Here is a 72089-nt window from a genome sequence, read left to right as displayed (position 1 = left end):
CACACACACAAACACACACACACACACACACACACACACATATATATATATNTATTTTTAAAACCGATTCCTAATTAATGTCTTGTTAAAAAGATCGACAATTTGATCTTTTGTTTTTCCAAAAACACTCATGGAAATGGGACCCTTTTCAATATTATCTGTAAAAAAGTATACTTAATTGTTTTATGTTGACATGAATTCCTAGTTATATGGAGACACTTATATTGTCACATAAAATGAGTTACAATCAACGTAAGATCATGTCATAGTTTTTAAGTTGTGTGTAATCTACAATAATTGAGCATATAAGAGGTTGAAACTACATTGATTGTATACTCATATTTATAAACTAACTAGGAAATTTGTCTGCGCGCTTTGCGTGATGGTTAAAATTTTTAAGGGATAATTTTACAAAATTCACCTCCCCTGTGGTTTACAATATTACGTATACCTTCCTTATTTTGATTTTTTTTATAACCATTCTTTATATTTATTTAAAATAAATATAAATTATTATAATTTGACAACTTTGTCCTATTGTATTAATTTCTTCATATTAATTCACATTATTTTTAAAAATGACTTTTATAATGAAAGTCTTAAAAATAAATCAATATGAAGAAGTACGAATCTTAGTTTGGTAAAAAAGAACACGTTTATATATATATTTATTTAATATATATTATAGTATAAACTTATTTGTGTTGATTTAGTTTTAAAGTATTTATTAAATAAGTCATGTTTTTAAAAATATGCATTAATATGAAGAAATTAAAACAAAGAAGGGTAAATTTGTCAAGTTATAGAACGAAACCCAAAGAAATTATCCCCTTTTTTTAATTAAAAAATTAATTTTTGATCTCTATTAATGTCATGTCTTCTTTTTTCTCCAGTTATAACATCATTAATTTTTCTAATTATATTATTTTATCAAGATAAATATCAACATGAGTTTTTTTTTTTTGTTAAACTTAACAATTAATATTGAACGAAAGAGAGAATTTATTCTTAAGCAATAGGCTATAATATATATATCCTTTAATTAATTTCATTTCTATTGTACATAGCAAATATTTCGTAGTAAATTATGAGACACATACATACAAGCATTTATTGGCAATTGACCCTTTTAATTTCTTTTAATCGAAATAAAAGTTAAAAAATATTTTCTATAATTGTTATTAAATAAAATAAAAATGAAATGAAAATTAAAAAGACACTAAAACAACCATTGAATTACATTTTTTTCCTGGTATATATTTTTTCCCTGTCATTTATCCTTCACTAATGCCTTTACTATTATTTTGTTCTTTTTTCTCCCTATATGTTGTACAAGTAAAAGAACACACACACACACATATATATATATATATATATATATATAAAGTAAAAAGAATTGTACTATAGAAACTACAAAGTAGTAGTGATTCAACTTCATTAAATTGAAGTTTGCTTTTAACAATTGCAGAAATGAAACAAATTAAATGTTAAGTATTGATGTCTATTACTCAATAAAAACTATTCTCCTCCTCATAATTAAGACTCATAAATATGTTATAGTAAAAGTTGTAATTTCATAATTATATATAATAAAAATATTATAATGAGGATAAATAAATAAAAATATTATAATACCGATATTTCGATAGAAAAATAGCTATGAAAAATTAAATATGAATAAAAGAATCATATACCTTTTTATACATTTATTACAACAAAATTTTGAAAAATTTGTCAATTGAAGAACAAAAGTTAATATTTATTTCCAAGAAAATAAGAGTAGCATAAGCCTTTCAGCCTTGTGTTCTTATTTAAACGGTGTTCATATATTTATATTAGTAATTGTAATTTAATGATATATATATGTCACGCCCCGTTTTTCACAAAAATGAGTTTTTGATGCACGACCTAACCACTCTTTTGGGTTTTGGTTGAATTGAAGAGTCGCCACCTAACAAAATTAAGGCGCGTTAGGACACCTATCTAACCTAACTAAATCTACCTAAGGTCAACGAACCAGAGATCGGGTAAGGGTTCAAATTACCTCGAGGGGAAGGTGTTAAGCATCCCTCGAGGTCCACAAATGTGGGTCCCGACAGTATCTCATGCAATTTATATGGGGGTTACAAGTAGCAATTAAGGTCACTTCGTTTATTGATTATTTAATTAAAACATGCTTACTAGGTGATATAACAAAACAATAAATAAACAGTAAACAATTAATAAAGAGATAAGCGAGGAGACAGAAATTGCACAATTAAATAGGCGAAACATTTTTTATTTATTAAACTACCTCAAATAATTATAATTATAAAACACATAGAAGGAAAAGGGAAAGGGAGACTCCGAAACCCACATACTTTACAGATCAACGCTCGACTTTTTATTTTGGTCGACTTCTATTTCGGACAGACAAAACCAATGTTTGTCATTTAAAGCTTGAGTCAATTTCATCATCTCCGAAAGGGGCTAACTATCCCTACCCCACCTTCCTCATGCATCACGTCCTAAAAGGTGCCTAGCTCTCCTGCTTAACGTCCAAGAGGCATTGAACTACTATTAAGGTGGTTTTAGACTAAAATAAAATATAGGCTCCTAATTAGGCCCTCTAGACACCAAGCAAAACACATTGGACAACACTTGGCATGTAAAGTCTCATGTTGGCCTCTAGATTTTAATTAACATGCTTGCAAACACACATAATTAATGAAAGCTCTCATGCTTGAGTGTGTGACATACAAACATTAACAATTTAATTACTGAATTTAGAGGGCATAAAATTATTACAAGTGCAGAATTTTTTTTAGTGAATTTTAAGTGGCCAGACAATTGTTTATAATACATAAACTAAAATATTTCGGACATAATTTAATTAGGACATCAATTTTAAAGTAGCAGATTATGCAGAAAATAACATATTAATGTAGTAGCAGAATAGACTATTATGTGAGATTTATTTTAAGTGACAGTCAGTTTAATAGATATAGAAATTAATCAGTAGCTGATTTTAAGTGGCAAAATAGTTAATTATGATGCAAAAAATAATTGATTCTGGCAGATTTGATCAAGGGAGATTAGTTTTAAGCAGTTCCAATTTACATTCAGAAAATGGTCACATATAAATTTATTATTATTTGGTTGTAACATGCTGAAAATAGTTGGTTGATTTATTTTAAGTGGAAGAAAAATAATTATTTGCAGAAATCATTTGACAGTGAGGAGAAATATGCAACAAATTTATTTACACTATTTAACATGCTGAAATTATTAGAAATACCTATGAACATTTTTTTTTACCCTCCCTAGGAGCTCCCACCCCTTTTACTCCCTTGGTGACTCGAACTCGCAACCTTCGGGTTGAAAGTGAGGGGTGCTTATCATCCGAGAAACTCCCTCTCGTCGAAATGCCTATGAGCATGATTTCTAAGTAAAGGACAATATCCACAACCTATAGGCATGGTTTCTACACCCAAATGACATTAATAAATATTCAAATCCTTTTGGCATGCTTTTCTAAGTGTGATAATGTTGAGAATTATTAATGAGGATCACATTAACAGATAACAATTATGGCAAATCAGTGCTTAAAAAGGTTCAGACTTTATTCCTTTTAAAATTCATTAGCATGCTGAAAAACAATTATTAAACATATAAAATTAAAACTTGGATTATCAACTAATACTAAAGTTATCAAACTCTTAGTAATTCAAACTAATTAATTAATATACTAGCATTTGTTTCAAAAAGTCAGATTATGCAACATACTTAAAGGTTATTTATTACAAATTTGTTGGTTTTAATGATTGACCTTAGGCGGATTCTTTAAGGAGTCGTTTGGTAGAGTGTATTAGGAAATATAATGCATGCATTAGGTGTGTGTATTAGTAGTACCTTGTTTGGTACACTTTTTCTTGCCATGTATAACTAATGATTGCATTAGTTATACACTCCATTGTGTATTAAGTTGTGTATTACTAATACCAAGTAATTCTAGGTATTAGTAATACATAGCATTTAACACTTGCATTAAGATCAAATAATTACAAAACTACCCTTATAGCCTTTTTAGAACATTTCCTAATATTTTCTCTTTTTTTCATTTTCTTTCTTGTCATATGTTTTTATTTTTATTTTTATTTGTTTTTCAATGTCTTTTAATTTGTTGGTGTCTTAATAGACTTTATGGCCTCTTAAATATCTTTTTTTTTTTAAAAAATAAATCTAATTTCAACATAATTTAATAAAAAAAATTACTATTGCGGCGATAAATTTGATAAAAAAATTCTTTGCCAACTTTTCACAAAATTATTTTGACTCAAATAGTACAACTATTTAATATTATTTTTGAAAAGAAGAAGAAGAGGAGTTAATGATGTTTTAGCAAAGAACTTTGTTGCAAGGGAGTGTAAAAATAAATAAAGTGTGAAGGGTATTTTTGTAAACATATATTTTTAAATAGAAATTATGCAAGATTTGTTATTTCTAATACATCAAACCAAACAGTGTATAAGAAAATAATGTTTGCATAACTAATGCAAGCATTAATAATACAAGCACTACTAATGCAAGCATTACTAATGCACCCTATTTTGCATTATTCTTACGACCCCTAAGAGATGTGGACATGCTTCCTAATGTAATAATTTGCGAACAAATAGCATGTATATTCCCCAATTATTTCATATATATAGAGAGAGTTAGAGTTTATACAAATTATTACAAAACATAAACAAAGATTAAACAATATACAAAACATAAATTAACCAAGATCAATTCGTCTATTGTTTCCCTCCCATGGTGACTATCCATATCTTGAACTTTGTGTTCAAACCTGCTAAAGGACAACAACACAATAAATACATAATACAAAGAACACATAGCATTACTATTTAGCATATTGGCGTACACATCAATTCAAAGGAGGGCACACAAAGTTCGAACAAAACATGTGAAATAATATATCATGTCACGTAAAGAGGGGGAAAAGGAAAATTGGCCCGGATGCTTTCCTTGAATCCTCATAGAGCATTACACAATTAAATAATTCTAATGCAAAAATAAGTTAATTAACGGAGAACACTAACCAGTTGAGCAGACTAGACAAATTTAATCTGATGCTTGACTCAAACACAACAAAACTGAATGGAAAGACTTCTTAGAGTTCTCAAGACTCTTGTTTTATTTCTTTTCTTTTAGAGTAGAGAGAGTTTTAACAATTGCTAAGTGTAAGCTTCTAAGTCTCAGGGTTGTGAAGAGCAAAGGTCTCTTTATATAGGAGAATAAGAGAGTGCGACCAGAAAGGAATATAATGTTATAAAATCATTGAATTGTGGATGTTTCTTTTCATCAACAACATAACGTAATGAACCTATTTAATGTAAGACTTAAAGTTGTGCTAACGTATTTGGTTAAAGGATGTAAAAGGGTGTTTTATAAATCCTATAAAAGGGTAGTCTTTTCACCCTTATGAAACACACATTGAAGAGTTCAAAGAATACTTCTTCTTAATATTTCTATTTGTCTTACCTCTTTGTTTAGTATTATAATATTTTCCTCTCATTTCACAACACGTTATCAGCACGAGTCTCTAACCAACTGAGACCTACTTAATTCGAAATTAATTCCTAAAAGTTAATCAACTTTCTTTTAGAGTCAGGTATACATTTATGTGTTTATAACATCTCTAATAGGACTTGCATAAATCTTTGATCCGTAATTTAATTACTTCATATATAACTTGCTTTAGGTATTATTATAATACTTTACTAGGCATAATAATCAATACATTTCAGGTTTATATTTTTATGTTGTTTATATGCTACTAACTTATAACTCTAAATTAAATAAATAGTAGGAAATGTGATAACATGCTAGTTAGAAGACTTGTAAATATTTTCTTGTCATAAATTTATGATAAATATGTGTGTGTCATAAAGAGAGTAGTATTATATTAAATATAACTTGAAAAACTTACAAAAGTTTGACCTTATTAACTATTGAAACTAGAAATAAATATTGAAAAAATAATTAGAACATATATTAAAACTACCGTTTCATACTTTATGAGTCTACATGTTTTTGTAACATTCCATGTTCATGCATATAATATACTTTATACTAATTCTTAATCATTTGAAACATAAATTTATCTTTTATTATAAAGAAATCACATCATATGATTAACTCAACTATTTTAGAGTCAGTTTTTCAACATGTCGAATTTGTCAAAGCTTGAATTTCTGGCACTTGACATTTCTAGAAATAACTATTTGTCATGGGTACTTGATGTTGAAATTCACCTTACCGCTAAGGATTTTGGTGATTGTATAATCGAAGGAAATAAGGCATCAAGTCAGGATAAAGTGAAAGCTCTGATTTTCCTTCGTCATCATCTTGATGAAAGCCTGAAGGTTGAATACTTAACAATGAAAGATCCACTTGAATTGTGGATATGTTTGAAAGAGAGGTATGACCACCTCAAGGCAACTGTATTGCCAAGGGCTCGTTATGAGTGGATGCACTTACGATTTCAAGATTATAAAACCGTAATTGAGTATAACTCTGTTGTATTTAGAATAACTTCCCAATTGAAATTATGTGGGAAAACTATAAAAGATGAAGACATGTTGGAAAAGACACTAACTACTTTCCATGCCTCTAATATGATATTACAACAGCAATATCGTGAAAAAGGTTTTCGGAAATACTCTAAACTGATCGAGGCCATGAAAATGTGTGTGGGTGTGGTAAGGGCAAAAGACGATATAATAATCGTCGAGGTGGTGGTCATAACAAAAGAGAGGACAATATCGATTCTCAAAATAATTCGTCTAAAGGAAAGGGCGATCATTGTCATCGTTGTGGCCTTAAAGTTCATTAGAAAAATGAATGTTGGGCACCTGAGCATTTTGCCAGGCTGTATCAGAATTCCTTTAAAAGAAAATGAAAGAAAGGTGATGCCTTCTCTTCTAATGCCCGGGTGGAGTCACATTTGACTTTCAAGGATGATGCTTAAGCAAGATCTTCTCAAAAATATGATGAGAATGTTGAGGCAAATTTAGCATTGAAAGATGATGCTTTTGATGGGCTCGATGATATTACTCATCTAGAAGCTGAGGACTTCTTTGGGGATTGCAACTGAAGATTGATAATTGAACTGGGAAATGAATAATGTCGTTATGTGTTTTTAATGTATTACTTATAGTTCATGTACTTAAATTTTCTTTTGTTAAGTTTCGTACTTCTTATTATGTATTTTTATTTTTATGAAGATAAATAAAATTTTCCAGTCTTCAGTTGGATCCAAGATGAATAATAGAGATATGTGCCTTCTGGACAGTGCCACAACTCATACAATACTAAGAGAAAAGAAATATTTCTCCCATTTGGTAATGAAAAAGGCATATGCTAATACAATATCCGGTAGTACAAAATTGATTGAGGGCTCTGGAAGAGCGGCCTTATTACTACCTAGAGGAACAATATTGATAATTAATAATGCATTGTATTGTAGTAAGTCTCAAAGAAACTTATTAAGTTTCAAGGTTATTCGCCAAAATGGCTATCATGTTGAGACGCAAATGAATTAAATGTGGAATACCTTTACATTACTATGATAAATGCGGAGAAGAAAACTGTGCATGAAAAATTGTCTGCACTTTCTTCTAGATTGTACCATACAAATATTGGTACGGTTGAATCACACGCTGTAGTAAACAAAAGGTTTACTGATTCTAATGATTTTGTTATTTGGCATGACCGGTTGGGCCATTCCGGTTATAATATGATGCACAAAATAATTGAGAATTCACATGGGCATACTTTGAAGAACCAAAATGTTCTTCAATCAAATGAATTCTTTTGTGCTGATTGTTCACAAGGAAAGTTGATTACCAAACCATCAACGACTAAGATTAGGGTGGAATCTCCTGCATTTCTGAAATAGATACATGGTGATATATGTGGGCCTATTCACCCTGCATATGGATCATTTAAATATTATATGATCTTGATAGATGCATCTACAAGATGGTCTCATAGATGCTTATTATCAACTCGCAATATGGCTTTTGTGAGGTTGTTGGCTCAAATAATAAGGTTAAAAGCACAATTTTCAGATTATGCAATAAAAACAATTCGTCTTGATAATGCTGGTAAGTTTACATCTCAGGCATTTAATGATTATTGTTTGTCCACTGAAATAACAGTTGAACATCATGTTACACATGTTTATACTTAAATGGTTTAGCAGAGTCATTGATTAAACGTCTTCAATTGATAGCTAGACCATTGTTGATGAGAACAAAGTTGCCTGTTTCGGTTTGGAGGCATGCTATTTTGCATGCAGCGACACTTGTGCGCATAAGGCCAACCAGTTATCATGATATCTCCCTATTACAATTGGTTTTTGGTCAGGAGCCAAACATTTCCCATCTTAGAATATTTGGTTGTGCGGTATATGTTCCAATTGCTCCACCACAACGCACAAAGATGGGTCCCCAAAGAGGTTGGGGATATATGTTGGGTATGAATCTCGTTCTATTATAAAATTTTTGAAACCTAGAACTGGAGATTTATTTACGACAAGGTTTGCTGATTGTCATTTTGATGAATCAGTATACTCAACATTATGGGGAGAACGAAAGCAGTTGGAAAATGAGATAGATTGGAATTCACTTTCACTGTCTCATTTAGACCCTCAAACAAATCAATGTGAGCAAGAAGTTCAAAAGATAATTTATTTAAAGAATATTGCAAATCAACTACCGGATGCATTACTAACCTTCCACGGGTTACTAAATCATATATCCTAATTGCTAATGCTCAAGTTCGAGTTGATGTCCCGATAGGACAAAATGTTAAGGCAAATGAGTCTGGACCACGTTTAAAATGTGGTAGACCAATTGGTTCCAGGGATAAAAATCCTCGAAAAAGGAAAGAAATAAATGATCAAGATGATCATAATATAGAGGCAATTGCTCATGAAGAGCTCCGAGACATAATAAATGATGACACCAAAGAGGAGCTCCATGTACCTGAAAATAATGAGAATGAGGAAATCTCTATAAATTATGTCTCAACGAGAAAAATGTGAAATCGATATAATATTGTGGTGGATAATATTTTTGCCTATAATGTTGCAGTTGAAATAATGCAACAAGATGAAGATTTGGAACCAAGATTTGTCAATGAATGTAGACAGAGAATTGATTGACCAAAATGGAAGGAAGCAATTCAAACAAAATTGGCTTCACTTGAAAAATGTGAAGTTTTTGGACCAATAGTCCGAACACCTGAATGAGTCAAGCCAGTGGGGCACAAATGGGTTTTTGTGCGAAAACACAATGAAAATGGTAAAGTCGTAAGATATAAAGCACCACTTGTGGCACAAGATTTTTCGCAAAGGCCTCACATTGATTATGAGGAGACATATTCTCCTGTGGTAGATGCAATTACCTTCAGGTATCTAATAAATATGACAGTTCATGAAAAGCTTGAAATGCATCTAATGAACGTTGTCACAGCCTATTTATATGGCTCACTAGACCACAATTTTTTTATGAAAATCCATTAAGCACTAAAAGTGCCTGAAGCATATAAAATTTCAAAAGAAAGTTGTTCAATAAAGCTTCAGAAATCCTTATATGGATTGAAACAATCAGGGCGAATGTGGTAATAATCGTCTTAGTGAATACTTGTTAAAGGAAGGGTATCAGAATGACCCTATTTGTCCTTGTATTTTTATACGAAGGTCAAAATCTGAATTTGTAATAATATCTGTTTATGTGGATGACTTGAACATCATCAGAACTCTTAAAGAGCTTTCAAAAGTTGTTGAGTGTTTGAAGAAAGAATTTGAAATGAAAGATCTTGGTAAGACAAAATTTTGTCTTGGCCTTCAGATTGAACATTTGACAAATGTAATATTTATCCATTAGTCAACATATACTGAAAAGGTTTTGAAGCGATTATACATGGATAAATCACACCCATTGAGTACCCCGATGGTTGTGAGATCTCTCGATATAAAGAAAGATTCATTCCAACCCCAAGAAAAGGATGAAGAGATTCTTGATGATGAAACACTATATCTTAGTGCTATCGGGCCACTAATGTATCTTGTCAACAATACCCGACCAAATATTTGCATCGAAGTAAGTTTATTGGCGAGATTCAGTTCATGTCCAACAATACGACATTGGAAATGTGTTAAACATATATTCAAATATCTTCAAGGAACAATTGATATGGGGTTGTTGTATTCTAATGCATCCAAGTCATAATTGACCGGTTATGAAGATGCGGGATATTTGTCTGACCCACATAAAGCTAGATCTCAGACAAGCTATTTATTCACATATGGAGGTACATCTATATCATGGTGTTCGATGAAGCAAACAATAGTTGATACTTTTTCAAATCATGCAGAGATAATAGCCATTCATGAAGCCAGTCGAGAGTGTGTATGGTTGAGATCAATGACTCAACACATTTTGCAATTATGCAATCTTTCTATGCAAACAAAGACTCTAACAATATTGTATGAAGATAATGCTGCTTGCATAGCTCAATTAAAGGGAGGATCTATCAAGGGAGACCGAACAAAGCATATTTCACCGAAGTTCTTTTTCACACATGATCTTCAACAAAATGGTGAGATAAATGTTCAACAGATTCATTCGATTGATAATCTTGCTGATTTATTCACTAAGGCATTACCAACATCAACATTTGAGAAGTTAAGATATAAGATTGGAATGCGTCGTCTCCGAGATATCAAATAAAGTTTTCATCAGGGGGAGTAAAATTCTCGTTATACTCTTTTTTCCTTAGCCAAGGTTTTGTCCCATTGGATTTTCCTGGTAAGATTTTTAATGAGGCAACACTCAAGGCGTATTACAAGATGTGTGTACTCTTTTTCCTTCACTAGGGTTTTTCCCACTGGGTTTTCCCTAGTAAGGTTTTAACAAGGCACATTATCTATAAACATCCAAGGGGGAGTGTTATAAAACCATTGAATTGTGGATGTTTCTTTTTATCAACACCATAACGTAATGAACCTATTTAATATAAGATTTAAAGTTGTGCTAACGTATTTGGTTAAAGGATGTAAAAGGGTGTTTTCTAAATCCTATAAAAGGGTAGTCTTTTCACCCTTATGAAACACACATTGAAGAGTTCAAAGAATACTTCTTCTTAATATTTCTATTTGTCTTTCCTCCTTGTTTAGTATTATAATATTTTTCTCTCATTTCACAACATATAACTAATTAAGCAAATTATAAAAATTTTATTTTCCTTAACAAGTAGGGAGTAAAATCAGTACAATTCTTTTACCTTAATCAAATATCACTTTTCTAAAATTACAACATGTAAGAATATATTAGAGTCAATCAAGATAAGAATCAATTAAAGATGACAATAGTTTATTAAAATTTTCAAGGAATCTGCAATTTCTCTTGCAAATTCTTGAGAATTAAAAGACTTACCAAATTACAAATCAATCACAGGATACCAATATAGACTTATCGGCAAGAGAATAACAAGTTCAACATCAGCAATTAGAACGGTAAATTAATTAATTATAATCGATATTAACAATCTACCCTAGAGGATCAAGTAATTAGGGCGGTGATCAAGATGAGGATTATCATTAAGGTCACAACAAATTGAATGGAATTAGATTGTGATTAGCAAGAGGAAAATCCTTTGAAACTAATTAAGCAAAGCAATCCATTTAGAAGCAACCGACATTGGGAAAAACCAATACGATCATATCCAACATCAAATTGGATCAAGAATCAGCCAATACTCATTTATGAAGAAAGATATATTCAAGCGTATAACACAGTGATGACAATATGAGAAGAAATTTAATCAACCCAAATCTACAAATAATAAAGTAAAATGAGCAAATGTTTTGAGGGTTTTGACGATTCATGCTTAGCAAAAGATTGACAACTATTATTGATTAGAATATCACAAAATCATAGATGAAAATAAGGTAACTTTTAGAAGACAAACAATAATTAAACAAAGACAAACCTGGATGGATCTGTCGAGACCCGTCTTGTGCAAAATTCCAGAATTTCGAACCTCACCGGAGCTTTTCGCTTGGTCGGAGCTGTAGTTTGCCCGAGGAAGGAGGCTCGCCGGTTGGCTGAAGCTCCTGGTTGCTGATTCTGGTCGGAGAAGAGGGGAGATGCGGCGCTGGTCTGCCGATTGGAGCTGACTGCTTACCGGTGGCCTCGTGTTGCTGATGCTCGCTGGAGTTGCTGTCCAACTGCTTTCCTCGCCGAAAAAAGGAGGAGAAGTAGAGAGAGGGGCAAGGGGGAGAAGAGAGGAGAAGAGAAGAAGAGGAAGATGAGGGGAGGAGCGAAAGGGATAACTCACCGGTGATGGTGGAGCTCTCGTCGGCTCTCACTGATGGATGAGACTGCGACACTAAGGGGAGATAGAAAGGAGAATGAACATTCTTTTTAGGGTTTTGGTCTTTTGAGAGTTGAAATAGGAAATAAGGGTGGCTTGATCTAGTCCGTTCGATCAAAACATCAAACAGTTGGGATTTAATCAAGGTTATAAACTCAATCACATTGGACGGTTAAGATTAATTGGAATTGGAAATCTGGAAATTGGAATGAATTGGCTAACATTGAAATAGAAATGGCTAGAATTGAAATGAATAGGGCTATGATTGAAATAACATTGGAATTGAATAGGCTAGAATTGAAAGAAATTAGAATAGAATAAGCTAAAATTTAAATGCTTTGGACGGAAATTAAGGAGATGCTATCCAAATAATAAAATACCACATATTAAAATATTTTCATATAAATTAAACACACTTAGATTTTAAAATAGTTGAGTAAAATAATTATTTCGAGTTTAATTATCGATAAAATATAATAACTTAATAATAATAAGATAATTCAACAATATATACAATAATTTTTATAAATCATGCATACTAAAATATGTAATTTTTAGACAAAATTAATTAAGATTTTAAACTTGAAATATGTTTTAAAATAACATGTATTTAATCGAATAGCACTTCTGAAAGAGTTATAGGTCGGTCAAAATTGGGTGTCAACTATATATATATATTAAAAGGTTATTTCGTGTTGTTTGGTTATAATATTATTATATCTTTTATTTTATTACTTTTTATTAACATTTTTATGAGGAAAAATAAGAGACCAAATCATTTAAATAGAAATTATACAACAAATAACTCTCATACTTCTAAAATTCAAGTAGTCGTGCTTCGAATTAAATTTTAAGTTTGTATAAAAATTATACTTAAGAGGTGTCATAAAGATACACAAGAAAGAAAGAATGAAAGAAAAAATAAATAATACAATACAAATATCATTGCGATTTTAATCATTAAAATTAAAAATAGAAGGAAAAACAAAATCAACACATAATTGTCTAAGATCTTGTCATATCCATTTCACAAGCCTATCAATATCCAAAGCTTTCTTCTTCTTTTTCAAGTCAAACAACGGTAGAGAGTCATCACTCTTGTTGATATTCACTTCACAAATTTGTCACTATTCAAAAACTTTCTTCGTATAAAAATTAAATTGAGAAAAAAAAAGTACATTACACATATCATTAAAAAAATAGAAGGGAAAAGAAATCAATACATAATTATCGAAGCTCTTGTCAATATCCACTTCAAAAGCCTATCACTATCCAAGAGCCTTCTTCTTTTTCAAGCCAAATAAAAGCATGAATATAATACTATGGTGAAAATGAAGGGTAACTTTGGATAGAATCTCATGAAACAAAAAATATGAATTTATATAGAAAATAATGGAGGAATACCATAAGGTTTCATATTTAATATTTAAGGGTTATGAATATGAAAAGTTGAAAATTATGAGAGTTATGAATATATGCACATTATATCTAATAAAGAAGATATATTATAGTGGGAGGTGAAAAGTTGAGTACTTGAATATAAAGAATTTATGAGATATTAAAAATAAAATAAATAATTAAATGAAGAAAAATGGTCAAAAAAGGAGAAAAAAGATAAATATAAATGGAGGTCATAGAGAGGTGCCACATCACCTTGTCTATGTTCCTCCTTTATATATATATATATATATATATATATATAGACTGGCCGAATTGTCTGTATCTATAACTTTTACTTGAATAATTATTACTCCCTTCGTTTAAAAAAGAATGACTCAATTTCCTTTTTAGTCTGTTTAAAAAAGAATGACCCCTTTCCTTTTTTGGCAACACTTTAACTTTAACTTTCCACTTGGCATGTTTAAGGCCACAAGATTAAAAGACATTTTGGTACATTTGACATAATTTTAATTTAGAACCACAAGATTAAAAAATATTCTTTCTTTTCTTAAACTCCGTTTCAAGTCAAACTAGATCATTCTTTTTGAAACGGAGGGAGTACTTATTACCATTCTTCTCCCATTTGGCATTATTTTTACCTGCAGCATTATGTTTGGTGTGTTGAAGGAGGATGAGAGAGACAATAGCGTACACAGAATTTTGTAGGTATCTTTGGGACGAGGAGGTAAGTATTTCTTAAGGTCCATATATAGTAGATCTAAGGTATGTCCAAAAATGTCCCTATCATGTTTCTCTGTAAGAGATCTAAGACATGTTACATATTAATTTTTTTGTCTGCATGTAAGAGTTAAGAAGTTTCTTTGCTCGTCTTATTATGTTACATAAATTATAATTTTTTTTAATTTCTAAGTATAATATTTCTTTCTCTCCTCAAAAACTAATTAAATGCAATTTCAAATGTCAATTCTAGTCTTTGTTTCATGTGGTTTATTACTTGAATGAACATTTTGTTGGTCGGTACGATATTAAATATTTAATTTTGTGCTCTCTATCCTTAAAATGATGGTATGCAGGATAATAACAACATGTGAAATCTATAACTATAATTTGATGAGATCTGATCAGAGAGAAAAGAAGAAGATGAACTGAAAAATATTCTTCATTCATTAAGCGTGATCATACAGTGCATCATGTACATATATATATATATATATATATATCCAATGCTACAATTCTACTAACCATATTTACAGCCTATCATAGTCTTACACCTGTCCACAATTACAGAAGTGGTTACATTTAACTGACCTTAACTAATTGCTAAGCTAAGCTGGTAACTAATCTGTGAGGTTAAGTCACTCCACTATCCTCATTATCTTCAATAGATAAATCATAAACTCATTTCTTTATGTGAATTTCTTTTGATTGATTTCAAAATTTTAAAAATTATAAATAGATCTTTTGGAATCTGGAACTTGTGTGGTTTTAAACATTAAATAATTTACGTGGCTATGAAAGTTTTTCATTAAGATAAAAAAAAATGTCCTAATTTTTTTTTTTTTGAAATGAAAAATAAATAAATTATTTACATAAATTGACGTGGAAGCCAAAAACAGGGTGATGCTTTTTCTCCTTCTCTTTTTATCCCCCTTTTGTTATACTATTCCTTTCCTTCTGGTTCTTTGGACATTTGTAATTTCTATGCTTGTACATTCGGGGTCGTTAGGTAGGGTGTATAAGAATAATGCTTAATAGAACATATTAATAATATTTGTATTAGTTATGCTAACATTAATTATGTGGAGATTATTTCTTATGCATTGTTTGATTTGGTGTATTAAAAATAGCATGTATTGCATAATTTTTTTTAAAGAAAACATTTATTTTCAAAGATACAGTACTCCACAAATATGATGAAAAAGAAGTAGAAAAGGTTTTTAGGGACAATTGAGTCTTTAACCATGCTAATGCATGCATTAATACCCATTGCATTGCTAATACTAGGGCTGTTCAAAATCGAACTGAAACCGATAATTCGAACCGAAAAAAAGTTATTGATTTATCCGTAATGGGTTATTGCTTCAGCGGTTTTGATTTTTTTTGTTATCGGGCTATTGGTTCTTAACAGTTTTAGGTTTTTTCTTAACGGGTTAACCGATAACCCAATAGTAAATTAAACAATTATATTTATACCATTTTGTATATAAAGTCCTTGACTTAGAGATTGGTTTCCTACTTTCATTTCTGGTTGTCCCAAACTCTTGGTTATTCTACAATGTAAAAATGTTTGCTTTTGAGAAAGATGTAACTTATGAACTCATGTGCATGGTTCATTTGTTTTGTCAACTTGTTTTTAAGTGTTTTTCAATGCTTTTTTTGTCAAATCTTAACGGTTAAACCGATAAACCAATATCTTAATAGCTCTATAACGGTTTAGCATATCTACAAACCAATAACCAATAAGTCAAACCGATAAATTTCATAACCGAACCGAACCGACTGATACGCAGCCTAGGCAAATACCAAGAATTTTCATGTATAATAAATACCTCGATACACAATAGTAGGGGTGTACATGACCAGATTGGTTCAGATTTTTCAAATATCAAACCAAATCATTTGTTTCAAATTTTTAAATTTATAAATCAAATCAAATCAAACTAATAAAATTCGAGTTTTTCAACCTCGGATTTTTTCGGGTTGGTTCAGATTTTTCAAATACCAAACCAAACCGTTTGTGTCGAATTTTTTAATTTTTAAATCAAATCAAAGATTTTTGGGGCTTTTGGATTTTGCCGGTAAAGTATTCATACAAACATATAATTAGCTTGTGCTCCAATTATTTCTTTAGTCCAACCAAAACACAACTATCTAAGGTGTTTCTTAAGAAAATAACACAAAATATGAGATGAGTGATGACACTAAAATATTCAATAAAAAATAATACTGAAATCGTATAAAATAAATATTGCAAATTGATAAGTCATAATGAAAATAATCATAATTTAAAAGTACCAAATCATGCTAAAATAAGTCTAATAAGTATTAATTACATGATTAAACATTAAATAAAAATTAAAATTAGGTTATTATTTTAAATGTCTAAACCAATGTAAAACTAAAGAACAAATATTCAACATTATTGTCGTTGAAATAATTGTTTTGTTAGCATTATTATTGACTTGATTTTGAATTGAGCTTTATTAGAGTTACTAATATCTATGGACTATAACCTTCATTGGACCATTCAAAATTCTAAGTCTCAATAAACTTGAAAAAATATGTTAAAAAATAAAAATTATGAAAATGTATAAGTAATATTTAGAAATTACATCAAAGTAAATACTTTTATGTATAAAATAAATTTTAAAAATTATATATATAATGTCGGGTTGGTTTGTTCTCGGGTTGACTTTTTTTAGTTAAAACCAAACCAACCCAAGTATAGTCGTTTTTTTTTCCAATACCAAATCAAGTCAAACCAAATCATTAGTCGTGTTTTTTTTTCGATTTGACTCGATTTACAGTTTGGTTTGATTTTTCGGTTCGATTTTGTACACCCCTACACAATAGAGTGAATAAGTAATGCTGACATTAGTTATAGATAGGTAATAGGTTGAAAAAGTGTACCTATATATGTAAAGAAAATATGGAATGGTTAATTGAGTTATTTAACATCACGTCAAAAATGTCTGACCGTTATACAAGAATAAGGATCATATCCAAAATTGTAATACAGTAATTATAGAGGTATCAAACTTTTAAGCCACACTATGAAATTTTGGAAGAGGATAATGGGATATATAAAAGTGATGAAGAGTATGCTTATTACTAAAATCCAATTTAATTTAATGTCAGTGTGTCCAACTACAAAAGTCATTCATATCTAAGGAGATTGATTGAGCAATATAGAAATATAAAGAATGACTTCCATATGATATTGATCATTTACCTAAAAAAAAAACTTATGACAAAGTCCCTCGAGAGTTATGTGGAGATGCTTGAAGTTTATGTGTATCTGTAGCTTGCATTAGGGGAATTAGGGACATATACGCAGGAGCCAAGATTCATGTGAGAATAGTGGAAGGAGATGGAGTGTCATAAATGGGAGATGAAGTAATAAAAATAAGGATGATGAAATGGATGTACGGACATAATAGGATAGATATAATTAAGAAAGAAGATATTCGGGGTGTGGTGGACAAAATGAGAGAGACGAGACTAGGATAATACATGCATGTGAAGAGAAGATAAACATATACCCAAGTGAGGAGATGTAAGAGGTTAACTATGGTGGATATGATGAGAGGTAGAGGTAGATTGAAAAAGTCTTGGAAATAAATGATTAGACAAAATATGACATATCTACAACTTATCGATAATATGATCTTGGTGAAGAAATAGGATAAATGGTTAGTAGATAGTAGGTCATGAAGTAAAATGTGACAAGTTAAATCGAACGGACCGAGTAACATATGTCTATTACATAATTTTTAACACTACTACTAGGATAGTTGAATTAATTTGTTTCTTCTACCGTTTTTCTTTTTCAAGTGGAAACTCAATCCGACCCACCCACGCCCCTCGATCTCTCTTTCACTAGCGTGCATCACGTTGATTCCGGTTTTTATTCTCTCTCCGGTTCATCTACTTTTCTCTCTCCTCTGGAATTCAGAAGAAAGGTAATCTCCTTTTTACAGATCCATTTTTGAATCTTCATCTCCAATTTAGTAATCGTTTTTCAAGGCCTTTCGGTTCGTTTCTTACTCGCATCATTATGTACATCACTATCATTTTGATTAGGATAATTGTGACTTATAGAATTTTTCGCGTAGTTTTCGAATATCTAAAACTAGAAGATAGTCTATCTCGATTTAATTCTGAAAGTTAGTCAGAATTTGGCCTTTGATAAGTAAAATTTGATAACAAATTGAGACACAGGGAGTACTATTTTTATGCTAGCCATAGACCTACTCGCAATTATTATCATATTTTGGTATTGAGGTATAGTTGATGATTGGTTATTGATGTATTATTGTTCATTTTCAGGTTAAGTATGGGTAAGGCAAAAAAAAATATTGACATGGAGGAAGGAACCCTGGAGGTTGGAATGGGTAAGTTCATGTGGTACTCTTCTTTTTAGTGCCTTTTGTTTTGTGGAATGAAGCCTATTTATGATTTGTAATGATACAAACAAGAGCTAAGTTAGACATAGGGATAATGAGCTGAATGCCTTTACAGTCCAAGTTGCTGATAGAGGTTTTCAAGTTGGGAGAGAACTGTAGTCAAAGACCCTTTGGATTTCGTTTTGAGTAGTTCGCGTGCAAATGAGAGAAGAGTTTCTATTTCTTGATTTTAGTAGTTAGAAGATTTCATTGGTAAATACTAGTAAAAATTATGAATAGAGTGTGATGTACCTTCTGGTTAAATATTCAGGAGATCATCAATAATAAATTATATATTTTCTGGCTCTCAATCTTATTTTATAGTTGAGTCAACATAGGAATTTGTTTAAAATTTTCATTTAGAAGATTGATGGTGACTTCTAATCAGGGCAAGATCTATTAAGGCCTGAGGGGGTACCATGCGATCCACAAGCTTAGTTGAAACTTTGTATTTATATGTATATATATATATATATATTGAAGAAATAGTAGAAATGTATCAAAGTGCTACCTGTAGTAACAAATAAGGCAAAGGTGTCAGTAGCAAAGGCTTAGAGTTTCTCCCAAGTGCTGGGAGTTCGAATCCCACTGCCAACAGGTAGTAATTTTAGACTTGCTGAAACAATAGAGATACATACAAATACACATACAAGTATGCGATTCTCTATGGTTCTTCTCTTTTCCCCTTGACCAATTATTCTTCATTAAATTCTGCTCGACTCTTTTTTGTATTGATTCTTGAGTTTTTGTCTCATCTTTGTCAACACTTTAAGTATATATAAGATAAAAGAAGAGTTTTTCTTCTGTATTAAAACTTAAAAGTTCATCTCTCCCCGTAATGATGATGCTTGGCTTGCTGGCATAACCGCTTAATAATGGAACTGAAAATATATGTTTGTTCTCACTCTTAACTCACAAGTTGGATTAATTTTTTGTTTTGTGCTATGTTATTATAATCATTACATTTTTTTCGTTTGATTGATTTGTCTGTATAAATTGAAAAGAAGAACAATGACTGAAGCCTAAAGTTGATCAAACCAACCAAGTGTTTTCCCTATTTGGAGGATTTCGGTGCCACACTACCAAAAAATCACTAATTTCTCTCTCAAATTTTTGATGGAGTCCGGTGGTATTTTGCTCGTTGCCCACGTTTCGACAAATTGTTGATTGATAATCCCTTACCGATGAGCCAAATTTCGACGTTCATTAGAAATTAGCGATTTTATGATAGTGTTATCTACGTTCAAAGAAATGTGGCACCCAAAACCTCCAAATCCTGGATCCACATCTGCTTCTAATGTTCCAAAATTGCAGAATATAGGACTGTCTCTGGTGTTGCTGGACCACTGGTTATCCTTGAAAAAGTTAAGGTAATCATTGTGCACTTTGCTTTTGTTTTTAAAACTTACTGTAGCTTATTGTAATTTTGGTGTTAATGCAACTAGAATGATGTGTACATGTGTTTCTCTTGTCAGGGACCTAAGTACCAGGAGATTGTTAATATCCGTTTGGGAGATGGAACAACCCGACGTGGACAAGTTCTGGAAGTTGATGGGGAAAAAGCTGTTGTTCAGGTCTATTATTCTTTAGAATCACTTATGGCTAGATTTGACTTCTGACGAATATTTCATCCACTTTAAGTTTCTACCTTCCGTCAATTCTTCTAGAATAAATTGAATCTGCTGTAGCATGCTCATTTCCTCTTTTGTTTTTACCAGGTTTTTGAAGGAACATCTGGAATTGACAACAAATACACAACTGTGCAGTTTACTGGGGAGGTACAATATATTTTATAACTCATATTTTCTCATGACTTTTGTTCCATAATATCCAATTAACATAAATCACTTGTAGAAAGTCCCCCTCTGTTTTCATCAATTCTTTTCAACCATTGAGAAACATTGGTCTGCAATAACGTGCGTCACCTTTTGTTTAGCCTTTTATTCCTCTCTGTTGCATTCAAAGTGTTGTATATAGCACACAAAAGTCTTGTCAAGAGCAATAAACTAGTTAGTGTTAACATGTTGCAATAACTTAGTATTTGTTCAATGAGGGAGAGAAGTAAGAAATGATATGGATCCTGTAACAAAGATATTATTCATAACGGGTATTATCATTTTTTTTGGGGAAAAGGACAAATATACCCCTGAACTATCGTAAATGGTATGCAGATACCCTTCGTCATACTTTTGAAACATTGGTGCCCCTGCCGTCCAAAAACTAGAGCATATATACCCTTTATACTAATGGACATACACGTGTCATAATCTTATCCACCGACTGACATTTATTAAAGCGCCACATGTTCCTACTTAGTCTTCCGTTAGAGTGAAGGGCATATATGCTCTAGTTTTTAGACGGCAGGGATCAATGTCCCAAAAGTATGACGGAGGGTATCTACATACCATTTACGATAGTTCGAGGATATATTTGTCCTTTTTCCCTTTTTTTTTTATTAGTGGAGATATTATGCTTCTAATGGTTCATCATTTCATTACTTTGTAAGAGTGTACATATGTTTGCAGGTTTTGAAGACACCTGTCTCACTGGATATGCTAGGACGCATATTTAATGGTTCTGGAAAGCCAATTGACAATGGTCCTCCTATTTTACCTGAGGCTTACAGGGATATTTCTGGTAAGTACTTAGTTCTAGCAAGTTCAACTTTGGCTCTCACATGAGATTTCTGGACTAATATTCTGCTACATGTAATATGTCAATTTTAGGAAGTTCTATCAACCCCAGTGAGAGAACATATCCTGAAGAGATGATACAGACAGGAATTTCAACAATTGACGTCATGAATTCAATTGCTAGAGGGCAGAAAATTCCTCTTTTCTCTGCTGCCGGTCTTCCTCATAATGAAATTGCGGCTCAGATCTGCCGACAAGCTGGTTTAGTGAAGAGGTTGGAGAAATCTGAAAATCTTCTTGAGGTTAGTAGTTGTTTCTTGTAACGTACTCCATCCATCTCAGTTCATATGTCTCTTTCCATTTTGGCAAATTGGCACCATTCCAATCCTATGCAACTTCCACAAAAACTAGAGTTCAAGTTCATAAAATTATTAAATGTTTTATTTTGATGTGATGTTTTTCTGTCAAACTATTTTTCAACTTTATTTTTAATATTTTCTCCACTCACTTATACAATAAATAAGTCAAATCAAAGTATGAAACTCTGTACCCAGTCAAATACTGTCTTAAGAAATGGAACGAAGGGATTACATATTTCAAATGTCTAATATGCTGATAACAGGAAGTATACCACTTTGCTTGAAATGGCCATTGAATACTTCGATTGTCGTTCTAGGCCTAAATGCACGTTATGATGTCTGTGTTGAGAATTTTACTGTTGTCAGATTACATGATAGCTTTAGATTACTGCATTGAAGTGGAGTTCACAACATTACATCCACGATGAGGAAGAACAAAATATGAGTCTGCAATGTTCTTTCTTCCCCTTCTTATGAAGTTCATTAACTATATCAGTATATCTTTAAAAAGGGAAAAACTGAGCAGAGTTAAACTTTTTCAGAAAGCTGTTACCAAGTGTTAGGTCCTTCTCTAATCTACCCGTGAATAGCTGGAGTGGCACATTTTGGTCTCTATGTTTTGGTGATTGAGTTGGATTCACATTGACATAATTCTCACTTTCTTCCTTGGTGTCCCAGGACAGTGAAGCGGACAATTTTGCCATAGTCTTTGCAGCTATGGGAGTCAACATGGAAACTGCACAATTTTTCAAACGCGATTTTGAGGAAAATGGATCCATGGAGAGAGTGACACTTTTCTTAAACCTGGTAATACTTGGATTTAACTCGGACTAACACATGAATATTTGGTTATGTGAAATAGTAACACTTCTATAAGGTGAAGCTCATTTCGATTTCTTATGTTTACTTCTCGTAGGCAAATGATCCTACAATAGAGCGTATCATTACTCCCAGGATTGCTCTGACAACTGCAGAGTATCTAGCATACGAATGTGGGAAGCATGTTCTTGTCATTTTAACTGATATGAGTTCATATGCTGATGCTCTGCGTGAGGTATTGTTTATGAACATGTGATGACCTTTTAACTTTATCTAATCATGTTTGTATTTAATATGGAGCACTTCTTAGAACTTAATATTAGTACATCTCAACATTACCAATTTCCAAAAAAAAAAAAAACTAAAAAATAATATTAGTTCATCTCAGTTATGTGGTGTTATCAGATGTTCTGAGCTCCTTAGACCACTGAGAACTCAAACCATACTTCTCATCCTCCCACAGGTATCTGCTGCCCGAGAAGAAGTGCCTGGAAGGCGTGGATATCCTGGTTATATGTATACTGATCTGGCAACGATCTATGAACGAGCTGGGCGTATTGAGGGACGGACGGGCTCCATCACACAAATTCCAATTCTAACCATGCCAAATGATGGTAACTTACAGTTGAGCAATAATTTCTGGCTATTACTTCTGCTTCTGATTGCTCAATTATATTTGTTAATGAGTCCCTACTTTCTGTTGTTTGAACAGATATTACGCATCCAACTCCAGATCTTACAGGTTATATCACTGAAGGACAAATCTATATAGACCGACAGCTTCATAACCGACAGGTATTGTATAGCTCTGAGGCTGAGTACTCATATATACTCGTAAACTGTTAAAATTGCTTTATAGATCTTACCAGTAAATGAGCAATTGATCCAACTAAAGTGGGTATCTGAAGCTCTCTGCTTTTTGAATCTTTTACTGTTGTTGATTCCTTATAAAAGAAAATTGAAAAATCTTTTACTGTTTTTGACAATAGGAAAGCATGTTTTATGATACCCTACAAAGTAGACAGAGAATTTCTGGATAAGCTTCTCTGTTACCTACACCCTTCCCTTAATAGGTAAGCTCTGGGCCAAATAAACAGAATGACAAGCTTCATTACCATTCCTATAATTTCATGGGCTTGAAACTAAATCCTAAACTTTGTCCATTCTAAATTGCTTATTAAAATTAGCTCTAGATTATCTGAGTCAGTCTTGTAACCTGATTAGATTTTTACCCTATTTTTTGGAAACTAAGGGTAAGGAAAGGATGAGAAATGTACAAGAAGGGAAATAGAAAGAACATGAAAAGAAAAATTGATGAGCCTGGTATTTAGCAGGAGAAGGGTAAAGGGGCAGACCCATTATCCCTGAGTTTCAGGGACTGGGTTTGGCCCTTGATGGATTTCCTTGTCATTAAAAAAATTGATGACTCTTTGTTCCATTGTTAAAAGATATGGAACAATTCTACTTTTCCTTCCTTTCTCTCTTCTCTCGATCCCAAGCAAAGCTTCAGAAAAATGGATAACTAATTAGTACTTCAAAATAGAATGTTATCAAAATCCCTTCCTTTTCCTCTTTCCCCAAATATTGGGAACATCCGATCCTACACCTCAAAATGAAATGTAGTATGGTCGTAGCAATAACAAACCAAACAAAGGTTGGGGTCGATCCCACAAGGAGTCTGCTTGTGTCAAGATGTCTAAAAAGTGTTAGAATTTGGAAATTTCTAAGGTAATCTTCAAACAAAAGAGTGGTTAAACAATTATTTCTAAAAGTAGACTATTATACTAAGCTAGGACTTTTAACGAACACTTGGAATGCAAGAAAAAATGACTTGTTTCAATTAAGAGAGAGACCAGGGTTGTGACTCAATATGGCATGGCTAGTTCACAAATATAATCATCTTGCTTAAATACATGAATATAATCATCTTGCTTATCCCTAAATTATTTTTTTTTTGTTTTGAAAATGGTAATGTTGTATTCTTCAGCATTAAGGATATGGTGGTGGCCTTCAGCAAACAGAGGGGAACAAAAGAAGAGGAAAAAAATATACTTACAAGGATCCTAATAATTCTACAATCTGTATTGTTTCCTCTAAACCTTTCTCTCTACACCAATTCCATTTAACCTTCTGAATGAAATTGAACCTATCTTCAAAGTTTCTACTATTTCTTTCTTTCCAGACTGTGCACCAAATGCAATGTGGAATGATCCTCCACCATGCCTTCTGACTCATGCTCCCCCCTCTTCTTATCCAACAACTCAACAAGTCTGCAGTATGCTTGGGCATGGTCCAGTTTGTCCCTAAAAGTTCTTTCAAACCCAAGTGAAAATATGACTCAATTGATAAAGACCCAAGTAGATATCTCCCTATTCCTAGTTTGATTTGATTAATCAAGCAATATTAACTCCTTAATATGCTCTTGCTCTCTACTTGCCAAATACCCAATGTATTTTTCACTTTTCCAAGAAAGAAATAGATGTGAAGGGCTTAAATCTAGTGTTTGCAACCACCAAATTGACAAATAATAGTGTAAACGAAGTAGAGAATCACAAACCCAAGTAAGAAACAAGATAAACTAATACTCAATTCACATTAATACCATGAGAGTTTACAACCCCAACTATTTTAGCTATTCATACTAGAAATGGAAAATACAAGAGAAAAGGAAGACATAACTGAAGATTAATTAAGTAAGAAAATGTGAACTCCGGTGAAAAGTCTCCAAATCCTCCCAAAGTTAGCCATGGTGGCTAAAACACCCCTCGCCCAATTACCTGACCGAGCTACATGGGTGAGTTGTGTGGCCATTTGCAAAAGCTCCCTCTTCATCTCCTTGGTTGCGTGGGTGGGATTACGTGGCTCAGGCCACGTGGGTGAGGCCATGTGGCCAGCTCAGATTTTTTCCTTTGGTCTTTTATCCACTTTTTCTTTAAATTTTGGCCTTCATGTCCAATTTTCTCTAGTATTTGAAGCTATTCCAATCCTTATGCTTTTCAAAGGCTCCCAAAACCTGATATTATATCATTCAAACCATTAGTAGTCCATCAATCTCACAAATGAGACACGAATATTATTGTTAAAAAGTATCACACATTGGCAACAACGTCAACTTATCAACTTAGGAGGGAATTTGAACCAATTTGTCTCTTCTTCCTCTTTAATTACGTGCTTATTATATTAGTATAACTTTAAATTCTAATATAATACATACTACTTCTCTATTTTCTACTCGCTCATTGCCAACACCACTCTTGAATTGCATGTTGGTAGTATTTAGAACATCTAAGTTACTTTCTATTTGAATTTGTTAACTGAAATGAATATTAGGAAATGACCCATAGGATTTAAAGGGAGTTATCATACTTGTATGGTGCTAACTCCCGCCAAGCAGTACACATTCCACATTTTAGTTTTATTTTTCCATGAAAGTCGTCAGCTTCACCAGACATAGGCTTAATTGTCATCGTTTCATATGAAGATGATAATTTGAGATTCATTTTTCATATTCTTCCGGGAGAATACATAATTACCATTTAAGTAGTCCCTCTTTTTCAAAGAGATACTGGAACTTCCCGGTGATCCTAATACCTCCTAGACTTGTTCTAGACCTAAAATTATAATAACCCCGAGAAACCAAAACTAGATTAATTGCCTGTTTAGCCAAACTTCAACGGCCTATTTTGGAAAGTGTTTTTTGCTAGAAGTTTTTTTCAAAAAAGCAATTTTAGAGAGTAGCAGTTTCTGTTTGACTAATCAATTTGAGAAACACTTTTTGCAAGAGTGACTGAGAAGTACCCAGTTAATGTGACCACCTGCAGTGACCTTACTTGTTAAGTCGAGTTTTAAATTTGGATAATTGCCACTTCAGAGTGCTACAGAAGGTTGCCATTATTGAATGTCTTTACTTCTTGGATAGCTCTTGAACTTTGAACAGAAATGACTCGGAATTTTTTTTTCCTCTTCTGAACTGTAACAGATATATCCTCCAATCAATGTACTTCCATCCTTATCTCGGCTGATGAAGGTGAGGACATGGACTCTTTACTTTATATACTGTCATCATTTTAATGGTTACTAGAGGAAGCCTTACATGTGATATTCCGATTAACCCCTTAAATTTCTTTGCAGAGTGCCATTGGTGAGGGTATGACTAGGAGGGATCATGCTGATGTATCCAACCAGGTAAGTTAATTTTTCGATAAAAAATGTATTTTGTTGCTTGATTAATCTTCATACCTTCAAGAGAGTTGATACCTTGTACCTCTGCTAATGTGCTTATTTTTTTCCCTTCTGCATTATTGTTAAAAACCTTTAGTTGTATGCAAACTATGCCATTGGAAAAGATGTCCAGGCAATGAAAGCTGTGGTTGGAGAAGAAGCACTTTCTTCTGAGGACTTGGTATGTTGCTTGTGAAAAAGTCCTTTTGTTTAATTAATTTTGAGCTATGTTTTGCGTAGGTTATCAATAATTCAATGATAAGATGACTAGATACTCCTTTTTTGTTTAAACAGCTTTACTTAGAGTTCCTCGACAAATTTGAGAGGAAGTTTGTCTCTCAAGGAGCTTATGACACCCGCAATATATTCCAGTCACTTGATTTAGCTTGGACACTTCTTCGCATCTTTCCCCGTGAGCTTTTGCATCGTATCCCAGCAAAAACCCTGGATCAGTATTACAGCCGTGATGCATCTAATTGACAGGAAGGAGCCAGCTTTTTACTCTAGTCTCTTGTGCAATTCCTTGGTGCAATACATTGGCTCGCGTGCTTTTCCTCTTTGTGTATCTCCTTTTAGCTCAACAATCAACGAGTTCCAAAAACAAAGGTTCTCTGGCATTTAGAAGTCAATGCTATTCCTTTGGGAACTAGTTACATCTTGTAATTTATCACCTGTTGTGTTATGTGACATGCTGCAGGGTATAATTGGTTTTGTTTAAATTCCAACAACATTAGGGCTTCTAGGTTTTATGCACAGCCTTTTCTATGTATGAAGCAATTTTATTGTTTTCCATGAACTATAAGCTGATTCTTTTTTAACAAAACATATTTATATCTGTTTCATAGTTTCAACTTCAAGAGTAGATTTTTCCAGGTTTAGGATAGCTCGGGCTCACAAGATACAATACGATTATTGTGCATCGTCAAAAATAATTAGGTGATGTACAATAATGCAATGGCCTCAATAACGAGGTTTATTTTCGCTTATCATATTATTTGTTGGTGTTACTGTTTTTTTCAGAGAGGAGAGAAAGGCCACTGTCAACAATCGGTTACGCGAAACAACACACAACACAAACATTCCATTTTGCAGGACGAGCAAGATGGGGCGTGGAGCGTAGACAGGTATGGATCCTCAACATCTTGAGTAGCATGAACATAAGAATAATTACGTATAATTTTAAATAAGTTTCTGTACCTTTTCTTTTAATTTATGCAAAATTTTCATCTGAGATAGCCAAGTTGAACTTATTTACTAGCTGGAACTAAAGATTATGAAGAAAACTATTGCTGAGAGGATTTAATTATTCAATAGTAGGTGTGTCATTTGTCAAATAATCTAAACCTAAAAGGACACTACTTTAGAGTTTATATATTCTATCAGAACACTTTTCATATACTACCAACTTCTTATAATTCAGGACCTCATTGTATCTGTTTATATATATTCATCCATTTGCAAGAGAGATAAGATTTTTTTACTTGGAATAATTGACTTAGATGCACATATGGCAGGAGATGATTATCACTCAACATGGTCAAGTAACGTAACATATTTAGTACTCATTATAATAAAATTAATAAAACAAACATGATATTTTAAACTAGCAATATACATAACCATCCAAACAAGGTGCAAAGGTGGCAGCACATCGTAGATCACATGTAGTGCTCTCTAAATGGACCACTAATTGGTAACCACCCAATTAAAGCATATGTCCCAACTCATGCATAGCCACAATGTTGGACAACCATTTCCAATAAGAAACGGAAGTGCATAAAATACTCTTTGAGAACAACTCCTCTATGAGTTGTCAGAAGCAGATGTAGCCTGGAATGCTCATTTCATTTGATTTGATGATGACATTATATAAAAGAATTACTAAAGATATTATAACAAATAATAGATAGATATACATAATTTTCAGAAAAGGGAAAAAGATAAATACAAGGAAATTTTACATAAATCTCACTAGTTTAGGAGCTAATTACTTAGATATAGTATAATTTGCAATATTACATATTTTATCAAATTTTGGGTTATTCAGATACATCCACATACATGTATTCGGAATACATGAGGTCACAATTAGGTGTAACATTGTATCCACATAGATTCACATATATATGAAATACATAATAAATCTCGCTTGCCTCCCTCAACTCTCTCCCTCCCCATCTTGCTCGCCTCTCTCCCTATGTGTATCTAGTAGCAAAAATACATGTATCTAAATGTATTTTTCCTCAATACATAGTAGGAAACTCTTAATTAGTGGTAAGATACGCAACACTTTTGAAAGTATATATAATAACATTACATATATTTAATTATGTAGTTTTTCCATAAATTTATCCTTAATTTTGTGATTAGAGGTATGATAGCAGATCATTAGTAGCGGGTGGGGGTTTCCAAGAACCAACGCATGTTACGATAGATTAGATAATTTTAATGAAAATTATATTAAGATATCTTCTTATAGGAACTCATAACAAAATGGTTAGGCCGGTTTCATGGAAAGGGATCTTTTCCATTTTTTTTTTTAGAAAAACAAAGTAACAAAGTAAACTAAATTGGATCAGTCAATAGAATATTACTTTATTTTTTATTGATTATTATTATATATTAATTTATTTATTGGACTCATAAGTTTAAAATTTTAAATTTACCTAAAATATATTCCACGTTAAAAAATAGTGCATATATATATATATATATCCTCACCGTCTAGCAAATAGAAACATATTTACTTGCTAAAAGACTTATATTTACTAAATTAAGAAAGAAATAAAAAAATAGTATTTTTTTAAATCACGTGATATTGTTAAGATTAAAAAATTAATAGTATTGAGATTTTTTTTGATCGAGTAGTATGAGTGTGTTAACAAAAAGGTAAGTATGTTCTATTTTTTTTTTTGGTAACTAGCTTTTCATTAATCACCAAAAGAACATTACAAATCTAGCATGCTACATCACAGCAATGCTATCCTTAATCAAACCACAAGATAAAACTATGTATTAGACTACTTATTCTAGGGGGGCTCTTACTCAACTTACATATACAATCTCTTTAGCTATAGTTTCCCACTGTTGCCGTCTTGTTTCAAAAGTTCTCCGATTTCTTTCATTCCATATCCCATATGTGATTTCTGCATAAATCATCTTGAATACCTGCGCCTCCTTAGATTTCCCTTTTCCGTTGTTGATAGTCCATTGTATGTGTTGCTCCCATGTAATAGCATTATACATTGGCCTGCTCATCCATCTTAGGATTCTATCCCACAATCTTCTCACACAAGTACATTGCACAAAGAGGTGTTCCCTCGATTCCTCCTTCAGTTGGCATATGCAACATGTTTTCTCTACATTCAGACCCCATTTGCTCAGTCTATCAGTTGTCAACATCTTTCCATGAAGTGGAATCCATGTTGTGAATTTTGATTTTGGTCTGGCAACATTCATATACATTAGACATTTCCATGGCACCATAGGTTTACCTTGTAACATATTGTTGTAGAGCTGTCTTTTCACACTTTTGTCTGGATTGATAGTAGGAAATTGAGAGATAACAATCCTTGCCTCCAATATTTTCCTAATCATCCAGCATGCCTACTTTGGTACTTGAATATTATCTCCTTGTTCTCCTTTTTTGTAGTATGTATGTATCCATCGAATCCACAGCTTGTCAACTTTGTTCTCCACATCCCAATAGTTCTTAGCTATAACAGCCTTGTTCCAGATTCTCAGATTAGTTAGGTTCAGACCTCCCACATTACTTGGGTGAGCATAGTGTTTTCCACGCCACTAGAGCTTTTTTGGTAATGGTATTGCTTCCTGACCAAAGATAGCTCCTACAATAAGCTTTGATCATTTCCATCACCTTAGTTGGCATCATAAACAGTTGTGCCCAATAAGCTTGTATTCCAGATATTACAGACTGAATAAGTTGTGCTCGACCAGCGTATGACAGCTTTCGAGCAGTCCATGAAGATATCCTAGCAGTGATCCTTGTGATGAGAGATTTCCATTACATGAAAGTGATTTTCTGAGTGGATAATAGAATTCCAAGATATTTGAAGGGAAACTCTCCACGACTAAATCCCAATCTAGTGAGGATTTGCACTTCCTCAGCTAGTGATACTCCCCCAAAGTACACAGAGCTTTTCCCTAAATTAGCAAGTAGTCCCGATGCCTTAGAGAATTCATTGAAACATTATTGTATCATAGTGACTGATGCTAGGTCACCTCTCGAGAAAAGGAACAGGTCATCCGCAAAACACATGTGACTTATTCATAGCTTCCCACACCTTGGATGGAATTTAAACTCTCTAGTATCCTTGAGGCTGTGTAATAATCGACTTAAGTACTCTATAGCAATTGCAAAAATGAAAGGTGATATTGGATCGCATTGTCTTAATCCTCTGGCAGCTTCAAAGGGATGAGTTGTTTCTCCATTAATCGGTATAGAGTAGCTCACTGTTTTCACACATTCCATCACCCAATTGGTGAACCTTCTTGGAAATCCAAGTTCAGTCATTACTTGGTCGAGATATATCCTTTCCAAATATTCATAGGCCTTTTGCAAATCTATTTTGATCATGCACCTGTAGATATGTGTTTCCTGTTATATCCCTTCACTAATTCATGTGCAAGAATGATGTTGTCTCATATCTTCCTCCCTGGTATGAAACCTACTTGTTCTTCACTGATCACAGTGGTCATTACTTTCTGTAGCCTTATAGCTAAGATCTTCGAAATAATTTTGTAAAGGACTGAGCAACAAGCTATGGGTCGATATTCTTTAATATTTGCAGGGTTAAGAGTTTTTGGGCACCAGAGTTACAGTGGTACATTTTATAGCCTTATAGAGTATACTTGTATTGAAAAATTCCTCCACAGCTTCAATGACCTCAAGTTTGATAAAGGGTGGGTCACAAACAAATTTAGAAGACTGTGATTGGTCCAAAGGGCCGGTCACAGATGAATTTCTCGGTTATAAAGATTTCGAGTTTGAGTCTCCTTGGGTATGGCGTTGCCTTTGTTAGGGAGTGTTTTACCTTCTAGTGTGGAACTTCCCCGTGTGAATTTAGATTTAATCAAATTTTAGTGGGTATGGTCAAGTTTCAATGTGGATATCAGATAGTGGGCATGAAAAACTTTTTTAAAAAAAACAATGATCATTCCATCACGTAATTAAAATAACTATTGTTATGCTTAGCATTACTAATGCACGTTGACAACAAAGATAGTACGTGGTTATTGGTTAACCATACAACTACAAAGTCAGATTAAAGAATGGTCTATTATATATCTTTGTTAGTAGGTTGAAAATAGTCGCCCCATAGTGTACTAATTTTAAAAAATGATTAAAAGTAAGCACTTTCGATCTCGTGAGATATTGCCAAACTTTGATTATTAAATTGAATTGTACTTGTGAAAAAAATTAAATTAATCAGAAAAAACACAATTTCATCAAAATCCTAAAAAAAGTTGTACCAGGCATGAAAAAACAACCATAATAATTATATAAATAACATAAACCGCAAAAAATATACGTCCAAATGTGAGTTACCATTAAATAATTTTTATTTTTACAATTTTGATTAAATTTAATAATCAGAATTTGAAAAATATCCGATGGAGATAACAAAAAAATGCCAACTTTTAATTTAACAAATAATAAAGGACCAAAACTACTCAAATAATATTATGAATCTATACTTTAATAAGGGATCATTTTTTGTCATTTTCTCAAAATATGAATCTCAAAACTGATTAGTCAACTTTGCTGGCCAACACAATCTCCAAAAATTGTATGGAATACTAATTAATCACACAAAAATATCTAAAATACACACAATAGTATACACATAGGTTTCTTCAAAAATCTACTTGACATCCAATGTTGCACTGTCATCCACTCATTTGTCATCAAAATTCCAATTTCTTCTAGAATTGTGCCATCAAATTTCAAAATTCCTTATTTTCTTCCTTTTCCACTAAGAAATTTAAAATTCCCATCCCCTCCCTCATCCCAAAAAAATCGAAGAATAATTCTTTTTAAATGGACAAAAAAGAAAGACAAGTCACAAGTCAAACAAATGGAAATAGAAAAAGTATTAAAAATGGTCCTTTTACTACTTTTTGGCCACAGAACAGTAATAATAAGTACTTTCTCTATCTCATTTTATGTGAGATAGTTTAACTCGTATAAAATTTAAGAAAGAAAGGAGTATTTTTAAAATTTATAGTCTAAAATAAATGATAAAAATTTGTGTAATCGTAAATCATTTCATTAAGGATAAAATAAATATTTTATAATTAAATTGTTAATTAATATAGAAATATGTCATTCTTTTCTGAAACTGATTAAAAAAAAAAGTAAGTCACATAAATCGGGACATAGGGAGTAACAAATAACAGAAGTTATTTTGTACTACATCAGAAGCATAGATTCCAAGCTAGAAATTATACAAAGGATCGAAAATGGTACAAGAGAAAAAAAAAATGCCATTAATAGGTAAACCAATCCAATAATTTCGACGTACTCGATTGGAATTACTAATCTGAAGATGTCTGGCTAGTTTTCTTCAGGCTTTCTGCAGAGAATCATATGCATAGGACTAAAAATCCCTTTATCACCACCTTTAGCCAAATAATCAGCTGTCTCAACCAACATCTTGTGCACATCTACTGTACCCTTAGGTGCAATTCCAAGCCAAGAAAGCACTGTAACCACAATATGATTTCTCCAATACGCAATTTTCCCCATCTGCAGCCTCGTCCACCATGGGTTCGATGGTGGCTTAGCTAAATCTTTCTCATCAATAACTTCAAATCCCACTTTCTTAGCAACCTGAAATATATCACTATATTTTCTCAATCCAGGCAAGGCATCACCCCTTTCAATACCATGAATAATCTCCACATGTTCGGGATCATCCGAATTGAACAATTCAGTTGTAACCCATTCATACGAAACGTACAGGGATCCGGGTTTTAATACCCTGTATATCTCTCTGTACACTTCTTCGAGTTTTGGTGCATGACATGTTGCTTCAATTGAATAAACTCCATCAAAACTGTTGTCATCAAAAGGCATTTCTAGAAAATTCCCACACACAACTTCACATAATGAGTCAAGTCCCGCTTTCTTATTGTGGAGTCGAGCCCTATTTACTTGATACTCGTTAATAGTGATACCAACAATATTAGCACCTGAATGAGCTGCGATGGCCCGCATAGGCCCGCCAACCCCGCAGCCCGCATCTAGAATTCGGGCTCCGGGCTTTACACCTAACAGATCCACAGCCCTCTCTTCGTGAATGCGTGTGCATTCACGATCAGATTTTCCAGGGATAGAAGGGGAAAAATGAAAAGATTGACCCCATCCCCATTCGTAAATATCAGTAACGAGATTGTAGAAAGTGTCTACAAAATCAGGGACATTTTCGGTAGTTTCGATTTCTTTAGGACGACGGAAGAAAGACCAGTATTGTTTGTATTTGTCTTGAACGTTCTCTTTGGCGATAGAACCACCGGAGAGTTCGACAGCGCGTTTGCCCTTTTGCTCGGCGGAGCCAAGAATGCATACGAACCAGTAGAGGCTAACGGCGATAAGAGAAGCCGTGGCGAAGAGAGCTAGAGAATCCATAGAGAAAAAAGATGGAGTATTTTAAGGAAATGTGAGTCGAAAAGCAGCCTATTTATCAAAGAAGGAAAGTGGCTTTCGACTGTGACTGCACAAATAATTCGAGATATTAGGTAGTTTTTAGATTATTTATTCTATCATTGATACTATAATTATGAGATAAGTTATTCATATTATATGATACAATAACTTATTCCGAAATAATTAATTTTGGAATAACTTATTCCTGACCAATAAGGATGGTTAGTGGGATTCACGTAACGAAGCCTCCAGATCAGTTATTTGGTGTCAGGTGTACAGTTTGGAAAAAGAAGACTACGTATATATAATTGGAATATATTGGAGTTATGAGTTTGTGGAAAATTCTTCAAGTTGGAATACTAAAATAGTTTGTGAAAATTGGAAACTAAACATAAAACAACAATAATGTGACCATTGTAATCCCGAAAATCCACAAACTAGCCAAACTTGAAAATATTTGAGTATAAGATTTACATAGTCTAATAAAATTTCATGATCAAACAGATTTTTGAAGGTAAATTTTCAAAATTTATGATCAAACACTAGCTTGAAATATAAACTATTTTCCTTTTTTAAAGAATGGCTTTTGCATATATGTGTTGTAGGTGGGCATCACATCCATATAAAAAATAGGCTTAAGTCATTGACGACCCCTTAAAGTTATCTGCATATTTCACTTAGACACCTCAACAAACCCTTTTTCCTATTAGACACTCCAATCTTCAAAAATAAATACATATCAAACATTTTTCTGACACATAATCAAAAGAGGACGTGCGTGTAATACACATGCACATGATGTGGCAAAATAACAAATCAGAGGAAGATACGTGACATTTTAATTTAGAATAATTATAAAAATAAATTTTGAATATAAACAAATCTAAAGAAAATAATTTCAACTTAAAAAAGAAAAGAAAAGAAATTGTNCCCCCCCCCCCCCCCCACCGCAGCCCTCCCTTTCTTCTCTTTCCCTAACAGCTACCCTTGTCCACCATGGTTAATTCTCAATATAGAAAAATGGAGGTTTTAATATATATACTAAGTATGAATTTACTATTTTTATTTCTCTCTATTCCTTTTTTCTTTTTTTCATTTAAATTGATAGTATTTTCTTGAAAGATCTGGTCTTTCTTTTTTTATTGTGATTTCAAATTTGTTTTTTTTTTCTTTTTTGTTTATGTTCAGTGTGGTCGGGGGAGATGAGGAGGAAGAGAGAAAATATTTAAATAATGGTCTTCATTTGTTCCGACAAAGAAGATGTGAATGATGGTCTCCATTTTTCCGGCGAAAAAAGATGTAGATGATGGTATCCATTTTTCGATAAAAAACTGTGATGATGATCTCCTTTTTTCCGACAAAAAATGATGGGTTAATTCTACATCTGAAAAATTAATAGTATAGTGATAAGAAGATTAAAAAAAATGGCAGTGTATTCTTGTGAAGAAATAGTGCAGCAAGATCTTATGGTGAAAGAGAGAGAAAGATAAAAAGTTTTTTATTTTTTTAAAAAATAATGGAAAAATTTGAAAAAACAAAGGAAAAACGTTAATTTATTTATTTCACGCGCCCAACAAGGTGTGCATTACACTTTTTGTGTCACATCTGCATAAAGTGTCTAAGTGGTTCAAATTCGAAATGGTATAGGTGTTCAATAGGTACAAGTTCTAGTTGAGGTAACTAAGTGAATTATGCAGACAACTTCAAGGGGCTAGACATGACTTAAGCCTAGACCTATTGTTTTTTTGGCTTAAGTCATCCATGACCCCTTAAAATTGTCCGCATAATTCACTTAGACACCTCAACTAAGGCTAGTACCTATAAGACACTTTAATATTAACAAATATATATCTATTAGACACAAAATGACAATCAATACATAAAACCCTATGCGTGTAACTCACACTCCGTAGCTTAAAATAGTTACGAATAAAGTTATGACACCTGGCCCATGGCCTATTGCCCAATCTAACTATAAAAAATTATTTTGTAATTTTGAAAGATAAAAAAATAAGTATTGTTTTCAACCCTAAATAATTCAACCTCACCTACTAAAACTTTTGCCCGTTCTTAAGGACCTATGTTTTTGGTGAACACAATAATTTATTTAAGGTGTGTTTAGCTATCCGTTAATTTATCAATTATAATTTCTCCATTCACTTTTTCTTATTCAGTTTGAAAAATTAAAAAATAATTTATCATTTTGTTATTAATTATAATTATTTTCAAAATTTAAATTTAGTATCTGTAAGTTTCTATGGCTCACATAATTAATTTATTTTTGGTTTAATATAATTAAATAAGTTAAATTCTAAACCTGTATGGGGAAGTTACCTAGTGGGATTAAATCTATTCGTGAATAATTTGTAGCTTAGCAAAATGATTTTTGAGATGTCTGTGAAAAATAAATCAATGTGAATCATTTTGAAATTAACGGCGATAAGAAATCGAGAATACTCAAATTAATTCTATGAAATTTTAAAATATCATTGTCAATAAACTTAATTAACTTATATTTTAATTTGTGTGATGATGTCGGTTCAAAGGGGCTAGAAATATAGATGAACAGAGTCCGACTAACTTTCTTAACTTCAATGCCTGAAAATCTTCTTTCTTATTGCAAAATCAAATTTAATTAGTAGATTCAGATTATATAAAGAATGAAAATAAATGAAATAACAAAGTTAAAAAAAAAAAAAACAGAGAGTATGGACGAAGAAGACGATGGCAGAAAAAGGGGGTGGGTTTGATTTCTTGGGTTTACCAAGAAATTAATTTTAAATAAAAAACTGATTTTAATTATTTTAATGTTAAATGTCAATAAAACAAAAAAAGGTACAAGTTCTTAGAAAATAAATAAAAATAAAATGATATTTGGAACCTGTTCACGTGCCTAATGTCAAGTAAGGTACACTTAAATTGTCACATCAGCGTTTTGTGTTTAATAAGTATATGTTTTGAATAATTTAAGTGTTTAATAGGTACAAGTCCTAGTGGAGGTGTCTAAGTGAATTATGCGGACAACTTTAAGGTGGTCGATAACTTAAAGTATATACTTACAACACATGAATATATATATTTAAACAATATTGTGTTTGAATTATAAAATTAAGTTCAAAAATTAAATAGAAAGTTACTAAAAATGTTGATCGTGGTAAATAGTTTGGTGCTTCTTGCGTCTGAAATGCTGAGTTAAATACATGAAATTAACTGTTGAGAAAAAATCCATGTGACTAAGAAAATTAATTTACATAGAGAAAAATAAGTATGACTTGTTCAATATGAGAAATAAGCACTTTTTGGTATATAGTCAGAAGCAAAAAGTGACTTTGTATTCAAATTTAAATGAATACAACATAATTGAAGAGGAACAGAGTATATTTGATCGATTTTGCGTTTTTGTATTCGAATTTGCTTGGCTTTCGATTTTGTAACAACCAGAGTGTAATTTGCAATAAAAAGATTTTTAGGGAGTGATTTCAGCTAATTTACTATAACAGAAAAGATCAATTCCTTGTTTCAAGCAATTAGTTAGTTTGTATTTGTATTTTTTTCTCCGCAAAAAAGTACAACAAATACAATGTGTAGCAAATCAAAGTGTAACTGCAATTGTAATCAAGGTATGTTATCTACATATATAATAAAGCTAGATATAAACAAGGTGATGTGGCACCGGCCATCATTCATATATCTCTTTTTTCTCCTTTTTAAAATTTTTTTTTCCATTAAACAATTATACATTTAATAATTAAATAAATTATCATATTTACTATATCTAATAATGCTTCATGAGTTACAAAAAAAAACTTTAATCTATTTGCATTCTCTACATAAATATCATGTCTTCTCAATTTTCTTTTACCTAATTTTTCATGATTAATCAATCTATAAATAACAATCCTCCAACTATGGACAAATTAATTAATAGTATGTATAAGAGAAGCCCAAAGAACGCCATAAAAAATATATATAAAAAGAAATGATTTTCATTTTCCCAGGGAGGTTTTTGGTTATAAAATATCGTCCAATTTAAGTAAATAAGAATAACAAATATTGTTTTCAATTAAATACTTAATTTTCTTTCTATGAATCTAGAAAACTTTTGTTATTTTTCGTTACATGAAAGTCTTAATACTTAATTTGTGCACAGGAGGAAATTTTTTCACTTGAATGTTAAAAAGAACGTCAATCAAGACGATTCTAATGAAAAAATTACATTTGTAATCCGTTTATTTAATATAATATAATAGTAATATTTTTATGACTGCGCAAAGCGCGACTATGTTTACTAATAAGAGAATAAACATTCTGAACTCCATAAAGCCAAATCTAATACTCAACAAATATATGAAGAGTTGTAATTTTTTTTTACACTTTTTAAGTCAAAATTCGTCAACTTCTTCAAATTTATTCGTTAAAAAATGTATTAAAACTAACTTCAAAAGCTAGCTCATGATGTACGAAATGCAGAGGATCGTTCAAACAATGTAGAACACTTAACAAAAATCAATTATCATTTTGTTGATATTGTCAAAAACTATTTACAGAAAGTGTAGGTGGCTCACCCACCAAATATGTGCATAAACCTCTACACAACTAGTTTCCTTCTTTTCAATCACACCGGAAACTCTACTATAATAAGGACGAAAAATGAGAATAATGGAGGAAAGTAGCCTGAAAGAGATGAGAAACTAGAACGTAGAACGGAGATGGGGGATAATATACTGAGTCTAAGCTATAATAAATACGCATAGAACTCTTCTTTCTAACACACAGTCCTTTTTAACTAGTAGCTTAATTGGGCATGTATTTCAAATAAAACTATCTAATATTTTAATTACTCGACCCAATAATTTCAACTGAATCAGTCTCCACCAATTCTAGCTTATAGGCCCTTATAGTCCAGCTTGGTTCACAACAATACTCCCGACCTTGATAAGAACCTTGTCCTCAAGGTTTGACTCAAAATATGAAAAAGAGTTGAGAATATCAATCCACTGAGTGAGACCAGTCCAACTGGCGCTAGCGCTATCATGTATCCATTGTGTAGAATAATATTCACCCAAGATGAGCTCTACGTCAGAGCCTTCTATATTATATATAATGTTATATAGAGTACAATGTATTACTATGACTCTGATAAGAGTACAAGCTTATGTAAATAAGGACTCTTAGAGTACTAAGTGTAAGACTAAAATGATTCAACCTATTCTATATGCATTAATACACCCCCTCAATCTGGACTGGCCGAAGTATGGACAGATTGTCTCATAGAAAATAAAAGCGAGATGAAGGCATGCCCTTTGTGAAGATATCAACTAACTGCAATTGTGTCGGAACATATTGAACTATAAGATCCCTTGTGCAATCTTGTCACGAACAAAATGAAAATCAACAACAATATGTTTCGAGCGATCATGAAAAACTGGATTGCGGGTCATGTAAGTGGAGTTGATATTATCACACAATACACGAATTGGTTCACGAAAAAAGATACCAAGCTTACAAAGGATGTGACAAATCCAACAAGTCTCAGTAATAGTGTATGCAACAGCCCGATACCCAGCCTCTGTAGATGATTTTGAAACTGTTAGTTGCTTCTTCACACCCCAAGAGATAAGATTAGATCCTAGGAACATAGCAAAACCAGAAGTAGAACAACGACTATCAGGACAACCAACCCAATCAACATTGGAGTAAGCAATAACCATGGAAGTCGGTGATGAGGCACGTAAAGTCAGACCATAAGTCAGAGTACCCTTCAAATACCTGAAAATACAGTTGATACAATGCATGTGAGTAGCATGCATAAATTGAGAGACAACATTTACGACATAAAAAATATTTGGATGTGTCATAGTCAAATATTAAAGAGCACCAACCATGCTCCTATATTCACTAGGATCCGAAAGGAACTCGCCGTCCAATAGAGAGATAGAAGTGTGAGAAGCAAGATGGGTACATATAAGTTTGCTTATGTGCATGTGAAATTTAAGCAATAAATCAGAAATGTACTTTTTTTGAGACAAGTGAAGACCATGAGATGAACGAACCACTTGAATACCAAGAAAATAATGAAGAATGCCTAAATCCTTCATTGCAAATTGATAAGATAAACGAGAAATGAATTGATCAAGAAGACCATTAAGACTACCTGTGAGAATAATATCATCGACATAGAGGGAGAGAATAAGGACATAAGAAGAAAAGCGATATATAAACATTGAACTATCAGATTTGCTGCAAATAAAACTATGAGAAATAAGAAATGAACTGAAGCGATTAAACCAAGTCCGATGATGAGCTTATTTCAAGCCATATATGACTTTGGTTAGCTTGCAAACATGAGTAGGATAGTCATGATGAATGAAACCTGGAGGATGCTTCATGTAGACCTCCTTAATTAGTAAGGACACCGTGCAAAAATGCATTTTTAACATCCAATTGGCAAATCTGCCAAGTAAAGGAGACAACAAGGGAAAGAATAATTCTCACAGTTGTTGCACGGACAACAAGGATAAAAGTCTCATGATAATCGATGTCAGGTTTTTGATGAAAGCCTTGTGCTACAAGACGAGCCTTATACCACGCAATAGATCCATTTGAATTATATTTTATGTAATATACCCATTTAGAACCAACTAAGTTCATGTTCGAAATACACAGAACAAGGACCCACGTTTTTTTCTCCAAAAGAGCATTAAATTCATCTGTCATTGCTTGTTACCACTTTGGATTTTTCACACTTTTGAGACACATATTCTTCAATTATGATTTTACTCTTAACTATATTTTTATCTTTAGATGTACTATTCAAAAAAATTAGTTGATTTGTATTTTTTTAAGTTATTTTTGCTTTTCTACATATGTATCAGCATACAATATTTGATTATTATGATAGAGAATGAATAAGTCACTCATTACACCAAACATGGTGAAGTGATGCAATGCTATTGGAGTTTGTTTCAATTGGAGATGCTTTGCTATTTGCACTCTAAGGGGTCGTTTGGTAGAGTATATAAGAATAATGCTGAATATGATGTATTAGTAATGCATGCATTAGTAATGCAAGCATTAGTAATGCTTGCATTAATTATGCTTGCATTATTTCTTATACATTGTTTGGTTTGATGTATTGAAAATAGCAAGCCTTGTATAAAGACTATTAAAAAAATATTTGTTTACAAAAATACCCCCACATTCTTTTACAAAAATAATAATAATAATAATAATAATAATAATAATAATAATAATAACTATTATTATTAGAGGGTAGTTTTGTCATTAGTTAATCTAATGCATGCATTAAAACTATTGCATTGCTAATACCTAGAAATCCATGGTATTAGCAATACACACCTTAATACACAATAGAGTGTATAACTAATGCAAGCATTAGTTATACATAGGTTGGAAAAGAGTACCAAACAAGGTACTAGTAATACACAATGCTAATGCATGCGTTATTTTTCCTAATACACTCTACCAAACGACCCCTAAGTGGATGTATAATGCACTTTATTTCTGCTTAGTATTTACATTGGTCTACGTCTTTCGTTTGGATATGCGGTTCAAGCGTGTATCTATGCCGATATCAATGTTATATAACCTCTAAATTGTAATTAGCTTTGTATGGCTTCTCGATTTTCATAATCTTTACAAACTTAAATTCATGTTAGTCTAATATAATATTATATATAATAAAAATTAATTTTATGGACTCGTGGATGAATGCAAGAAAGAAAACTTATACAATAAGGTTGTGATTCGTGAAATAGAACTAGAAGCCCTTATTATTTGTACAAAAAATTGTATTGTTATTTGTACAAAAACCTCTATCAAGACTAACAACCTTAGAAAATGTTGAATTTAAAGTAATATATTAACATAGACTAAAACTTAAATCTAAAAAAAAATTATATAATGAAGTAGCGAAAACTCGTAAAATAGAACTACAAGCCCTTTGTATTGTGCATTTGTACAAAAACCTTTGCCAAGACTAACAGTCTTAGAAAATATTGAATCTATAGTAAATATATTAACATATACTAAAACTTAAATCCTTACGCAAGGTGAAGCTATAGAGCACATGTTACGATTTAGCCCAAATCTAATTAATTTATGTCCAAAATATTTGTTAGGTACTAAAAAGAGTGTAAAATAACAAATAAAACTATTAAAACTTAGTAAAAATTAGACGGGTTGATTTATGATCCATTACTAATCCGTTATCTAACTCGTTTGACCCAACTCATTAAATCTTAACTTGTTTATTGTTTTGATTCATTTTAACTTGTTCAAATTTAATTCAATCTGTCCAAATTTAATCCAATCCGCCTGACATGCTCCACCAACGCAACTGCCCGTACAGTTAAAATTGGAGTATCATAGTGATAGGAAGATAGTACTAGTTGATTGATTAATTCCTAAATCTCTTGAGATGATTGGAAGTATCCTACTTCCGACGCCGGCACAACTGTTAAGTCACCGGCTAAGCCTCTGGAACCGCCGTCCACGGCCAGATCCTTGGTGCTCATTGAGCAAACAGGGCCACCGCTTTCTCTCCACCCTTATCGCCACCGACTCCGACGATATCTCCGCTACCCGCCACTTACTTCGCAAATTCGTTGGCTCATCTTCCAAACACGTCGCTCTCAGTACTCTATCTCACCTTGTATCTCCTACTACTACCTCTCATTATCGCCTCTGTTCTCTTGCCCTCCCCGTACGTCTCTCTCTTATCGTGTATTTCAGTTTGTCCTCGATTCACTGTGACGCAGAGTGTTTATTTGCAGTTATGTTTTTCATTTTTTCCTACTAACTGATCACCGCTAAGTATGACTCAATGCGAAGCAAATTGTTTGTTTTCAGCTGTATCATTATGTGTTTCAATTTTGTCATACTTGTTTTCGATAAGTTTGATTAAATGCAAAGCAAAATGCTTTCTGCAGTTGTATATGGAAATCAGTGAAGCGTCATGGTTTGATTGGAACTCGAAACTAGTGGCAGACTTGATTGCATTGCTTTACAAGCTAGAGAGATTTGATGAAGCTGAAACCCTAGTTACTGAAACGGTATCTAAATTGGGAAGCCGAGAACGAGATTTGTGCAGTTTCTACTCTCAATTAATCCATTCACAATCTAAGCACAATTCGGAGAGAGGAGTTTTGGATTTTTGTACAAAACTGAAGCTTGTTCTCTTGCGTTCCTCGTCTGTTTATTTGAAGCAACGAGGGTATGCCTCAATGGTTGAAGGATTTTGTCTTATTGGATTACCGCGTAAAGCTGAGGAATTGATGGAAGAGATGAAGGAATTAGGACTGAAATTGTCAAAGTTTGAATTTAGGTCTCTAGTTTATTCATATGGGAAATCAGGATACTTGAGAGATATGAAAAGGATTGTAGTTGAAATGGAGAGTATGGGTTTTCAATTAGATACAGTTAGCTTGAATATGGTGCTTAATTCATTTGGATCTCACAATGAGTTGTCAGAAGTGGTTTCGTTGCTCCAAAAAATCGAAGCTTCAGGTGTTCCATTTTCTATTAGAACTTACAATTCAGTTTTGAATTCCTGCCCAACAATTAGTCTATTACTGCAAGATCTGAAGAGTGTCCCTCTTTCTTTGGAAGAGTTAATGGGCAATCTGGATGAGAATGAAGCGGTTTTGGTTAATATATTGGTTGGATCCTCGGTTTTGGAGGAGACAATGCAGTGGAAGCCTTCAGAGTTGAAGTTGGACTTGCATGGAATGCATTTAACCTCTGCTTATGTGATCATATTACAATGGTTTCATCAGCTTCAATGCAAGTTTCTTGCTGAAAATCGTGTTCTTCCAGGTGAAATCATAGTGGTGTGTGGAGCAGGAAAACACAGTGTTGTTAGAGGAGAATCCCCTGTGAAACGGTTGATCAAGGAAATACTACTGCAGATTGGATGTCCACTCAGGATTGATAGGAAGAACGTTGGATGTTTCATTGCTAAGGGAAAAAGTTTCATGGAGTGGTTATCAAATTATAATGCCACTATACATGAAAGGATATCATGACAGTCACAAGTCCTAGATGTTTAATACATTAAGATGATATCACATAAGACCGCAAGAAGAAGCAGAAGAGGTTGAATTTGATTGATCCTTATCATACCAGTTGGTTATGATTGAGTAGAAACACGATTATCTGATATCCTCAAACATGCACTTTTCTGTTACAATAGCGAGACAGCTGATAAGAGAAAGGTAAATCATCATTAATTGTTGAAGCATGTCACTTTTTGTTGAACAATTATCGTCAGCTATTGAAGCATCTAAAATTTTGCTGATTACCACGAGCTGTTCTAGCATTTAATATTTGGTTATTGGCCTAAATTACCTGTGTTTCACAATTGCAAAACTCTTGCATAGAAGTCCAGCAAACAAATCGAGCTGCATAAGCAGTTCAATGCAGCTCAGAAGTAAGCAATCACAGCGTTTTGCACGCAAAATGGAGAAACAAATTTTTGCAAGATATCCTGTGTAAGCAATATATGAAATCATTACTCTCGCAGGCTTTATAAGCAAATTCTTAAAGATCAAGGTCATTGTTTGGGTGATTATTCATAATAGTGGAAGACAAACATGAGCGCAAAACCTATTTGCAGCATAGATTGCTCTACCTAACCAATCACATTACAATGTCTACAGCTCCATAGAGAAACATTGTGTAGTCTCATGATGGTATCCAAAGAACTGTCAGCAATAATTCAACATCCACCACTCTGCAAGATTTGCAAGACCAACGGTGGACTAAGGAGTATTTACAAGTTCTTTGGGTCAAGAAGTAGGAACCTCTCCAACAAGTATCAAAGAACAATCTTGGTCTCCGCAGCAAGAGGCAATAATGATGTAGCTCCAACATGAACAATAATTCTGTGCAGCCGTGCTTCAGTATTTCTGATGTCCAGCCGCAGATTTTAAGCAAGGTCAGCAGGAAGTTAGTTATGTCCCATTAGTTTATTCGTGGTATGATGATAAATATTAGATCAATGATCAGTAGGTGGAAAGGATTCCTGTACTAAAAGAATTTGGGCAACTGAATGCAATTCACTCAACTAACCACTTCCTTCTTGCGAAAGCCATATTCAATGCAAGGGGACTTGCTAGCTTACTATTAATCAAAAGAATCTCACTTCAAAGTAATTTAGCTAAAGCCAGCTCCTATTAAATTTATCATTACTAGAAATGTTGCGCTTTATGGGCTCGTCTATACGTGAATCCTCCAATATTACAATCTTACTTGATCCCAATTCATCCCCGAACTGTATGTTCTTGTAATCCATTTTCATTCTACATTATAAAAATATCCTTGTTATCTCCCCTTGATTGATATATTCATCTTTTGTAGGCAGGGATAGATGTGTATAGCAGGTATAATAGGCATTGATAGATGTGCATCCTCGATAGCATATAGCGACACACACACTCACTATTTTCGGTTCAAGCTCTTTTATATAATGCATGATTTTTTTTAAAAATAGCATATGTATTTATACTGATTTTACTTCCATTGTCACTATGTGGATGAAGTGGTACTTTGTATCGCAAATCCCGAATCTGCATATATTAGAAGGTAAAAACTGCTAATTATTGAAAACTTGTCTACTTTCAAAAGTGGAAAACAACTTCTGCATAGACCATCAAGGGTAAGACACCAAAAACCCCGTGGCCTGAATGTCCTATTCTAATAAAAGAACATCAAAAATATAACTCTCGCCTTTAGAAATTGGAGCATCTGTGAGCCAATTCCTATTAGATTTTCATGTTTAATTCCCAGCAGTAGGCCAAGTTGAGGGAACCCTGTTGGAGGTAATGGGAGGCATACCACGAACATTGATGTCAATGGGATATAGGCGGTACTCAATGTCGAACTCTTTGAAAACTTTAATCATCTCCTCAATCAATTGAGCTCGTCTGTTCCATCTCTCTCCCATGTCCTGATGGTTAACTCTATGTCTGATCCATACAGAAAGTTTCAACCTGTTTAGATCTTCTAGGTTCATCAACACCACCGAAGGAGAGGGATACCAGTGGTCCTTCTTGTTCTCAATATAACTGCAATAGCAAACCACAAAGATTATGTCCAATCATAACTCATACTTGTTTAAATCTTCCAGGTTCTACATACTTTCTTCAAACTTCAAAGTACTCATAGTGGTGATAAAAGATTATATTGGATGACAAAAACAAACATATACCTGATTATTCTTTGTTTCATAGCAGCAATTTTCTCTGCTGGTGTAGAAATGTGGACCGTAAAATCAACCGAGTCTCCCATATCAGGACTGCGGTAGTAATTGCCAATAGGTCGTGTTAAAAGAGTGCTATTTGGATATATTATCTTTTGGTTGTCAAACCTCAGAAAGACGGTAGTTAAAATATTCATCTCTTCGACAATCATCTGAAAATTGAAAATAAATAAATCAGGCCTTACTAAACACATAAATACACTAACAATAATATTACTTACCACTCTTCCATTTTCTATGATACATAAATACACTAACAAGAATGACACCTTTTTATATTTGGAAAGTTTTTCACGTAAACTTCCCCTTTTACCCTTAATGACATGTTCTTATAACCATAGAATTGTCATGACACATTTAAGATCACAAGCTCTAACGGTGCTTTTGGTATGTGTCAAAAGTCTTTCTTTCTTTAAGTTATATGACTTATCTGACACTGTCATGTAAAATGAAAAGGATGGAGTATTATTATGGTTGAATAGACATAACAAAGTGGAAAAAAGATCAAGAAAGTATGCTATATACCTGAACTGCATCAATCTCACATCGGTCGCCCACATCAAAGGGATGCATCACAAATAAGAAAATAATAGATTCAAATATGGTTTTGCATGTGTTTCCAAATACAAATGCCACAACAACGACTTGAGAGCTGATGAAGAGCAAGAACTTGCTGGTTGCGATCCCTAAAATCACAAGGCAGATGACCAGAATGATGATGCTGACTAAAACATTCACCATCTGATGAAGTTTGTTCACTGCTGTTTTTGTATCATTTAGCGTCAAAGCTAGAGCTCTCCGTTCTCTGAATGCATTCACCTACAAAAATTAAGGATAGTTATTTGATACTCCTGTTTGTGTATGCAATTTGATAAGACCACAAGAGTTTGTGCTCAACTTCATCAAGAATTAATGTGCAAAAAGGTACAGGTAAACTCCTTGCGGATATATCTTGTATCCACTGGCATACAGTCAGTGCAATTTAACTTGTTGTTGAAGGGTCCTTGTCTTATTTCCAGGTTATATTAGTTCCACTTATTGGGGGTAATTTCTTTTAAAGTGATTTAGATGTTAAATCCATTGCTTCTATGATCATTTCTTACCACCCAGTTCTTGAGTGATGCTTTACTGATCTTTTCTCTGTCTGGTGATCCTTCCACAAGATTCATAGTCTTCAAAGCTTCTTCTTCTCGCAAGAAGCTACTTAAGTCCTTCAGATAGATGAACCTGTTAGAAGAACAAAGTTTGGGACTAAATTTACTGAAGTAATATGACCAGTTGACTGTTTTTTTTAAGTCTATGCTGCTTTTGTCTGACATAGCAAGTATCAAAAGATATGGAAAAGTGTAACTGATCAAAACTTTAAGAATTAAGATTAATAAAAGTCACACTACACCAGGTAGCTGGCTAAACCTAAGCTGGATATCGGCATGCAGTTCAACAGTAGTAATTCCAAAATTGGACATAATTCAGGAATCAGGACTATGAAATGGTTATCTCCATAAATTAGGTACTATTATTTAACAAGAAAGATACCCGTAAAAGGATCACAAACTGTGGGAAATTACAGATATGTATCTTTCCATACTGTCTTCTTTTGTGTTATCTGTATTAGCACAAGATGAGGGGGAAGAAGCAGCAGGACAAGCTAGGAAACTTGATGAATATGCGATGCTGCAAATGATCTGGTTAGTTTTTCCTTTTTTCTCTTCTTTTTTGTTATTTTTCTTGTTTTGTGAGGCCATATTCATTTATCTTTTTTCAGCTAAAAAAAGAATCTACTTGTCTCGTCCTCACAGGAAAATTAGAGAAGGTTTCGCTCTTGAAAGTCTTCAAAAACTAGTAAAATAATGTGCTCTCTTACCTTAATTTTAACCTCTAAGACGTTCGATGTCTTCTAGTTCTAGAAAAATGATTTAGATTAATTAGATGTACCTGGAAATTATGAAATTACTTACTTGGACCTAGGCTTGGCAACATTTCTGAATATTTTCCTGGCAGCAACTTTGGCCTCATATTCACTTCTTATCTGTGTAGTAGAATCATCTTCTCTTTTGGTATCGTGTATTTGCTCGTCCAACGTAGATATTACCCCATATCTTACTATTTTAATCAATCTCTTCATATTCCAAGCTGAAATATTCTTGGGATTCAACTTATGCAAATGATCAATGGATATCCCTTGGTTCAGTTCATCTGGATTTTTTGACAAGGGACCAGAAATGGCGATACTTACTGTTCTTGATGGTTTTGGTGTTGGTGTTTGCCCACCATTAACACTTGCACCTTTACTACTGTATCGAGGAGCAAGTGGGGGCCTAAGTTCTGGTGGCAACTGTGCCCCTGCAATATTCTGTAGCTTCCAAACTTCAGCCAATGTTCTGTCCTCTTCTTCTTGAGATCGATGGATTTCAAGCAAAGGCGGACCTGATAATGTCTCAATCACATACTGATTGAACAATGACTCTTGAATTCGATCGAAGAAAGTACTAACATGAAATGAAGATGCTAGGACTTTAACCATGAGAGTTTTCACCAGCCATAACATTGTCCCAATTAGCATACATATCATCAGTTTATTGATGTACCCCAAGAACTTATTAGTTGTATCAACTTTCTGATCAAACATGGAATGCCAAGCAATTAAAACCAACCCTAACCAAAGACAATTCTGGACAGGTTTTCTAACACCATAAACGAAATATAGTACCCTTTTCCGCAATAGAAAATTCCTCTCAATACAGAACACAACTAACCGAATCACCCATCCTGATAACAATCTCCCACATATTAAAACAAGAACCAAAACTAACCATTTCCACAAATGAAGTCCTCTTAATATTCTGCTCTTCAACAAAGGAATAGTAAGTGTGCAGATTAAAGCTGTACCAATTACAATAAGACTTATCCATTGTAACAGCGTCCAGCAATCGACTTTTCCCTTTTTAAATTCCTCTGGAAGATCTTCATCGAATAATGGATCGTCATCTTCCTCCTCTGGTGGCTTTAGCATCCCCGAAGTTCTTCCTAACACTCCAGATTTTAATTGACCAGATTTTCCTATTTTTCCTGATCTCCTCTCAGGTATATCAGGTGGCGGGTCAATTAGCCTTGATTTTGTCTTTACTCTCCCTAATACACTCGCTCTTCTTTGAAACGAAGTGCACCTTAGCACCTGATCACTTTCACCAGCACCATTTTTAGGAGTGTAATAAGCAGTGTTGCTGTTATTATTATCATCTGGAGAATTATTCATGTTTATGGTCCTTCTTCGGTTAAGATGCTTTTGCTCATTGGGTGTTGCATCACTAATTGCACCATCCTCTTCATCGCTCGATGAATCATTATTATAAGGTTGGTCAGGCTCGATGTCAACCACGTTACTAGATGGTGACGGATCCTGAAATGAAACTCTAAGTTCTCTTGATGTCGTATGACTATGATTGTGTGTGTGATCAGGGGGGAAATTTATTAGGGGACTGGATCCAGCAGCGCTATGATCATTTTCAGGTTTCGGTTGACTCCTCAGTTCATCCATTTCCATGTCCATGTCCAATGCCATTTCACATCCAACAGCTCTCTGTTTATTCAAGAACTGTCCAATTAGTCTGGAGGGTGGATCCTCAGACATGTCCTTGCCACGCTGGAATGTCTTCGGGACGTTGTTTTGGGGCCCGTTATTCATTTCTTCTCTCCAAAATTCATAACTCGTCTCGTGCCATAACACATTATGTTCGTTTCCATTGTTTTTTTCTCCACCATCAATCTTGACAATGACCTCTCGTCGATCATTAAGATCAATGGAGGACCTTGTTGTCAACGAGGAGGAGTTGATGGAGGAGGAAGCAGACGGGCCTTCCGGGCTTCGATGAGCCAGTATAGGTTGGTTTTCGATATCGTGGGCAGCAGAGACCTTCTTATAAGAACCGTGTGGTGTTAATGATTTCTTGAGAGATGAAGAAAGTTGATCCATGATTTATAATTCCTATGTATTCTCGAGGTTTAATTAATTTCCTCTAATCCTTCAGCCTGAAAAAAAAAACATGGTTTTGGATGAATGCTTCGGTTATGGGAAATGCTGCAATTGGAAAACGTTATATTCCTATATTGAAGGTGGGGTATAAAGTTTATGTTGTGTTGTGTTGTGTTGAGAGATGTAAAAAAAATGGTTTTCTTGGGATTGACTAATTATGGTATTGACATGGGAAAAAAAGAAGAAAAAAGAATCACGATAAATACTTACTCACATCAGACAAATGAGACAAATGATATATGTAACGATAAATGAGGAGGTTAATTAGCCAAGTTTTTTTCTTTCAACCATGCGATAAATTTGCTTTTTGGGTTGCAGCACATGAGAAGGGTTTTGTAGTTCACGTTCAAATCTTTACCTAAAAATTATCATGTCACATCAACGCATTGAATCTCAAAAATTAATGGTAATTGAACGAAGCAATTGCTTGCTTTCTTTTAAATTTGTGGATTTTGGAACAAAGCAATTGAAGACCAAGGAGTTATCAACTATTTTGACAAATAAGTGATCAAAATGGGTTGAGTTAATTAATAAATAAGATTAATTTAAAAATTACTTAGACTAAAATGGATTAAAATTGAAATGAAATAGGCTAAAATATAGATTATAATCCAACTAATTTAAAACTTCTACTCGCAAGTAAAATTTGTAATAGGAATAAAGTAAGTGCTCAACATTTTCTTTCATGCAAGTCCTTTCTAATTTCCTTTACAAATAAGTTGCACTTATTTTTAACCACAAAATATTTTAAATCTGCCAGTAAATTGCATTTACGGATTTTCCCAAATGTCTTAACATCTGCATCGGAAAAATGCCGGAACCCTTACCTTTTCTTTGGTTTTCAAAATAGGGTTATCATAAATATCTTTCCTAAAAAAAAATGGTTTTCTAATTGCATAAAACTTAGGTTAGCAACTCTACTTATTCACAAATAGCCAAGTTATTAGACGTTTCTAATTAGTTTAAAAATGGATCGTAACCCGGTGCAACTCCATCACAACTGAGAAGTGCTCCAAGTGGGCCCAATGTCTTTATTCGAATCTTGGCTATATCGTACATGTCCTTATTCACCCTAACGTACGCCATAGAAATGCCTCCAAAAAGACGAATTGTGCAAATAGAATAGAGAGAGAGAGAGCAAGGATAGAAGTCATAAATGGCTCATCAAACCAAAAATACTTATAGACTATAAAACCACAAGTTGGGTATAATCAACTTACGACTTTTAACTTATAAGTACTTTGATATTTACCAAACACATAATTAGGTCAAAAATATTTATAAGCTAATTTGACCCACTCATAAGCTTAGCTAAACAAACACTTTATGTTTCCAACTACAAGTTTAATATAAAGACTCATCATGATATCACTATTATACAAGTTATTGTTCTACTTATAGCAAAACTCAAGAAGAGGGGTGAATTGATCTCTTTTTCTAAGGTTAATATATCAGTCGACTGTCACTTTATGCAAGTCAACTACCCAGCAAATTAGAAGAGTATACAAATATAACAATCATAAAAGAGAAGGGGAACAGTTGACCTCAAATAAAACAATCATAAAAGAGAAGGGGAAGAGTTGACATAGGTGTTTCTATAATGGTTTGAATCACTAATGTGGTGCTTAGTGCATGGAACGGACTCTTCTCTTATCGCCATGCAATAACACATAATAAGAGAATAGAAAACAAAGGACCTACGACCGACTGAAAACTGGAAAAAGATTTGCTTGTTAAGACATATAAAGCACAATATTCTTGAACAATCAACAAACATCTTTGATCCGGAATGAACCGAACCGTTCCCTGGTAAACTTTGCTCAAGTTCTACAAGCTCAAACCCAAAAGCTTCTTTCTTGGTTAGCTTCTTGAACATAAGGAAGAAAATGCTAAAAGAAAAAATGACCACCTAAACAAGGGTATTTCAAAATAATTAGCAAAAAACGTTCTGGTAAATGGCAACACTGATCGGGAAAAAATCTGTACAAGGGATAAATAAGCTAGAAGTGTGTTATCAGATTATAACTTTTTATCAACATTCTCTATAAGTGTATTTACTTAGTGGTGTCCACGTCTGAGGACCGAAAAGAATCCTCCAGATGGCTTCTCCTTCCGGCGATCATCTTCCTCATCTGCAACCTGACCCATACAATAGAATGTTAACGTTTTAAACATGTCTTCACATGAGGAGAAGTCTAGGACTTTTGAAATATAAATCAAAGCAATAATAAGTAAAGTGATACAAGAACATATTCTTTTATCTAAAACTTCTTCCCTGTGCTTTAGCTCCCCCATCGTAGATGGTTCAGCCATTCCCAGTGCCACAAAATGATTGACAACTACGACGGGGTCTAAATGCATTTTCTTCTGTGTATTTAATAAGTATTGCAAGACCGAATAATACAAGGAAGGCCGGACTGCAGGGAGGGTGCTTGAAAGTAGATATGACAATTACACAACTGAAACGATGAAGAAAAGAAGGAAAGTGATTTTGGAATCTGGATGCTGAAGATTGGAGAAGAACCCTCAACCACTCATTACAAATTCACATTATGGGTGTCAAATTTGTTGAACTACATGAAAAGTGACCATTCCTTTTTGCCAACTTTATTTTTGGCGAATAAAAAATAAAATAATGCAACCTACCTCTATGCATCGGAACTTGACACATTATAGGTCTAAACGATGTTTGTTTTCACTAGGTGATTCAATTCATGTATTGTAATCTATCAATTATTCGTGTTGTATGTATTTACATTAAATTATTCACCAGAGCAACAATAAATATAGGATTGATTGGGTAATGTAAAAGAAAAGCGCATACCTCTTTTGCTACTTGCTGCAATGTCTCTATTATCTCAGGAAAATCAGGCCTTGATGTTGGATCTCGTTGCCAGCATTTCTCCAGTAACTCAGCAATTTTTGGATGAGTATGTTTGGGAATAGCAGGTCGCAACCCCTGAAATCCATTAGAAAAGAACTATCACCATATATGTATTTTCTTTAATATGTGTCTGCATGCTTGTTAGGCACAAGTATGCATCCAGCGATCATGGTCACATTTGATAATATCTATCATACCTTCTGGACAACTCCAATGGCAGCTTGTAGTGGGGTCAAGTACTCATATGGCAGCTGATAATCAAATAAAAAGATATAAATACAATGAAAAACAACACAAAATGACTAAATATCAAAATAACCACAGATAAATACCTTTCCAGTCATCAATTCCCATAACAGAACCCCAAAACTGAAAATATCTGCTTTGTGATCATATGGCTTGTGTTCTATAACCTTCAAGAACAAAGATCTGTTATAAGAAAATGCAGGTACAGTAACAATTAAATTAAGGCAAACAAATCTTCAGACTTGGAAAATGGTTAAGTCGTCTAGTCCCTCCAATCTTATGCCCTCAACTTACTTTGGTACCCATAAGTTGGTCTGGACTCTGGACACCATGGTTATAAGAAAGAGAGCTATTCTGCATATAAGTCTACAGGTTGACAGAAGGAGCTGTTTAACTAACCCTATAACCCACCAAAATACTTTTTCTTTTGGGAAAAATACATGGTATTTGGTCAACTTCTCAAATAGATGGCATATCGGGTTTTTGGTATTGACCCAACTTTTGGCCTACTCGAACAAAATGCTTATGCACATATCTTCTTTTGGGTAGAGCAAAGACAAGACCTGAAGAAAACGAAAGAAAACCTTCTATAGTTGGTCTATAGGCCGGAACCTCTCTTGATAAAATTCATCAAGGTTGACAAACTATGGATGTACCAAAACTTAATGGAGAAGCATTATTGAAAAATCATATACCAGATTAAAGGAAAGATTGTTGCTGGGTTAATGGGACAGTTGATTGCATAAATTGGATTACACACAAGTTACTAAAGAATATTCTACATGGATATGAGTGCTGAAACTGCTAAAACATAAAATGATAAAATTCAACTGAAGCCACAGTTAATTCTGGAACTAAAAGTCTAATTTTACCTTAAGAATCTGAATTTTCCATTAGAAGCAAATACCAGACTAAAGCTAAATTAGAGGTGTTCGGTCATAATCGGGCATACATTGGCATTTCAACCAATTGCGATCTCCCTTTCTGTATGTTTATCCTTTTATAACTTCACCTTCTTTGGGTGTCGTATCTAATATGCACACTTTAAATTTAAGATCTGCATAGCTCAGTCCTTACTCAAGGTTCAGTGCTAGCTTAGGTAGTTGTAAGACCAAATATACTGGTTGATAATAATGTTGATGACCAAAGCATACCTCAGGGGCCATCCATCTATAAGTCCCTGTCTCCGCCGTCATGACACCAGTTTGTGCCTTCACTCTGGCAACACCAAAATCAGCCACTTTAACAACCTGAAATAATAAAAGTACAGGGTAAAACTTGATATGAAACAGAATATATTGTGTTAGCACAGTGGCTAGATGAAACTAGAAAAAAACTGATTATTTATGAAAGGCCTTAGAAATGAAAGCCGACAAGAAGAATGACAGTTTGCTATTGCATGGCTTTGGCAAGCTAATTTAGGTCCTTGTGGTAGAAAAAGGGACATGATGCATATGATTTCCAAGAAATTTAGAATATAAAAAACCTTCTATGCTATAAGTACGAAAACAGAAACAGACTGTCAACTGCAAACAACTGAAAATCCAACTAATACCCTCAAAATTCACCAACAACTGATTTCAAGAGATTGAGAGGATGAACTATAGTCCAAGAAAAGGTACTAATGCTACAACCAAGCAAACCATGCCACAAACTCAGAATATTTTGGTTAGTCCAAGAAAATTCACCAAAGAGTTTAATTCAACTTGAACTGTACTCACAAAATTTGATGAAAACTAAAGAATCGAAAGTAAAAGTAGCATCTTAAATCCGTTTCACACAGTTCTGTCTCCAGTTTTAGACTAGGACTGTAGGCAGAGCTGGTGTACATTATAAGACAAGGAGCATGTCAACCTCTTTGAATATTCCAATCTTTTTCTTTTTACTAAAGGAGGCTTCAGACTGTAAAGATTTTGCTTCGTCATATTCAGTTTTCCATGTTATTGTATATTATGAATTAGTAATAATCAGCCTTGAAGTATTAGTTCCTTCCTCTTTGTCTAACTTCAAACTAGGAAACTGCTTACAGCTTACTAGCTAAATTCATAGAAAATAACGAGAAAAATACATTTTCCCCTATCCCCAAAAGTGTTGGGAAGAGTTTAGACCATCCTTTCTTTCCCTTCCCATTCTTGAACAAGATAACAACAACATACCCGGTGTAGTCCCACACAGTGAGGTTCGGGGAGGCTGGAGTAGAGTGTATACAGACCTTACCCCTACTTCACGGAAGAAGAGAGGCTACTTCCGAAAGACCCCCGGAATTTTGTTCAGCCTTAAATATGTTTATAACATGCAGTTTTGGTTCTGCCCACACCATGAAACTTGAATTTCTTGATAAAGCTCACACTAAAAGATGATCTTCTTGCTAAGTGCCATATCAGATTTACAATCTAAGGATGGAAATTTCTATGGGAACCCCAAAACCCGAATATAAGTTATCTTTCTCATATCTTTATTTTGGTTATGTCCCAAGTTCAAGAAGCTCATCAATAAGATGAACATACTTTCACTTAGCAAATGAGTCAGATAAAAAACATAAGTTTGAGATATTTTTAGCTAAGAAGTCCAATTAATTCTTGGATGACATCTCTGATGGCTATCCAATATGCAATTGAAGAACTAATCCTTCGGTTTATGAAATTATCTCTCCTTCATATCTGCAGTCAAATATAAGTTGCACAAACTACAACTTACTAAAGCAAGATTCAGTCTCATATTCAGTTAGTTAATGATAAAAGATGTACTGGTACAGATTATGCAATTAATAAATCTTATTATGCAAATTGAAAGCTGAAAACATCTACCAATAACATAGACAACAAACATCTACATTATTGTGCTTATTGAGATAATATCTTACTTCATTTTCATCCATCAGAAGATTGGCAGCCTTCAAGTCTCTGTGTATGATGTTATTCTGGTGCAGGTAATTCATCCCTTTTGACACATCAATTGCTACTTTGAGCAAAGTAGGGAATTTGAAACTGCCCTTTTGTTTGTGTAAGTAGTCATACACGCTTCCTCCAGACATGTACTCTACAGTTCAGAAAATTAAAGTAAGGTCATTAGTAAGAAAACTCATTCGGAGGAGGCAAGTAGAAGAAAACCAAATGTTGTCTGTAGTTTAATTTCCCCGATTAAGCTATTAATATACCTGTTACTATACACAAGTTTGGAGGCCTGGTACATGCCCCTATGAATTGGACAACATTTTTATGACGAACTTTTCTGCAAGCACAGTCAAAATGAAGTGTCAGATAAATTAAATCTTGAAATTATATCGTCCTTGCCTAACCAACACACACCCAATTGCATCCAAGTATGGAAAATAGATCAGAGAAATCAAATCTTGAAATTATATAGTCTGTGTGTACCCAACACATGAACACACCCTATTGCGTCCCAGAAAGGAAAACAGAACAAACGCGTAGAAAAAAATATATTGGCTGATTGATCAGGAATGATAGCTAAAGTATTATTGAAACATAGTGACTCTTCGGATATGAGCGATCTGCTATTTCATTAAGCTAGTTTTAAGAGCAAAAGAAGGGAACGCAAATCAATCAGATGAGAACATTTGCATGTCAACACGTGTACTTGCAGCAGTATAAAGCAGTAGAAAACAATGAATACTTGCTCTCACCCAATATAGAAGTAAAAGCAGTTCTCCCAACATTATACCAACAAATCAAATCTTGCTCAATTGCAGGACACAAAAGTGATCTCAGGACAAAACAAAACTAGAGACAGAAAAGATAATGGTAACTAAGAATGACGTTGTCAGTTCATAATAGGCTAACTGCATAGAAAGAAGACGAGGTTTATCTAAAACAGCCATAACCTCCACAGGTACTATGATATCCAACAAACCTCATGATATAAACTTCTTGGGCAAACTCCTTTTGCAATTCTGTGTTCAAGCGCTCAGATTTGAGGATCTTGATAGCTACTTCCTGACTGCAGTATGTACCTTTGTATCTGAAACAATCAGATAACTAAATAAGTTACTCTGAAACCAAAAATGATCATAGATATGATTTAGTCCACAACAAACTTACAAGTCACCATATGAACCAGAAGCAATCTTGTTGCCAAATTTGAGAAGCTGATGATCAATTTCCCAGACATCAACGCCATCACAAGGTATTGTCACAGGATCAAGTTCACATTTGATGAGTGTTTTGTTCTCCTTTCTAAAAGATTCTGATGGACTTTGACTAGGTGAAGATTTCTGCATCGCATTACTCCAATTAAACAACAGTAAAATATGTGGGCACTCAAATTAACTACACCTCCAGACATTTTTACAACAAATACAAGTAGATCTATGGGGAGCTTCATATGGAAAGAGAACCCAATTAATTAGCTTGTAGCATTTCCTACTAATGCAGATTGAAACTTAAAACATATAAACACATAAAATTAGCATAGGAATTCAAAAGCTTGTCCAAATAAAAAGACCACTTCTGACCACTACTAGGAACGAATTTGACCATGGACTAAAAACAAGCCCATTAATAAAACAGGTTTGCCAAATTTTTTTAGCATTTTGATGAAATCGATACATATTCTAGTTTTTTTTTTTTTTTTTTGATTTGCACCGGGTGTCCGAGTCTCTTTGAGCCCCGACTAATCCCGGGGGTGCACAGGCCCTCGGCAGTCGATACATATTCTAGTTTTGAAGCATCAGTATTGGTTGGCTTAACTTAGGTAGGGCAAAACCAGGAGATACCTCAATCTTCAGAATTTCCCTTTTCAATGCCATTCGAAGCTGCTCAATTTCCTGAAATGAGACCACAGGAAAACAAGCATCCATCAGCATCCTTACCTTTAATTGAGTGATAGAGTTGGCATGTGAACTAAGCATCATGCTACTTGTTCTCTCTTTTTTTTTAGAATGCTAATAACCGCCACTTATTCACTCTTTTTGGAAGATAGATACTCACTTATGCTAAAACATGGAAATACGACATTGAATATTTACTTAGTAAGCAACTGCAGAAAGTGCCCCATTCCATGAGCCAGGAAAAGCACTTTCTAGACCAGTACTTTCTTCTCCCTAGTTTAGAGATTGAAGATGAAAAGTAATCAAAATTCATTTTTTCAACTAATTACATGAAACAACTGCATAACTTCGGTTAGAGAGATTTATATACTTCATATTCAGGAAAGGACATAAGAATACGATAAAATGGAGATAAAAGATGCTACATTATCTACAAGTTCTTTGTATTAGGTGAAAAGCTATAATAGGACCTTAAGCTAAGAGCGGATCCAAGTGAAATTTTGCAACAGTGTAAAAGCAACAGAAAATATACCTCATAGGGCCAACCATCAACAACGAAAACATCTAGGGAGTAGCCATCAACAGAGGAAAATACATGTGCTTCCTGGATGTTCAGCCCAAGCTCGGCTAGTAATGAAGTTAACTGTCACACATTGACGGGATTCATTAATGCTTCACAGTTTTTAAATTTTAGAAGTATGTGAACTAATATACGCTGCAAAATTTAAAATTTGTAAAATGAAGTCTTCTAGCAGTACCACATCACAATCCAAAAAGAACAGGCAGGCTTTTATGAATTATTGTGTCCCCCAAACCAAGTGTCACCTATGGTTCTTGAAACATCAAGACATAAAACCACAATAGTCTTTACCTTCTAAGATGTTGGTCAAATAACTATATTCCCACCTACCCACCCCACAAAAATCCCAACACCTAGAAAAGGAATCATTAAGATTCAGAAACAATTAAAACTATACATGGTTGGTAGACATTGGTTTTAACAATAGAAATGTGAGCAGTCTTAACTGTCAAATCCAAAGCTCTCTTCTGATCCCACCTCTACACCGGCATGGGTGTACATTTTCTATCAAACGGACTAGTATGTTGCTAAGTAATATATATCAAACAATAAAGCACATCCAACTACCTGGCTGAGGAGCTTGGGCTTGTCATCAGTTGAAAACGTAATTTCATGCATTGGCCTGTCATAATTATGTACTATGTTTAGTAGTGAGCTCCACAATATAAGCAAAAATGGCATACAGGAAAAGGGAACAGAGTTGAAATGCTCCATCTTGATGAAATTAATGTAGTCATAATTTTCAAATGAGTGATGGTCATGCATACACGCATTACAGTGAATGAGTTAAAAACACAGATTTCGGAAAAACAATGAGAATGATCACAGCAATAATGTGGGTACAGATTATTCGAAGCGTTTTGCGGGTGGCCTCTATGCATCATCATCATGTTATAGGGATAAAATAGTTCAGGACATAAACTAAGATACCAAATTTAAATCTCAAGATCGTATACCGTAACAAATTTCCACAAGTGACAGTAACATCCTCATCTTGAACTTCAGATTTGCTAGCTTCAAGAGCAAGTGCTTCGAGATTAGGGGAAGAACCAAAGGCAGGTAGAGGAAGGACACTACACATTAAGATGGAGGGAACATATTAATATAATCAAATATCGAAGGTTATACTGAAGGAATACTTGAAGGATGCGACAAAGCGTCAAATAAACAGTACTAAAAGGCAGTAAATGTCCCATGTGAGACAGTTATTTCAGGTACCTTCGGCTAATTTCCTTGGTTGCAGAGTGAAATGGAACAGGGTCTGCTGAGTTTCCATCAGGAACTGGAGTAACCTGCATAATGCCACGTTTGATTCAACACGCAACTCCGAGTAGCTTAAGTTAGAAATGAAGCAAATAACAATGCAAATAGAAGAACAAAAAAGCATGCAATTGGCATTGTTTCAGACTACCCGGTTAGAACGAAACTTGAAACTGAAATTACCTGAAACTTAAAGACTTCATTGGATGTAGATTAAACATTTAAGATGTAGAGATAAAAGAAGACGATAGAATCTAATTCAATGAAATGTCTGATAAACTATACTCTTCCAGATGCAGATGTTTTACCATACAAACTCAACCTTTCTATATTCCTACACAGCATGCTTGAACTTATGATAACAATATGCTAACAGCTGAGCTACTAATATTCCATTACTCTAGGAAAATGAACATTTTAGTGGCCATTCATATGACACCACACCGAAACCAAGATTCTATCCTGCAAAAGGAACTAACCTGCACCAGCCGGACATCAAAGGCCGGTCTATTAGCCGGATCATGTGCGAGATGTAATAACCGCTTGTGCGTGAGTACATCTTCTGCACTTTCAACATTCACATCTAACGCGTACCTTAAATGCAGAAAAACAAATTAATCAGTAAGTCAATTGTAAAACTACGCAACAGCTTATTCACAAATTACAATAATTTGCAACTTCCTGCATCCAAACCACACATCTTTAAAAGTATCTGCAAACCAGAAGAATCATCAACAAAAACAAATTGGCACACTTCATCAAACTCTTATCTCGATCTATAATTTTCACATTCACCAGCTAAACGAAACAAAAATTAATAGCCTCAAAAATATTAACCGGATAAGTACAAATCTCATCAACCATAACCGCACCACAATTGACTCAATTCCCAATAAGCACAAATACATTCGAGATCATATCTTAATATACATATTACTGTAGGAAGATAGCTACCTAGTAGGAAGACGATTAAAGTGAGCCCAAAGCTCATCATCAAAACCAGGCTGTTGAGCCTCATCGTTATTAGATTCCTTGAGTCTACGAAGAACCTCATTATAAACCTCCAACTTTTTTCTGTGTTGCCGGCTGTTCGCCGGCGCTGAATCCACCACTCTACTACCACAACTCCCCGTATCCTCCATCACCATTTGAGCAACTCTCTCTTCTACAATCTTCTCCAATGTGCCCAAAACTCTAAAACCAGAAATCAAAAATTACCGTAGGAATTATTATATTATATAAAAGGAAAAAATGGCGCAGTGGTTTTGAGGGAGCAATTGATTTGTTTTCTTCTCTATCCAATTCAAGTTTTCTTTGGGTTTAATTAAACCTTAATTAGCATTTGTTTTCCCTTTTAACCTTTGGGCTTTTATAATTATTTTGGTCTCGTGGATATTGTAAAAGAAAAAATATTAATTAGTCTGTACTATGAGTATATAAAAAAAGATTTAATCTCGAAGAATTAGTATGTGACAAGAAAAACCGATCAAGCTGCCGCATCACAAAAGGTAATACCCCTTGAGTAGTATTAATTGTCACTCCTTATTTTTAAAACGGCCCCATCAACTAGATCCACCAAAATCAAAGGCGAAGCTAGGTGGGGTTCGTGAATTCAGATAAATTTATTAATTTTTTTGTAAATTTTGTATTTATATTAAAATAATAAATAAATATATATGTATATTAACTTGTGAATTCCTAACAAAATTGATTAACAATTCAGTGGTAAAGAAAGGGTGGTAGAAATGCCTCTTAATCCTGACTCCCTTGCCAAGATGGAGAAGTACTTGTACCAAAATGGAGAAGTACTTTATACTCTTGGTTCCACCTCCAATTAGGGTATGCATTGGTCGGTTCGATTTGGTTTTATGTGTTATCGGTTCGATTTTTTATTTTTAAATATATTAAACCAATAAGGGATTTTTTATCGATTTTGATCCATAACGGTTCGATTTTCGGTTTAACCAATAAGAAAATACTTATAAATTAAAATATATAACTTCTCTAATAAATTTAACGCAACACACAATAATGTAATAAAAAAAATTACAAGTATAACACAAAGAATAATTAAGAGGAATAAGGTTCTTACTTAAGATTTTGACGTTTTGTATAGTGTGAAGTTGTGAACTAAAAGTCACTTTGAAGTGTGAATTGAAAGCTAATAATAAAGACAGTAACTAGTAAGGCACTGAGATTAATATATACTCCCTCCGTCCCTTTTTAGTTGTCCACTTTAGAAATGACACACAGATTAAGGCAACAATGATTAGCACAGTGAAGTTACAATTTTACCCTTATGACAACTTTTCACTTCAAAATTACAACCACTTATTTGAATTCAAGTGAAATAAATTGGAGGGAAACAACATACACTTTTACAATTTTCAAGAAGTGTAAATAAGGGTATAATAGGAAAAAAATTGTTGTTCTTTCTTGATTTGTCAAAATGGACAACTAAATAGGGACAACTAAAAAAGGAAATATGGACAAGTAAATAGGGACGGAGGGAGTATAATATTTATGTACAAGTAAATGTAGTAAATTTCTAGTCTTAAACCCAATATTAAAAATCAATATCGAATCGATAACCCGATAATTTTTTTAGTAAAACCATTAAACAATCGTTAATGCAATAACCCAATAACAATTTTTTGGCTCGCTTTATCGGTCAATTCGATTTTTCACCTTCGACCAAAATAGAGAAGTACTTATTAGTGGGGTTGCTTAACATAGAATCCGATAAATAATTATACTTAACGATTTGATTTATCAATTATTAGTTTTTAAGTATATTAATTCACTAATTAATTAGTAAAATATCAGTTGATTCGATAATCAATTAGCAATTATTTGATATATAAATTAACTTTTTTTACTATGTTAAATGCTTTGGGTTGATTGTTTTTTTTGGGCGACATAAAAAAAAAAGGACTTCATTGTCATTTTTGATGATTTATGATTCTTGAACATGCGTGAATGAAATTTTCAGATAACAATGATTAATGTCTTGTAAAATGGATCTCCTATTCTTTAAAATGTAGCAAAGACCTTATATATATAGTATGCACTTTATAATTTATATTAACTCTCGAAGGTTTTAGCATTTGATTGTGCTATCATCAGATCATGCTTCAGGAGTAAATCATAATATAATATGTACTTTATAATTTATATATCTATAGATTAAATTGTAAATATAGTAACTCTTCATAAGCTAATGACTTTATCTCATAAGAAAATTGAGTAATCTACTCCCACATCAATAAATCGTTATTTGTAAAATTTTAGTCATTTATCTGATAATTCAATATTAATAAGTCAATATTGCAATTGACTTATCAATTACGAATCATTTTGAACTATCATATATATATATGTGTGTGTGTGGGGGGGGGGGGGGGGGGGGGGGGGGGGGGGGCGTGGAGGTGGGGATGAGTTCAACAAATATATGCTACCTTATATAAGTTGTTCTCATTTACGTAATTAATCAATATTATTTTATCATTTAAATTATATTATTTTCGTTTTAATTTGTTGTCTTACTTTTTTAAAAAAAAAAAAATCATTTCTAAAAGAATATCTTTTTTTTAACAACTCTTTAATTTCAACTTTCCATTTAAAGAATTCAATGGTATAATAATCATTAGAAACGTACGACAAAAGAAACAAATTATTTATGTATTAATTTTTTATATAAACTATTTAATGTTTGGTAGTTAATTAGGAAATAAGTTATTATTTATGTATAAAAATAATAAGATGTTTGATTTGTAATTTAGAAACTCGCATAATATATATATATATATATATTGAGTTTAGAGATGAGTAAGTATTTTATAAAGCTTTAAATGATTTAACTCCTTTATTTCTTTACATTCATCGTGCGTATATTTTTATCTATTGCAATCTTTTCATTCAGTTATTTCGCTTCAGCTACATTACATACTTGTACATTCAAATGTGCTGACATAGGTGTTCGAGATCATCAACATGTGCTTCGTTGAGATCACTCAACACTCTAGCTAGCTTTTGGTGAGCCTCCTTATATTCCGGAGGACTTCACATTTACTTTCTAGTTAGTAGTTTTGAGATGTCGTGGGTCTTGTTCCGACATCCTTCTTTAATAGTAGAAGCTTCATAGATAGATAGAGTCGAGGAGTCTCTCAGTACTTTCTTTCCTTTAAAGATGTTTTGCAAACTATTATAATTATTGCAATGAGGACTTTCAGATATTCGGGTTGAGTTTTATTTTGATTCTGTTTTAAGTCTATATTTGCTTGAATGAGTCTTCCGCTAAGTAGTCAGTCAGGCCAAGGGTTCACTTGGGGATCAAAAATGATTCTCGAGTGCCGGCCACGTCTAAGATATAGGCTCAGGGCACGCGTGACATCTTATATCTAGGTTACAGAGGTTGTTCACATCAATGAATTTCACTCCTCATATGAGTAGGCACCACAAAAATAGAAGGTTACCTGGTGTTATGTGTCATCCATCGGAAGGAGAAGTTTAGAAACATTTTGATAGCTTTTATACTGAGTTTGCTACTGAAAAAAAATGTTCGATTGGACTTGTGTGTAGATGATTTCACACCTTCTTTTATTTCTACTCCATCCTATCCTTGTTGTGTATTATTTTCATTCAAGATGTGTATGACAAGTCCCTACATATTTTTAAGTTTATTGTCCCAAATTGCCCCCACAATCCAAAGGTTTAATTGACGTTTATCTGTGCTCATTGATAGACGAATTAAAATAATTATGATTTAAAGGTGTATAGACATATATATGACATATATTAACTAAGTAGAATTTCATTTTGTCTGCTTCTTTATGATCGTAGACTCTTAATCATTTTTTGCGTATGAGATATTATTTAGTTGGGTGACTATCGAAAAGTTATTGTGTCCTTATTACATGAAAAATAGTAAAACATTCAATTTAAAATATGATCATAAAAATTCATTGGTTAATTGTCACCATCCATTATTGCTAATGAAACATGATTAGTTTTAAAAAATGAAATAAACATTAAAAAAATAAAATTTTAAATGATTTGTCAAACTCCAACATTGTCGTGAGAGAAAAATTGTCAAAAGTATTAAGGGATTCCAAGTATTAATATCTTTGCATCTTTATAACTAATTAGTTCAGCTTTTCTAGGAAACTAATAGTGATATACATATATACTATTACAAAATAAAGAATTAATTACAGATAAAATTTTATAACTAAATAATAATTTTTTTATGTTAATCTCATTTATTTATGAACTAGTAATGAATTATAAGAAAATTAAATTAGTAATAAGGAGCTATTTAGCGACGAATTAATTGAAACTTATCGATAAATTTCATAGCCAGTTTTATTATTTTTAACCATGATACTACCACAACATTAGTGAAATATAGATCGATATGAAGATGCTTGGATTCTAAGGTGGAAAATAAACTGACTTTAATTTCCATACATTTAAGTGTATGCAAGTGTTTGAAAATGAAGTGTAGAGATGTGGATATCATGCAGTGCCAAGGAAACCACATGATCTTTTTCTATGCAAAAGGAAATTCTTTTTGAACAAGAATGTTGATTAGAGACGGATTCAAAAATTTTACTTTATAATATTCTCTTATCAAATTAAATTGTTTATATATATTAAAGTAATTTTTATCATAATTATTGAATTTGAGTTAATATTATTATATTCAATTGAATCTGTGACTATAATAATAGCTTCGTCCCTCATGAATTTGTTAGTTAGTAAATTTTATTTTGAAACTCAAATTATGACCTATTTCATTTGAATATCTGAACACATTAATGTGATATATATATATATATATATATATTATTAACCATATGTTTAGATATAGTATCTAGGGATATCTATTATAGTTAACAATTATTTATTTAGTTTTAATAGATCATATATTCATTTATGGTGTTTGTTTACTTATATAGTAGATAATTTAGCGTATAGAGTTTTAGCTTATACATAAAGGATTAAATCATCGGTTCTTATTATAAGTATAAAGTTTTTTGTTCACAATCTAAGATGAAAATTGGACATGCCATCGGTACAATTGTAGCACAAGATTATATATAATTTATCTTGATTATAGAAATGGTATAGTTCTAGCTTCTTGTAAAGCATTTTGCTATGTATTGAACGGGACCGAGTAGAGACAGTTGCTTTAGACTGACTAACAAAAACATTTTCTCTAAACTGATTTAAATGTACTTATATTCTTAATCTTGATATAATCAGTATGATCTGTATATGTTAATTATCGTTTTGATTTATTAAAAGGCGAGACTCTGAGATGGGTCAATACTCCTGATAGACTGGATGATAATAATATATATTGGTGAAACAATAAGTTAGTTGATTGAATCCATGTCTCGATATAGAGATTGGTGATATGTCTTTTTGAGAAGCTTATAAGTATTCATCGTGTCAAACCTTACAAGTGAATTTATGAATTCGACACATGAAATAAGTTAACCAATGCTCTAAAGGAAATTAATCGTTGAATCAAATTTGTTAGTAATTTAATTTATTGATTAGTATTTGTAATCTTAACATGTGGAATTATATAAGTGTTTATGAAGAATTTCAAAATATAATCGGAGGAGTTCAATTATGAATTTCTAGTGGAATGTTTTGTTATTAATTATGGTAAGAATAATCCAACTTCATTATTTGAAATTATTTCCATAATAGGAAGACTCAGTAATAAATTATGTTGTCTCTACAAATATTATCTAGAACTCAGAATCCTATATCTAAGGAAAAAATGGGAGACATGCGTAAGTTTCTTTTAAAAAAAACAAGTGCGTATTTTTTCCATTTTCAAGAAAAATAACCTGTGTTTTGGTTCTCCTGTTTGGACTGGGGAGAAATTTCTATAATTAAGGATTCTTTTAACCCTCGAAAGATAATAAGTTTTCTATACGATAATTTTCCAACTAAGTATTGAGAGAGTTCAGATGTGAACTTGGGATCAATGTAGAAGACCGCAAAACTGTTGTCCAACTTGTGGATTTGCCTTGAAGGTCTTGTGGATTCGCTAGAAGGTATATGCTCACGCTTCAAGAGGTAATTCTTGAATTAACTTTCAGAAAGTTTGTGTTCAAGCATAATTATATGTGTTCTAGCATAAATATATTGGTTATCTATTATTCATGTACGCCGTATGATTTTGGTATGCTTCCGTTGTGCGTATAGTTTTCCAACACATATGATATTGGATACTTTTACCTAAAATTTTTAAAAACTTTTGCGTTGTTCTCAAACGTCCACTACATATGTAATCACATAAAATATGTCATTTTCTTTAATTATACACGTTAATATCAATCGAAAAAGGCTTAAACTTATCGTGTATTCAATTGTTTAACCAAAACATGTTATAATGACAAATGACAATATTTAAATAAAATTTAGTGACAAATTTGAGAAACAATGTATTCTAACCTAGATTATTGACCTTTTTTTTTTTTGCTACACCAATGTAAGACTTTCAACCTGTACAAAATCCACGCCATCTAATTGGATAAGAATTATTAAGTTTTAAAAAGTCAAAAATTATATTCGAGTAGATAGATATACTCGAAGACATTTAAACGAAAACGTGAAAATCATAAAAAATAATTAATAGCCCAAATAGAAGAATATTTTAAGCTACCAAAAACTTCATGAGAAATTATTATTATTTTAATTAAGTTGATAGAATTGTAATTAAATTCTCTAATTCAAATGTATATTCTATAATATAATTATCACACTTGTGATATTTTAACCCGCGTGGATAAAAATATTATAATTTGCTCTTTGATTCCTCATATCATATAAATAAACTGTAATAACAAAAAGAAGAAAGGATATATCATTTCTAATTCTTTATAATATTCATACAATAGTTGTTTAACAGGTCAATTTACTACTATGAATTAAATATAGGCTATGAAAGCTAGTAATATTTTGTTTTTTTTCCATGAAACTAAATAACTAATAATGATTAATTTTGAGTAAATAAATATGTGGCTCATTGTTTTTTTTTTAAACTAAGAATTGACACTTTTGTAGGTGTATGGTACAAAACTGTGAAAATGACTGCTAAACTTCGATAATCACATGTGTTTTAATTTCCCTTCCCTTTCTTATTCAATTAATTATTTTAGTCTTTCCAAAGCTAGATATTAAGATATAGATCGAATCGAACAATAATTTTAATTTAAATATTATATTTATTTTTTAAAAAAAATCATTATGAGCTAAAATTTTAAATTTTAATGTCGACTCTAGTTCAATATCAATAATTCTAAAGTCCTAATTTTAAAATTAAAAAAAAAAAATGAAAAGATGTCGTGATTCATGAGAAGTTGGAAACAATAATAAAGAATTAGGTAGTAATTGATGGTCAATGAGACTACAAAGAAGACTTGTTTTCCACGTGGAGTGGCTACAAGGCAAATAAGATTGACCAAATTAGGTAAAGCTTGAAAAAGTAACAAATAATATAAAACCTAACTCAGATTAATTACTTAATTAATCAAATGTCTAATCAATTGATCACTGACAAATTACCAATTGGTTCAACTAAAAGATTCATTGATTCACTTATGCATACAAATGACAAATGTGTCTAGATTTGATCATTGCTTCATAAAAATAGAAAAGTATTTCTGAAAGAACTTCAATTACTTGTACATATATAAATAATTATTTTAAAATATAAGTATATATTCTTGGAAAATTAAAATTAAAATAGGTTATAACAATCTAATGAATCTTAGGGAAAGAGATATGTTACATAATGCGCTATTACTTTATTTGATGTCCTTTTCATCACATGGGGTCATGCTTCTCATGACAGGATTGTTCACCAAAATAAGTGAATTATTCGATCTACGATTTCAAAGAAAAATATGATTTGATATAAACGTGTATGATTTGAATGGACTAAAATGATTCTCTAAAGATCTTTTCTAGTATTTTAGATTTAGATCTTAAACATGTAAAAATAAAAACAAAATCTTAAAAAACCTAACGAATTTTTTGTGATGGATTATAAAACAATTTAACCCCACCCTATCCACCCCAAAAAAAGGGAGGAAAGTTGTTATTGACATGAAAATAGTGCGCATTACCCTTTTTTGGGCCCTATGTTTGAAAATTGGGCACCGTTATATATAGAGTTCTAAATGAAAAATAAATAAATTAAATTTTACTCTTTAAAATAAGGTGATCGGTTAATTTTTGTCCTTCAAATAAGTTAATATTTAACTTTTTGCTCTTAAGAATGAACCTATGCCTAGTTGGATTTAAGTTTCTTAAAGGGCGGGAAAAATAACTTGAAATATTAGGATGCCAAAAATATAAATTTATGTCTCGCGTAAATATTATTTGCCTCTGAGAGACAAAACTGCCAATGGCCCTACCCAAATTTCATAGATAAAACTATATCACAATGTCCTGAAGTTTTATATATAAAGTTTTAAATTTCATAATAGTGACTATTTTTTTAGTTACTAGGGAAGAAAAAGTTATTTGTGAATTTTACGATCAAATCACAGAAAAAACAAAGAATTGTCTTTTACATTTTTTTTGGTAACATAATTTATTGGGAGTAAAAAGACATGTCAATTATATGGAGTATACAATAATTAATAAATAGACACATGTGAACTTATATGGAGTATATAATAATTAATAAAACAGATTAATTAAGATAATTAGACGAACAGGCTCTGCTTAATCTTAATCATATATTAGACCAGATCTCTATCAAATCTTTAGGAGATACGTGGAAAATACTTGGCAAAAATGGCCTTTCAGAATACCCTAAGGCCAATTAATTAGCAAAACAAGAAGCCATGTTTATGGCCGTGGACTTGTGATTATGGTGTGGATTAACAAAATAATTAGTAAACTAATGAAGCTGTTTGGAAAAATTAACGATCATCGAGAAAATAATTTGCTAGTGGTTGCCGATGGCTGGAATATTCTCCGGAATATGCAAGAGATTGAGATTTTTTAGAATTCTACGAGATGAGTTCAATTTCAGTTAGAATCTATGGAGGCTACTCTACTCTAAACCTAGCTCATGCTTATATCCCTTGAACATGCATCTCGAATTCTGTGGAGACTACTCTACTCTAAACAATTCTATCCATTCTCTCCTCACTAAAATACCACTAGCAAATACTATTCATTATTAAAAAAAAATATTATCCTTGTGTTTCCCTCATGTGTGATACTAATTTTTTGTGTTTTATAATTACCACCATGTAAGACATCTCTAAAGTTTAGGTCATCAATTAAATTTATTTTTTTGATGTATTATCATTTAGGATGAATTTGTTAGTTGAACTATATCTAATTTAAATTCACATCGTGTAACACTTATGATAAAAAGAAATATTCTTATCAGAGATATCTAAGAAAATAAATATCATTATACTCCGTGATGGTATTTGCCTAATAATTATCTTAAATAAATACCCATGTTTTAAAAATATAATCACTTTTAATTTACTTCCCAAAATTTGATCATCAAACGGGTTATAATTAATTTGCCACGAGGGGATATTTCAAAAATATGGACAGCAACTCACAAGAAAGTGAGAATCTATGTAGGCTGCTTGTTGAACATAATGAGCTGGCTGTGGAATACTCCACAATATGACCACATTATTTTTCATCACTAAGACCTATAACTTACGGAATCTTTTATTACTTTTGTGTCAAATCAAAATCAGACAAACAAATTGAAACGAAGGAAATATATAATTTTTCCTCTTTCTTTTTCTAGTTTCATTCTATTGAAAAATTTAAAAGTTTGTAGAGAGTTCAAGAAACTCATTATAATCATCAAGAAATGATGACTCAAATTTATGTTGAAATGAGTTTTGAGAGTGAAATGATTTTAAGTTTGTGGGGTACAAGTACAACAAATTAAAGGAGATACGGTTTATAATTTTTTTGACAAAGTGAGGTTAGGTGGTGGATGAGGGTCGTTGTCAATTGTCAAATGTCTTCCCAATATTGAAAGAAGACTGTTTTTTTGGGTAAAAAAACATATCAATAAATGACAACAAAGTTAATTACATACTGCATGTTCATTATAGACCAAAGGATTGGCTTTAGGTATATCTACTCTCCAAACATGTGGGGAGTGGACCTTCTACTGGTCTTGGTTGTAGGGTTATCCTACTTCGCGTGTTCTAGACATTAGCCAAAATTTAAGTTTGTAAATATTATAATTGTATTTAATCAAAAATATTAGTTAAGAAATTTACGAATTTCTCCTTAATAAA

At 32.8% G+C, this 72089-nt stretch overlaps 5 protein-coding genes across 6 annotated transcripts; 2 read left to right on the top strand and 3 right to left on the bottom strand.

The window, feature by feature from the left end:
- Nucleotides 1–18381: 18381 nt before the first annotated feature.
- LOC125865192 (V-type proton ATPase subunit B2-like) lies at nt 18382–27878 on the top strand. The gene is made up of 15 exons (XM_049545385.1): nt 18382–18512; nt 18880–18944; nt 20310–20365; nt 20471–20569; nt 20714–20773; nt 21521–21632; nt 21722–21930; nt 22666–22794; nt 22904–23041; nt 23270–23420; nt 23519–23601; nt 26786–26833; nt 26938–26991; nt 27125–27208; nt 27322–27878. The coding sequence occupies exons 2-15, from the start codon at nt 18887–18889 to the stop codon at nt 27505–27507; spliced, it is 1467 nt and encodes a 488-aa protein (XP_049401342.1). The 5' UTR covers nt 18382–18512; nt 18880–18886; the 3' UTR covers nt 27508–27878.
- A 5539-nt stretch (nt 27879–33417) lies between these two features.
- LOC125865197 (24-methylenesterol C-methyltransferase 2-like) lies at nt 33418–34707 on the bottom strand. Its single transcript, XM_049545400.1, has one exon. It carries the CDS (start codon nt 34676–34678, stop codon nt 33605–33607), a length of 1074 nt encoding a protein of 357 aa, XP_049401357.1. The 5' UTR covers nt 34679–34707; the 3' UTR covers nt 33418–33604.
- Nucleotides 34708–43070: 8363 nt separating this feature from the next.
- LOC125865193 (pentatricopeptide repeat-containing protein At2g17033) lies at nt 43071–45014 on the top strand. Its single transcript, XM_049545386.1, has 2 exons — nt 43071–43421; nt 43648–45014. Exons 1-2 carry the CDS (start codon nt 43137–43139, stop codon nt 44740–44742), a joined length of 1380 nt encoding a protein of 459 aa, XP_049401343.1. The 5' UTR covers nt 43071–43136; the 3' UTR covers nt 44743–45014.
- Nucleotides 45015–46324: 1310 nt separating this feature from the next.
- Nucleotides 46325–51108, bottom strand: LOC125865190 (mechanosensitive ion channel protein 6-like). Its single transcript, XM_049545383.1, has 5 exons — nt 48935–51108; nt 48080–48203; nt 47502–47795; nt 46926–47128; nt 46325–46782 (listed from the first exon to the last, which is right to left on the bottom strand). Exons 1-5 carry the CDS (start codon nt 50947–50949, stop codon nt 46494–46496), a joined length of 2925 nt encoding a protein of 974 aa, XP_049401340.1. The 5' UTR covers nt 50950–51108; the 3' UTR covers nt 46325–46493.
- A 1750-nt stretch (nt 51109–52858) lies between these two features.
- LOC125865191 (serine/threonine-protein kinase STY46-like) lies at nt 52859–62148 on the bottom strand. 2 transcript variants are annotated; one of them, XM_049545384.1, is made up of 16 exons: nt 61723–62148; nt 61248–61362; nt 60727–60800; nt 60465–60581; nt 60076–60130; nt 59461–59571; nt 58875–58925; nt 58201–58373; nt 58013–58120; nt 57297–57370; nt 57003–57178; nt 55294–55389; nt 54226–54306; nt 54091–54144; nt 53834–53968; nt 52859–53148 (listed from the first exon to the last, which is right to left on the bottom strand). In XM_049545384.1, exons 1-16 carry the CDS (start codon nt 61914–61916, stop codon nt 53068–53070), a joined length of 1695 nt encoding a protein of 564 aa, XP_049401341.1. In that variant the 5' UTR covers nt 61917–62148; the 3' UTR covers nt 52859–53067. The 2 variants fall into 2 exon arrangements, 1 of the variants encoding a protein (XP_049401341.1); XR_007446324.1 differs by lacking the exon at nt 52859–53148 and having other exon boundaries at nt 54226–54322.
- Nucleotides 62149–72089: the final 9941 nt, after the last annotated feature.

The sequence above is a fragment of the Solanum stenotomum genome, chromosome 5 (genome assembly GCF_019186545.1).
Source record: "Solanum stenotomum isolate F172 chromosome 5, ASM1918654v1, whole genome shotgun sequence".
Taxonomy (NCBI): Eukaryota; Viridiplantae; Streptophyta; class Magnoliopsida; order Solanales; family Solanaceae; genus Solanum; species Solanum stenotomum.
The sequence above is the reverse complement of the archived record's forward strand: the minus strand, read 5'-3'. Positions and strand labels throughout refer to the sequence as shown.

Bases quoted from the DNA above. Each gene is read 5' to 3' on its own strand.
- LOC125865197 (XM_049545400.1), bottom strand. From the start codon at position 34,678: ATGGATTCTCTAGCTCTCTTCGCCACGGCTTCTCTTATCGCCGTTAGC.
- LOC125865192 (XM_049545385.1), top strand. From the start codon at position 18,887: ATGGGTAAGGCAAAAAAAAATATTGACATGGAGGAAGGAACCCTGGAG. The intron at 21,931-22,665 runs GTTAGTAGTTGT...TTGGTGTCCCAG, and splicing joins AATCTGAAAATCTTCTTGAG to GACAGTGAAGCGGACAATTT. The intron at 26,992-27,124 runs GTAAGTTAATTT...AAAAACCTTTAG, and splicing joins ATGCTGATGTATCCAACCAG to TTGTATGCAAACTATGCCAT.
- LOC125865191 (XM_049545384.1), bottom strand. From the start codon at position 61,916: ATGGTGATGGAGGATACGGGGAGTTGTGGTAGTAGAGTGGTGGATTCA. The intron at 59,572-60,075 runs GTAGTTGGATGT...AATGTGTGACAG, and splicing joins AGCCCAAGCTCCTCAGCCAG to TTAACTTCATTACTAGCCGA. The intron at 55,390-57,002 runs GTAAGATATTAT...TTATTATTTCAG, and splicing joins TTCTGATGGATGAAAATGAA to GTTGTTAAAGTGGCTGATTT.
- LOC125865193 (XM_049545386.1), top strand. From the start codon at position 43,137: ATGATTGGAAGTATCCTACTTCCGACGCCGGCACAACTGTTAAGTCAC. The intron at 43,422-43,647 runs GTACGTCTCTCT...TGCTTTCTGCAG, and splicing joins TCTGTTCTCTTGCCCTCCCC to TTGTATATGGAAATCAGTGA.
- LOC125865190 (XM_049545383.1), bottom strand. From the start codon at position 50,949: ATGGATCAACTTTCTTCATCTCTCAAGAAATCATTAACACCACACGGT. The intron at 47,796-48,079 runs GTAAGAAATGAT...TAATTTTTGTAG, and splicing joins CATCACTCAAGAACTGGGTG to GTGAATGCATTCAGAGAACG. The intron at 47,129-47,501 runs GTATATAGCATA...TTCAATTTTCAG, and splicing joins GTGAGATTGATGCAGTTCAG to ATGATTGTCGAAGAGATGAA.